Source organism: Amblyomma mixtum, chromosome 9 (genome assembly GCF_055824585.1).
Source record: "Amblyomma mixtum isolate Tamu chromosome 9, ASM5582458v1, whole genome shotgun sequence".
NCBI classification, from domain to species: domain Eukaryota; kingdom Metazoa; phylum Arthropoda; class Arachnida; order Ixodida; family Ixodidae; genus Amblyomma; species Amblyomma mixtum.
The window spans coordinates 93,120,590-93,191,063 of NC_143020.1; the positions used below are offsets into that span (position 1 = coordinate 93,120,590).

The 70,474-nt window shown below is 46.5% G+C and overlaps 4 protein-coding genes and 1 long non-coding RNA gene across 5 annotated transcripts in view; 2 read left to right on the forward strand and 3 right to left on the reverse strand.

The window, feature by feature from the left end:
- The first annotated feature begins 399 nt into the window (after positions 1–399).
- On the forward strand, positions 400–7,548 carry LOC149330142 (uncharacterized). The gene is made up of 5 exons (XM_089559746.1): positions 400–516; positions 3,235–3,383; positions 3,888–3,955; positions 5,929–6,007; positions 7,404–7,548. The coding sequence occupies exons 1-5, from the start codon at positions 400–402 to the stop codon at positions 7,546–7,548; spliced, it is 558 nt and encodes a 185-aa protein (XP_089415872.1).
- An 8,780-nt stretch (positions 7,549–16,328) lies between these two features.
- On the forward strand, positions 16,329–23,139 carry LOC149330143 (uncharacterized). The gene is made up of 4 exons (XM_089559378.1): positions 16,329–16,522; positions 18,603–18,670; positions 21,425–21,511; positions 23,003–23,139. The coding sequence occupies exons 1-4, from the start codon at positions 16,329–16,331 to the stop codon at positions 23,137–23,139; spliced, it is 486 nt and encodes a 161-aa protein (XP_089415504.1).
- An 8,662-nt stretch (positions 23,140–31,801) lies between these two features.
- LOC149330144 (uncharacterized) lies at positions 31,802–35,255 on the reverse strand. Its single transcript, XM_089559379.1, has 5 exons — positions 35,098–35,255; positions 33,741–34,383; positions 32,728–33,578; positions 32,507–32,618; positions 31,802–32,368 (listed from the first exon to the last, which is right to left on the reverse strand). The coding sequence occupies exons 1-5, from the start codon at positions 35,253–35,255 to the stop codon at positions 31,802–31,804; spliced, it is 2,331 nt and encodes a 776-aa protein (XP_089415505.1).
- Positions 35,256–55,044: 19,789 nt separating this feature from the next.
- LOC149330145 (uncharacterized) lies at positions 55,045–61,313 on the reverse strand. Its single transcript, XM_089559747.1, has 10 exons — positions 60,395–61,313; positions 60,220–60,341; positions 58,420–58,540; positions 58,197–58,315; positions 57,615–57,679; positions 57,493–57,556; positions 57,368–57,430; positions 57,212–57,307; positions 56,839–56,976; positions 55,045–56,414 (listed from the first exon to the last, which is right to left on the reverse strand). The coding sequence occupies exons 3-10, from the start codon at positions 58,449–58,451 to the stop codon at positions 56,071–56,073; spliced, it is 921 nt and encodes a 306-aa protein (XP_089415873.1). The 5' UTR covers positions 58,452–58,540; positions 60,220–60,341; positions 60,395–61,313; the 3' UTR covers positions 55,045–56,070.
- Positions 61,314–63,745: 2,432 nt separating this feature from the next.
- LOC149330146 (uncharacterized) overlaps positions 63,746–70,474 on the reverse strand; it is an 11,879-nt gene continuing 5,150 nt past the window's right edge. The window contains exons 2-3 of the long non-coding RNA XR_016285500.1: positions 64,112–64,174; positions 63,746–64,042 (exon numbers count right to left, since the gene is read on the reverse strand). This is a non-coding gene — a long non-coding RNA (uncharacterized LOC149330146). The remainder of the gene's footprint in view (positions 64,043–64,111; positions 64,175–70,474) is intronic.

Below are 70,474 nucleotides of genomic sequence, written 5' to 3' on the forward strand. Positions count from 1 at the left end.
CCCTTTAGTGAAGTTGGGTAACACACGCAGCAGGGGTTAGCGTACAAGCTTTTTAACTGGTGACAGCGGCGTTCGCGGTATCTGTGATTTAATGTATGTTGTCTGTAGTCTGTTTTGTCGCTCCCGCTCCTATCTTAAATGAAAATGTCGCAGGTTCACATCAAAACTGGAGGGCGACGCCATAAGTGAATCCTGAGCCACCCGTGGGACGTCGGCCAACGTAATTGTTTTTGCAGGAAGCAACAACATGGTGGAAGAAGTCAACTTAGACAGGAGCGAGCATTTTTAGCACTTGCGCAAGATAACGGCTGGCCCGCTACTGTGATAAACGTATCTATCCCGAAGGCTTTGTATTCTGAACGCTTGCTCACTTCACTCGCACCGAGGAACCCAAGCGAAATGGCTTTGCCCCTGACTCGGGCCACAGCAGTGGCCATTTTGTGCCTGGCGCTCGTTCAGACGGCGTCGGCATATGGAGAACATAGATTTCACCGAGCTCCTGTCAATGCTTTGAAGGTGAGGGTTACCAGGAATTGAGTACCGTGGTAAAGCTCACTTTGTTTTTAAGCCACACGGCGCATGATAAACTAACGGACGTATTTTGTCTGGGGAAACAAACGGACGACCGTTGCGATGGTTTGTTGAGAGAATTTTTTTTATTAACGGAATGCAACGCCATAGCACACTGCTATGACGCGATGCATACACCTATAAATTTTCGTCACTTTCATAGATGCCCATTGCTTAAACTTAGAATGGTTTTGGACCAAATGGTAGGAGACACGTAAAGGGATCGCTACATTCGGCGTGTGCGGAAGAAACTGAGAAGATATATAGAACTGAGAAAGTCCAGTAAGTTACCTGCACATTTACTTATTCCAAAAAAAGGGTGGTTCTTCCATTGAGGCACCCTAACATACAAGGCTAGGAAATTCTGGTAACTACGTTAATAGTTGTCGTAATGCACGGCCACCGTTCAGAAGAGGCAGTATTAGGGCCAAGTTCTTTATGTTTGTGAAACACTAGGAAGACTTTTTCGCGCCCTGAATTTTCAGATTACCTCGATACCAGGAAGTGACTTCGATATCTGACGCATTTCACATGTGCAACAAGGTACGAAGAGAGCACTAAGTATTTACATTAGAAAACTGAGCCGGCACTGTCACTTAAAAATCGAAAAGTAACATTTAAACACTATTGACCTGATTATGCACCGTACACTGTCTTCTGGGAAATCCTCAGTGGCCTAGCTGTCCTGCATTGGCAGATCGTAGACAGGCAGTCTAAATATGTGCTTGGAAATAGTGACAAGCCTACACTTGACAAAATTAAGGGAAGCCAAGCATAATCGAGGATTGGAAAAGCATTTCATCATGAAGTTTCCAAAGATAAAGTTGCTTACATTGAATACGACTTTTTTGAACTTGAGGCCAAGCTCTTTCTTGGCACCCAATCTTGGTGGTTCTAGCATACACTAAAAGGCGGAAGCCGATCTCTAGCGCTGATATCGGCGTGAGTAATGAAGCCTTCCGGTTAATTTTATTTCCTGGGCCAGTAAACTTGCTTTCGTGTGATAAATACGTTACTGACACATGGGAGAAACTCAAAGTGTGAAGGGAGACCGAATGAAGCGCAGAATGAAATTTTTTTTTTCGCCTCCAATGAAAAGAAAACTCAAGCACAGAATCACCAAAAGAATCAGGAGGAAAAGTATGAAGTATCCGTTCAGCGACGTTTCCCAGGTCATGCCGGCTGTAGCAACTTTTTTGTGACCTCTTGACAACTGGGTTCTGGTTTGGTTTGGTTTATTGAAGTTTAACGTCCCAAAGCAACTCAGGCTATGAGGGACGCCGTAGTGGAGGGCTCCGGAAATTTCGACCGCCTGGGGTTCTTTAGCGTGCACTGACATCACACAGTACACGGGCCTCTAGAATGTCGCCTCCATCGAAATTCGGCCGCCGCGGCCGGAATCGAACCCGCGTCTTTCAGGTCAGCAGCCGAGCGCCGTAACCACTGAGCCACCGCGGCGGGGCGACAACTGGGTTCTGTCGTTTCAAAGCTCACGCGCGTTTCACCTCCACTGAGAAAGGGACCAAAAACTTTCAGACAAAAACGAATGTTCACGATCTAATTTTAAGCGCTAGATGCTGATTTGAAGTGGAAATAATGCATCAGGACACTGGTTACACTTTAGAGTAACGCTAGAGCTAGTTTCAGAGCTGTCAAAAAATATGCTAAAGAAAAGTACGCCTGCTAAAAGTGTACGGACGCTAAAGTTTTGCGTGCATGTTTTCTTCTTTAAAATGATGCGTCAGACATTGGAATACATAGATTACACAGTGGTATTTGCTTTGGACAGTTAAAAAATTAATAAATGAAGTTCTTTAGAGAGGATTGAGTGACTAAGAAAACACATGCGTAGCAGGCAGAATAATTAAGATTATTATACACAGCATACTTGAAGGTGACAGGTGCAGAGATGAACAGGATGGAGGTGGGAAGGTGGTTTCAATCCGTGCTAGTCTTTGGAACAAATGAATCGGAACAACGATTAGTCCTACAGCTTGAAACGCCAGCTTTGAAACGGTGGTCCATGCCGGATGAGAAATACGTAGAGATAAGAAAAGGGATCGTTTTAGGTATTCATTGCAGGAATATATTTTCTAAAAAAAAAACATAAGCGGCGAATACGACGGCGTAAGGTCCGAGACGAGTTCTATCCAGAGCGATTTCGCGGAAAAACTGTACGAACACTGAAGATTACATGCATTCGTATTGTGAAAGTTATTTTCGCTGCGCTTTCCTCATGCACACCATATATAATTCAATATTTATATGCACACTACTCTGTCTGTCGCCCATCTTTGGTCGACCTATTTCCAGACTCGCGCCTAAAACTGCTTCCAAGGTACTCCATTACGCTCGTTGATTGGATGGTGGCCATGTTCTTTATCAGCACTCTCTCCGATGTTGATGAAATTCAGCTTGGTAGCCAATATCTTTCCTATCTCACTGGATGATGTTTGGCCAAGCACGTTGTTAACTGATACAAATCCAGACTGTGATCTGTCATTGCCTATTGACCACTGACGCTGGGGAGTGCACCGATAACGTTCACGCAAAAAAAAAAGTGTTCTCGCCTCGTATCCAATGTGTCTTCTGCTCTGCCGCTACAAGCATAGCAATACCCTAGCATAATAAAAAGCATATTCTCTACCTGTGTTATCTGCGGAGGTGGCCGAGATCTTCCCGAACGCCGTGGCTGTGTACACTTCAAGCCACGATCCAAGCCTGGAGTGCGTAACTGCCAATCGCATCCTATACGTCCCGAACGAGAGGGCAATCTTCACCTGGAGCCTGAAAGGTCACCGAGGATCCAAAAAGTATGGCCTGGAAGCAATCATTAAAGTTACATGGAGAACCAGATCCTTTGTGTCATCGGAAAATGAGAGCGATTGCAATTATCCACATCAATAAATTTAGCCACAAGAAATACAATCAGCCATGCCATCGAAATCACTTAATGAAGTTTAATAAAGTAAGGGAGCAAAATTATTCAATCCGCTGCTCTTTTTATCCCATGCCAAGAGCTGCACAGAATTTGCAATTATGTGAAATATGCTAAAGCCGAGTTGTAACATGCGTAGCGGTGAAACATCTAAAGCACCAGAGAACATTGTTTATTTATTCATTTAACCTCCAGGCTTTTCTGCATTACACATGACGTTGGAGTGCATCATTGGTTGAATGCAAGCCCCAACAAACAGTCGACCAATAAGAATACATAGTCACAAGCGCACAACCAGAGAAAATAATTAATGCTTGATTAGGAAGTGTATATAGTCGAAAGCAGGTTTCTCTGCTGAAGTTTCTTGCTTTGCTTGCAGGGGCAAGAACGTAATTGAATACACTCCTGGATCAAGTGAAGACACTCTAGTTACCTTCGTAAACGGTGGTAAGCGTCCCACTTCCGTTATGTTGACGCATCTAGCGCTGCAAGCGTTTATGATATAAAACAACGAATGCATCCAGCAAATTTTTATAAGGTTAACGTACACTTTTCCTACGTAGATATTACTTTCTAATGCAGCACTATATATTAGTTATTATATTGGCAGCTGTGATGAAAGGCATTTATTCGTATTAATAGTATCCAGAACTACTTGCACATCAATTATAAAAGCAGAATTTCCCACTGAACCACCGCTTAACTTGAGCTCACGATTTTGCAGATTGGTGCACGTTGGGAGTATACCGGGTGTTTTTTTCTAGAAGGTTCAAAATTTTTAAAGAAAGGTAAATTCCTTTAGATTTATTTTAACCCTGGGGCTATACTGAGGGTTACGGCGGACGCCAGGTAAGAGGCAAACTACTTTAATTAGTTCGCTGATTAACTGAATACGTTAATTAACTTTTAAAATTTTTATTTTAGGGGATATGTTGTATTAGCAGGATTGGAGATCGTATTCCAAATAGTCCAGCCAAGAAAAAAATTTTAATGAAAAAATTTTTTGCGCGCGTTACGAAGCGAGAAAAAGTCACCCTGCTAGGCAGCTTCACACTGCCACACAGCGTCTGTGAGCGCCTGTGACGTAGTTCGCTCCGCCCTGCGCTTTGTGCCAGTGCGTTTTTGTTCCAACGCGGCATTCCGTGAGGCCGCGGAGCGAAGCGAGATAAGCAGCGATAGCGCTGGCCGCCAGTCCGGGACGCGTGACGCAAAGCGCAGGGCGGAGTGAACTACGTCAGAGGCGCTCCCGCCGCTGAGTTACGGTGTGAAGATGCCTACCAGGGTGACTTTTTCGCGCCTCGTAACGTGCGTGAAAAATTTTTAATTAAAATTGTTTTTTCTCGGTTGGACTGTTAGAGGACGATCTCCAATTCTTCGAATACAACATACCCCCTAAAACAAAAATTAGAAAAGTTAATTAACATATTTAGTTAATCAGCGAACTAATTAAAGCAGTTTTCCTCTTGCCTGGCGCCCGCCAAAGCCTCCACTATAGCCCCAGTGCTAAAATAAATTAAAGCAATTTACCTTTTTTTAAAAATTTTGGACCTTCTAAAAAAAAAACACCCGGTATAGCTGAAACATTGTTATTGGTGGCAGCCAAGCACAAGGCGACATATCTATAACTTATACTTACCCCCATGAAAAAAACACTTTATTATAGTCATTCGAGATTCTTGACAGTTTAATTAAAAAGAAATATTCGAGTTGTTGCTATGAAAGCTGTTGTCTAAAATGCCTTGCTGTCTTTCAAACACCGCCACAAATTAGAAGCTTCTCGTTTTCGCGGCAAAAGAAAAGCATACACAGTAAACGCAAACCGCAAAATTACTCTAAACGAAGTTTACTTTAGGGCTCCAAACACTAACCAAATGAGTGGCCGCCGCGGTGGCTCAGTGGTTGTGGTGCTCGGCTGCTGACCCGAAGGACGCGGGTTCGATCCCGGCCGCGGCGGTTGAATTTCTTTGGAGGAGAAATTCTAGAGACCCGTGTACTGTGCGATGTCAGTGCACGTTAAAGAACCCCAGGTGGTCGAAATTTCCGGAGCCCTCCACTACGGCGTCTCTCATAGTCTTAGTCGCTTTGGGACGTTAAACCCCATAAACCAAACCAAACCAAATGAGTGTGTTGAGCCAAGAGGCTGGCTGGTGTGCAGCTTTAAACAAAACTGAATAAGACGCTGTTTATGAAGTTGGTATTTAAGCTTCCACCAGGTTTAGGCTAATAATATTGCCTGATTTCCACTGCCATAAAATACAAAAATGATATTTCAATCATTTATTCACGTCATCTAAAACACCATGTTTATGGAGATTTTATGAAACCCTGAGCCACTCCTCTTTACGAAGTTTCTATTTTATATAAAAACAGAAACAAACAAAATATGTGTGGTGTAAAAATGTTTGGCGCATTGCTTTCAGACAAGAAGCATCTCATTAATGTGAAGTTTGAGTACACTAACAAGAAGAGCTGTGTTGTCGGTTACTTCCCATTCTATACGCTGCACTTTATGAGTCTAAACCAAGGCCTTCTTCTTGCAGTATGACTACGAGATCTAAGTAGTGAACAACGGGACTGATTCATTAACTTTAGCTTATTTACAATGAAAATCATGTGGCTGCCTTTTTTATATACTCCTTGTTCGTACTTACGTACAGGAGTTTTGTTTTCTTTGGCTTGATGGAGTCACGCAGACCTGTTTTTGTCAGCTGCTACAGTACATCTCCCTTTTTCCTTTTCATTTCATCAAGTTAATAAAAATGTGTTCCTTTTAGAGCTTATCGGGCTAGAACTGGCTAATATGGCGTATGTTGAAGTGTAGGTTTCTGCATCATCCTAACGCCCGCTAGGCTCTATCCCCTTCTGCTACATTGAGATTCCTACTGCTGAAACTGTCCCTCTAGAATAGCTAACCTGAAGAATTGCCTTTCAAAGTCTGTGGTGCCATTCCTTCATAACCCTCCTCTGGAGAGCTTGGCTAGGGACAGAAAACATGGAGCACCTCATGGCCATGGTCCTTCAAGCAGCGAATGCTTTAAAACGATATTTTTAATAAAGTGATTTTTCTCCCTCTGAATTGGAGGATAGACAGTACTTCAGAGAACAAGTGCATGGGCAGGAACATTGGCTTGATGAAGGTTGAAGCGTCTTTTTTTTTCACGATTCCAGTCCTTTTTTTTACCCTTAATCTAATGTTCGCAGCAATTTTCGCAGCAGCAGCAACACAAAGTTGTTATTTAATAGACATGCATCGTATGCGGACTGTAGCATTCTCGGTAAGAATGTTTGCTGTTCTTTTCTGTCAGAAGTTTTCTTCGGGTTTAGGGCTAGCAATATGCGAAGAAATAATTACTTTACATTACTATTACACTGCATTAGTGCTATGTTTATTATTTTTTCATCGGCGGAAAAAATGGAGAAACTTTTTAAGTCTACGAAAGTAAAATCGCAATTTTCGCACATCTCGACCGACTGCAAGCAGGCTGGCGTACAATGCAGTTATGTTGCATAATTTTGTAAAGGGCCATAGATCAAGCAATAGACGTTCTTTTAATGTTTAATATACCAATATCTAAAGATAAGTGACCAGAATGGCTCTAAGGACAGACGTCATTATGGTTACTGCGATGAAAGATGAGCATTCTGTATTTTGGTCAAAGCATATTGCGTTCGTACCGTAATGCGTGTGGCACCGCAATGCATGTGGCATGTGGTCAGTGCTTATATATGCTGGAGTTACTGCAGTAACAAAATAATAAAAAGTTGTCCGGATGACCCCCACTTGTATGCTTCGCCAACTCATTCTGCTTTTAAAATTTCAAGGTTTTATCATTAACAACTTTCTGAATGCATTTTGACGTTATAACTGTTTAATTGCCTTTCTTGTCCCTTGCAGTGTGCAAGTGTGCATATTGTGGGTTCCGAGAGAATATATTTCAGAAGTGCCACAGGAATGCATCGATCATTATGAAGAAATATGCGACGATGAAGTCCCTGCCTACCGCGAAGACAACTGCAAGAACGAGTTGGACGATAATTAGATAATGAATAAAGAAAACAATGGCCAGTAGATATTTTGCATGATCGACCTTTATGAGAAGTTCCTTTGTAGACCTACGGAAATAACAGCAGCTTTATAAATTTTTCGCAGCCGTGCTTCTGCTCGGACACAGCCTTTTATCATGCTTCTTATTGTCTTAGTTGCCATGGCCTGCAGTTTGAAACTATAGAGATTCAGGAGGCATTAAAAGAAATGAAGCTGCAGTTTGGAACTCTGGAGATTCAGGAGGCATGAAAAGAAATGAAGCTGCTCTCATCATCATCATTAACAGCCGGACTACGCGCACTGTAGGGCCAAGGCCTCTCCCATGTCTCTCCAAATAACCCTGTCCTTTGCCAGTTGTGGCCTCCGTATCCCCGCAAACTTCTTAATCTTATCCGGCCACCTAACTTTCTGCCGTCCCCTGCTACGTTTGCCTTCTCTTGGAATCCACTCCGTTGCCCTTAAAGACAAGCGGTTATCTGGTCTGCGCATTATACATGCCCTGCTCAAGCCCATTTCTTCCTCTTCATTTTGACCACGATGCAAAACTAAGAACTCATGCATTGATCAGTGTAGTTGGTGTACTGCTGGCAGAGTGGTCACAATTCAACTGCGATTTACTCTCGCAGTTAATGTCTAAACGGCCGTAGATGGCTAATAACTCAGAGAAAACCCGACACAAACTGTAGCAATTTTTCGTCTCTTGTGCTCATCGACGAAAACAAATAAGAGCGAGTTCTATGCAGCTAATAAGAAGGGTCGTTGGTTCTATAAAGCAAAAATACTTAATGGGGAAACCTAATTCAACGCTTCATAACACATTTGGTCAACCCTACCGGGTTTGCGTCACCTTTAAACCTTAAAATAGCGCTTGTCAGCGGAAATACACAAAAGCACAAAAATATCAGGTTGCAAAGTGGATACATAAAACGATGCTTTGCTGCCTTTAAGTGTTTTAGAAACTCTAAACGATGCTTTGCCATATTTAAGGGATTTGAATGACGTAATAAAATACTCGACATCTTGCATATTAAACAGCACAAGTTTTAAGATTAGTAAACGCCTATTTAATAAGGTTGGAATTTCACCAGTGCCATTAAAGCATCCCATTAGCAAGAGCCATGCTTTTGTTCGTGCGTTAATAGCGTACGCCTACCCAGGAATTCTGAGTGTTTACTTCATAGTGCTCTCGTTAATTCAGCGTGCGAAAATATAATAATTATTATGCTCACTTCACTTCATTTAACTCAAGAGTGATCAATAGTCTGTACAAGCTTAACGCACCTACCTTGCTTCCCAAAGTGCAAGAATGCGGCAGGCTTTACACATGTAGTACATGTCAGCAGACTGTTTGGTGCTGCGGTCGCAACACAGCGCTAGTCGCACGCAGTGAAGTCTTTCGCTATGCAACTGTATACACGACTTTTGCGATGGCGCGACGTTAGCATGTGGCACCGTTTACTGCCTTGTCTATTTAACGTACTTGAAGGGCAACTGAAGTGGTTTTAGAATTCGATTAGTTTAAAGGGCCGAATGTGCGAAACATGCAGGTAATGTCTGCGAAATCATTCCGCGCTGCCATTTAAAGTAGTGGCGTCATCGTCGGATAAAGTGGCGTCAGCGCTAAGGATTGTATGCGGTGCACAGAGACGGGCAGAGGCCCTGATAATGACGCCACGTATGACGGTGCTGCTTTTCTAGCGAAGAAACAGTTGTTTCGTGGAAGAAAACCAATGTCATCGAAATGAAACTCATGGAACACTGGCGGTATCGGATGATGCACAGCAATATGCCAGCGAAACCAGCGGACATAAGAAATTTTGATGATAATGACGTCACTACGAGTTTCCTCGCATTCTCCAAAGAAATAAGGAGTAGCCTGAACATCGTTGCGATTTTCATCTACGATTATTGAACCATTTTAAGTACTAGTGCAAAAATATTTTGCATGCTTTACCTAGAAGCTTCATAGAATCGAATTCTTGAATAACCTCTAATTTTCAGAAACCATCCAAGCTTCCCATTAAGCGTGACTATTTAACTTAATCAGCGCATCAAAGTTGCGCCTAACTTACCTTTTGTAATTTTGACGATTTTACCCATCTGCACAACTATGAACTCGTGCATTGATCAATGTAGTTATGCCGCCAGTTGGGCTCACAGCTGGGTTGAGCAGAAACAGAGCTAAAAACCCCAAAGCCAGATGCGCCAGAGTCATGCCTGATTATAGATTAAAAGCGCAACTGGCTAGCACGCCCTAATTGCTCACAAGATTGGAAAGAGCTGTGAATGAAAGGGGGGCGGGTTTGATTGGACCTAAATGAATAAAAATCGCAGGTTCATTTTCATAAAAACTACCGCTAAAAACAACAGCAGAAAAAAAGTCGACGGGAACTTTTGAAAAAGAAACGGTAATAAGAAGATAAGGAAAAGAAAGCACTTTACAGACGAGCACCTTGATCGCTTGTCGCTACGTGGCGCCGCTGGTGGTGGGATTTTTCTCAGTTGTGAAGCACATTTAATATTTGCGTGGTTACCTAATTGGTTACCTTATGCACAGCTTAATTTTGCTTCTTAAACTGCAGCGGACGCTGGAGCACTTTTGGATCGCTTGCGAGCCCAAGAAGCATTCAGAATATAGGTCGCAGCGTTACGCAAATGGCAGCTAGAGACTTTATACCCTCGCGCACCGTGTTACGGCTCTGATGTATTCGATGTCTACTTGTCTCGCTTTATCCGTGCTATTTCTGTATGTGCGTATCCGTTTGCTGAGCGTAGAACATTAAAAATAAATATGCAACGAAAGTGCGACACCTAGATTTGTGTACTGACGGAAAAGACGGATTGACAAAACATTATTAAGCACAACATAGACGAACAGCAAGAGCGTTACTTTGGGGCTCCTAGGTAGCGCTTTGGCGCTGAGAAATACAACTCCTAGGCAAATCATATACCTATACACCAAGTGTTTGAGGAAAGACTATGTAATTCTTAAAGATAGGTCTTTTTTAGGTAAAATTATGGCTCTTTCAGCATGATATTACCAGTGTTAGCGGACACCAGAAAACCAGTAAATCGTCTTAAGTAGTGAGCTGGTTAACAAATTTTTATTAAATAACTTTTTTGACTATTAGACTTGGGCATCTAGCCGGAATTGAAGACTTGTAGCCGCTCGTTAGTAATGGCCATAACAGTTTTTATAATATAGAAAACGCGATTGCCCATGGCACTGTGCCTCGAGAAAATTTGTTTCATTTCTTTTTTACTAGTTACGTGCGCTGGAAAGATTGCTTTGTCTGCATACTTTTCGAAAGCGCATGTATTGTGGAACGATGTAGCCAAAATTTCTTAGTCTACAGAGTCGGGTATATTCGAGTTTTCGAAATTCTAAAAACTTATATGGCTATTACTAACGACCGGCTACAAATCTCTAATTGCAACCAGGTGCCTTGCATTGATAATTTAAAAGTTTATTATCAGAAATTAGTTAACCAGCTTACTACTGGAGACAATTCACCGGTTTTTTGTTGTACGCCAACAGTGGTAATACTATGCCGCAAAAGCCATATTTTTACTCGAAAAGGCCAATCTTTGAAAATTACTAAAATCCTTCCGTTAAACACCTGGTATATGTCTAACTATATTCATATGTAATACTCCAAGCAGGAACAATGGCAAGAGCGGTAAAAAAAAGACAAATGCTTTCTAATACTACTTCTGCAATACAGACACAGGCAGGGAGAGTCAGCGGGAGGGCTTGCAAAGAGCGGTTGGGAGTCTTGATGCGACGATATTAATTCCTTGCCTGGCCAGTGCGCAGCTCAGCGCAGGTGCACGTGCCATGGGGTGCATTTGAAAAGCATCTAAATAAAATACATGTTTGACGACCTGACCACATGGCCATGATTATTTCCTTTTAGTGTTCTGTTTAATAACAGCCAATTTCACTTGCTGCGGTGCAAGAGGAATATTTATACATAAAAAAAGCGTTCTTGAAGTACTATCAGCCGCTATCGTTGAAATTCGTGTTGTATACTGGAAAAGGCAAAGGCAGTAACTCCTACAGAAGTAAAAAGTTCCATATACAAGCGTAGCATGATTGTCAGCCAGATGAAAACCGAGAAAGGGCACTTCATTGTCCGAGAAGTATGACCGCACAAACAACTGTCCACTCTACTTATTTGCCCACTCAATTTACAGCGCGTGTTTTTGTTTTTTTCTTTGAAGTTAGCACTGCGCCTTGGTCGCTCTGTTATACATGTTTTGTTCCAGGTGTGGTTAAGTGCTCTGAAATACAAGCAGCTGTTAGTTAATGTACATTTGATCAGTCTGTTTTACCACTCCTGCTCCTACCCTAATTGAACTAGTCGCAAGTTCACTTCAAAACTGACGGTCCGTGCGGTAGGTGAATCCTGTTGTTTGCGTCTGGCGTTAGCCAGCCTAATTAGTTCAGCCAGAACCAGCGACGTCGGGCAATAAATCAACTTACTCAGGCAGTAAAGTTGCACTACACATGCGGGGAATAATAGCTAGCTCATGTGTGTCTGGCTCTTGTTCAGGCGGTTTCGGCATAGGGAGAGCAGTATTCACTAGGACACGGTAAGTGTTTTAGAGGTGAGTGTTACCAACCATTCGGGGAAGTTGAATAATTGATTTATTTTGGATACCATTTGGCGAATTATAATAAACTGACTGATGTGCTTTGGCAGGCGAAATAAACACATGGCGGTAGCGAATGCTTAAATTCAGAACCATTTGATTTAGCCGGTATAATGTTAGCCCAGTTTGCTAAGGCGCGAAGTATACGTGGTGTAGACGTATCGGCATATAATCCTTCAACTCGAAGACGGGCAACCGTAAGGTGAATATGTTATTTTTGGACAGTTTTCCGGCTGGTTTCGCCAAACTCGGCATTGAACCTTGAAGAGCGAAGTTCCTGTCGTATATTTATCCGGTGGAAAATGCGACTGAAAATGCAGATTGCCGGAAAACCTTTTGTCATCTCAAACGGCTCTAAGTTTTTCACGTTTACATACCTGTCTTTTGCTTTAATATTTAGTGGCTTTGAAAGAAATGTCGGGCGAGGCATCGAGACACCGCTGCCGTGGAGGTTTGCGGAATATCACTTAGCATATAAATCCCGTGAAGAAGACTATCGGTTATTTTCACCATTAGTAATTGCATTGAAATAGTGAGTTCTTCCACTGAGGCACCATAGCGGAGCTGGCTTGAATTCCTTGTAACGATGTAATTAGCTATTGCATGGCAGGAACTTCGTTCTGTCAAGGCAGCGTTATAGGACAAGTTCTTCATATCTGTAAGAACTGGAAAACTTTTTCGATCTCCACATTTTTTGGACTTTGTTGACACCATTAAACGACAGAAATATCTGATGTGCGCAAGATATTCCTCACGTTTTCATCCACTTTAACGGCGTTTCCATTTCCCGGCAATACTTTTGCTTACCATCGTCAGAACTCGCCCGGAAACCAGCAAATGCTACTGATTGCTTAATAGGGGTGCACATACTCTATGTATGACCAATAAGTAGGAAGGTATGTTATCGAAGGTTTCCACGTGCTGAGTATAGAAGATGCGGAAGTAGGAGAACAGGATGAAGTTACAGATGAAGGAAGGGAAGAATGGTTAGGTAGAATATTAACTTTCGTGAAATATAAAAATCCCATTCTATATTAGTGTTCTATATCCTCATGGTATGGCCTCCACAGATGCATAACTACACAGTTTCTTTACTGAAAGCTATGCTTTCTTCCCCTTTTCTGTGAAGGTGTTCGACTTTTTCCCGAACAGCGCCGCGGTGTATACTTCAAGCCACGATCCCAGCCTGGATTGCGTAACCGCCAATCGCGCACGCTGTATGCGCCGAACGAAAGAGTCAGTATCTTAGAGAACTGCACTCGACAATGCAAGGAACTCTGTTCTGAACCCGTACGGCTGTTTACTTTCTACAAACGCCAGCCATTTCGAGTGAATGGGTGCATTTCGTTTACAGCTTTCGTGTTCATTGTCCCTTATTGGGGTCTGTACGCAATCGCCGGCTGGCCTGAACTCACCCCCCGCAATTAGAAGTGGCAATTGAACGACATGCAGTTTGTTACTCTGAAAGTGAGTCTTTATACTCGCCCTATACTTTTTGACATAAACAGGATTTTCACGCAGCCAGCACATAGGATTACTTTTTGCTGCATCGCACTCTGTGCCTACTTTTTTTATATGGTGTACTGCGGATCCAGCAGGGATCATAATTATCTTCCCAGTGTTCCACGCTTGACGTGCCACAGGTTGATCGTTTCGTGAACCTTAGCAGAATGAGTGACCGAAGATTGTTTAGGACATGATAAGGGAAGCGATGCATTTGGGAATGGAATTACCTTACCTCTGTTGGCATCTGGCCGAGAGCAAGTGTTGCATCGGTACCTTTTCGTTTAAACAGCGTGTCTCTATCATTATATTATCGGCCAAAAAAGCCATTGGTTCCAATAGCTTGTCAATTTATCGAATGATGCAGCACCTTGAACAGTGCAGCATACAATCCAAGCTCATCAGAGTCATGACAGGGGTGCCTGATCACAGTGGTGCCACTTCCATTTAAGCAAAAAACCCAAATTAAGTCGGTAATAAAGATGGCGACTGAGAATCAAAGGTGTGGCATGGGCTTCACTTGGGGTCCCAGCCGATTCGAAATTCGGGAATGGAATCGAGACGTACACCTATTGGACCGGCGAGCACAGATACAGACATTTCAAAGGGAGTGACTGAGCACTGAAGCATATCACGAGGAACAGTATACAGAAAGATCCTTAGATCATATGAAGAGAAAACCAGTGAAGTGGAAATGTTGGACGGCATTGTACACTGATTATACGTAACAGGAGGCGGCAGAAAATCGTGCGGCGGATGAGACTAGGAAGCTTGCAGGGATAAGGGGGCAGCAGCTGCCGAAAGATACAGTCGATTAGAGGTCAATACGAAAGGCCTTTTCCCAGCAGTAGAGGAAGCACTATTCCACGCATATTGGTGACTGGCAGTAGGATAACTCGTGTAAACATCAAGAAACATAAACACGAAATTGTGAAGGAGACAACTGCACACATGTAGGTAGAAAACCTTCTGTAACAGCTGCTCTATTTGCCGCAATAAATTTTGAACACTGCAGAGCGCTTTGACTTCAAATCACAAAAAAACATGCAACCCGTCTATGTCGCACGAAGCCCAGAGGAAAGCGTGAAAGATCAGACATAAAAACGCGAGCAATCGAAACTCTCCCTCAGTCAATCAAGAAACAGCGGACAGCTGAAGTGCTCTCTCGTTCAGCATGCCTGGAGCTATCAGGTCACTGTGCCTGGGTTTGACATTTGTTTCAGCTGTGTCAGCTCTCGGAGAACACCGGCTCCATAGGGACCCGGTTAACGTGTTTGAGGTAAGGATTAAAAGGGGCGAAAACTGCAGCATAAAGAGGTGGATCGGTTGATCACCTTTTAACGAAGGTACAGCCTTTGCCAAAAGTAACCCGCCTGCATGGTTTGCTTCTCATTCGCATAGTAGAGCCCTCATGGCTTTCCTAAAAATCAATAAGTTCTTTGCAGGAGAGGACAGGGGTTTTCCTTACCGTACAGAAATTTAGAGCTTGGGGGCCGGCATGATACCTCTAATATACCACTGAGAAGTAAACCATGCCGCCTTGTTACTTTTGGCAAAGACTTTACATACGTAGATTACACCAAGAATGTGAAATATAATGCTAAAATATAGACTCTATACTGGCTATATAAGCGCCTGAAGATGCGTTTATAGTCGTTTGAGTGTTAAAGTAATACCAGTTATTGTCGGTAACGTCCTGGCCGCTTCGACTATGAAGTACGCCGTTGGCACAACCGCCTAAGCTAGTAATCTGGCAGCCTCTTTACAAAGCTGCGGAGCAGATGAAGGGCTGTTGGGCTTACATTTCTGAAAGAGGGCGCATTTTTGGCCTCTGAGGAACCTAAAATATACATATGGGTAGCATACAGGATGAAAACTGTGCAACTGAACGAAAAATAAAACGAGCGGCAAAAGATTAGTACTTACTGGCACAGACCTAAAACCTCGCAAGCTATGAATGTGTTATGCACCACATTGTATCATGTGCTAAACGAAGCAGTAAAAACAACCTCATTTTGCCTCAGAATACTATAGTTCACTAAAATTCTTTCCCAGCGTGTTCATTTCCAAAGATCTTCGCTTCCCAGCTCTGCCACTCTCAACCTCGCAGGCTCACTTCAATACCTCGTCGTTTTCACACATAAAGTAAACTTTAATGCTGGGACTGATATAGGGACTCGTTCTCAACCTTTTCACCACCTGCCTCCTTCTCGGAATGATTAAGACTAATGCGTCGCTTATATTATTCTTATAGCATTGGAGGTAGGCCATCGGAAGATGGCAGCCTTGAGATTAAGCTATTAGCAAAAATGTTTTCTCACTCATTTTTCACACTTTATTCTTTTTTGATATTTGCTTTTATTTCGAGCTTTGCGTGATATTTTTTTTTTGTAATGCGCTTTCCGATTGATCTGCCTTAGTCGTTCTTACATAGAGCTGACACCTAAAACTTCAGGATTGACAGTGAGTTTTTTGCCGGCTTCGGTGCCATGGGCGGAGGGGTTGACTGTGAGCAATAACGGAAAGTAATGGAGGGTGAATAGAATCCACACAAAAAGCGGCCCTTGGTTTTTTTTTTCAGAGACGGTAATCTGTTGCCTGCTTTTGTAAATAAAAATGACGCTGCTTGCACTTTTCGTCGCGCAGAACGCTCCTTTATTTCCGGACGGTGTCGCGGTCTTCACTTCGAGCAGCGACCCCAGCCTTGAGTGCCTCACTGCTGAGCGGGTAGCCTTCGAGCCAGGAAAGCGGGCCGTCTATGCCTGTCACCTAAAGGTCAGCGAGGCTGGAAAAAGTAAGCGGGACGTTTTGTACACTCGTTAAGTACTTAATGTTACACTAAATATTCGACGCATTTTGCACTCCACCTCAAATATACGCTGCCCGGTGTAATGAATACCGTGAGCACAGGCTTCGGATTAAATCCAACCACTTGTGTTTTCCATACGTGAGTCGCAATCTCCATGAACATGTGACTGCAGACTAAGTACGTAATCTCCCCAAAAATTCTGCGATTACAAAACCGAACTATAGTGCACATAGCTGCAAGTGCAGGGGACGTTTTTTGACGAGAAGCGGAGCTCTCTGTTTAATGAACATTTTTCTTGTATACGTTTCCTTCCATTTAGCTAACAACTTGTGTGGTGATGTTTTGAACACAGCCACACGTACATCCCTGCTCAGTGCAACTTCAAACACGAAAGGTGTGTTCGGGGCTTGTTCCTGATGGTTTGGGGCTAGAGCCTTCCATGTGTATATTCATATATATACGCTACTGAAAAGGCTGTAAAGTGCAATACCCTCATACAAGCTATGTCTTACAAATGTCATACAATTTATGTAATACTGTATGACATCTGTGTGGAATTTGTAGCAACAGTTGTATGGTAATTGAAGGACATTTGCATGACAATCCGGTGTGAGACTATTGCATCGTACAGTATTTTTTTCAATGGTATTATTTGAGTATTACAGCGATAGTGATTCATGCAGTGTGCATCACAGCGTCCTCCTGTGCTATAAAGGGCTAACTAGTATACTTTCGCTACAGGTTTGTTGCAGGCCGCATTGCGCACAACAGTGTGAGCGTTTGCTGGGGGGGGGGGTGCAATAATGCTTTTTTTTTTTAAACCATCATCTCATCTCTATGCAAACATGGACATCGACAATCGAAAGTTAGTTTATGCATAATAGCCCTAATATGGCTCATGTATTCTTGTGGCGTAACAAGAACGGAAGAAGATACTTGAACGAATTGGTGAGCGCTATAAAAACACGGAAAAGGGAACACACAGGACGAAGCGCTTAAAAGCGCTTAAGCGCTTCGTCCTGTGTGTTCGTCCCTTTTCCGTGTTTTTATAGCGCTTACCAATTCCTTCAAGTATGTATTTCCAACTAGCCCCAGTAGTAGCTCTTTTGAAGAAGATACCTCATTAGTGTTTCCACCTCTGCAGTGGGCCTTACCCATGAGGCCAAGACTATGGTCCGTGAATTGGTTAAACAAAGGTTACCAAAAAGTAAACCAAACCATGAGGCTCTCATGTGATAATCGGTACATGGGAAGAGAAGGGTAGGGGCATCGATGTGTGCTTGAGCTTGGTATTATCGCGTATTGCATTCTGTGTATCAAGTTCCCGCTAAATCAAATCCCACGGGTGGAATGCAGAGGATATACCTACGAGGCGATTAAAGGCGGCCAGAAACAATTCCTTAATTCAATGGAGGGAAATCTCGACAATCACGGTCTTTATTTCTTATTCCTCCTTTTATTTTACCATTACACCTATGACCTTCGTTTCTGCCCCTGTATCCACAGCGCGTAATCTTTTATGCTTTGTTTTTGTCCTTTGAGTTCGACCATGCAGCTAACTATTGGCTTTGATCCGCCGCCAGCGATACTTATGTCATAACCGAAAATTCTCTTCTTAAGAAAATTTTCTTTTTCAGGCGCTTTTTCTATGTGGGACCTTGGAAAACGCAAGAAGTTAAAAAAACGACTATCTGTTTCTTTAACAGTCTCAAAACCCGCAAACATTCTCTTGACGCTACATTTTACACAAAATAATCTGTAAAGGGAAAAATTATTGTAATCTAGACAACATCACTACCTGCTGTTGAATCAGCGAGTACTTCCTTTGGCTACTGAGCACGGATTCGTGTGATGGGACCCAGCCGCCGCGGAAAGATTTGACAGAGGAGAGATGGCAAAACTTCCACTATAAAAAAAAAACATTAAAGAGCATCTCTAAAAAAAGTGCATTGTAAGAACTCTCATTTTAGGCTTGGTACGCGATGCTGTTGAGAGGGGGGGATAGTACTGTGGTGTAGAACAGTGCTTGCCATGAGATGAAAAGTCGCCTTATGCAATTTTTCTTACCCTATCTAATGCAGCGCAACGTACGTGATTGAATACCTTCCCGGTACAACTCCCGACACAGCAGTCGGCATTACAAATAATGGTAGGTACAGCGCCTGCCATCATTCTTTTGTATGTCACGAACTCTCGCAAGACGACAATGCGCAGCAGACGATGAAGTTCTTATTCGGATATTTACTAAAGCATTTCACTCGATACTTAGCCACTAAGTTAAGACAAAGGACGTGGAGGGGGGGGGGGTTACGAAAGTTTTGACTGAATCGCGGAGCTCGAGGAATTTTTCTGAGGTTGTTCTGTGATCTGCACAGTCCACCTTGATGTATTTCGTCAAAGTTATAGTTGGTGTCCGTGGTTAGTTTGACACCCAGGATCTCCTCAGCAAACAACATAGAGTTTCTTACTATTACCTAGAGGGAAAGCTGGCAGCCCGTCTATGGGAGTTTGCATGGCGACTCCTCGAGACCACTTCAGCCATCATGGGCGCTCAAAGCATCATGGGGCGGTGAGCTACTTGTTGCGGAACTGCAACTTTTGGCCAAAAAATAATAGAAAAATAAAGCTGTTTGATATCTACAAACATCCTAACATTCAATATTTTGTCTAATGATTGCAACAAACGAGCAGAAAAGCATTTAAGTGCAAAGTTTGCCCAAAATAAGAGACGACTCGCTCTCCTATTGGCCAAGTAGTGAACACTATAAAAACTAATATTTCGTAATTAACAGGCGCACTTTTAAAAGTAAATATGTTTTCAAAAAAATTTTGTTGCTTAAATACTATAAGAGGTTTTTTAATGGCATTTCGGAAGAGTAAAACCTTTTATTGGCGTCGTGTGTCGTCGCGGTTTCACTACTATGGGTTTTGCCCACTGCGTTCGCGCGAAAGTCGTCTGCGCAAACACGAACAGCGTTTTCGGAATGAAACATCTCAGTAGTGCCACTCCATGTTCCCGAAAAACTACGACTGTCTCGCAACAAGTAGCTCACCGCCCCATGATGCTTTGAGCGTCCATGGTGGCTGAAGTGCAGCGCCGCCAGCTTTCCCTCTAGGTAATAGTAAGAAACTCTATGGCAAACAATGCGCTGTATGTTTTTGATATGCCTTTCGATATACAGGGTGTCCACGCTAACTTTAGCCAAGGGTTAAAAAATAAATATTTGAGGTAGGCCAGGGAAACCACTTACATACATCTACCAACCGGCTTGCGCATCATAGGCATTTTTTTTTGTTTTGCAATTAATTAATTAGCAATTAAGATATTTTTCTAAATTTTTCTAATATTGACTTTAGACAGAAAATGTGAACAGCAAAGTTGGAGAGCACCTTCAGAAACCCCCCTCCCATTTATTTGCGGTAAAGAAAACCTCACGTGTATCTTTTTCCCAAGCTCCAAAGAAAGCCCGCGAAATACAAAAAAAAAATCACGTGACTAGCGCATTCGCGCCACGACTGTGCTGCTCTCAACCGTGGCTTGAGTGAACGAAATCAGCTGCTGGCCAGGCGCGGCGATCTCAATGCGCTGGCAGGCCGATATGTCAACGGTGGTTGCGTCCCCCCGCGCGAGCAAGTCTGCAAGCGTGACGGTGCAAGTTGCAGCGAACGCGCCGGCTATTGTGAGCTATGACATGGCCAAAGGTGACAAACACAAATTCGACGAGTTTTATTCGCCACTGAGAGGCAAAAGAGGATAAAGCAAGTATTTTACTTATCTTCTTTTGCCCTTCTCAATACAATTCCAATAATGGGCCGATTACCAGTGCCGCTGGGGAATGCACTGGAGCCGACGTTGTAATGCCCTAACTGTTTCCATGTGTCTGTGGCTCAGAGAGATTTATTTCTTCTACCATCCGGATTTTCTATGCATAAGAATGAACATTAGCATAAGTAATAAACACTTTCCCAGATCTGCAATTCGTCGGAGGTAGCAGCGGCCTTACGTTATTAGTCTTCTGTAGGTCCAAAACCTAACTGTGGTGTTGCTGTGAATACACATCCAAAAGAAAAAGAAAGTGCTATTTTCTCAATTAAAGAATAACTTGCACATTCATGCGCACTACAGAAAATAACATGTGTATTAGAAGGCCGCTGGTTAGAGGAGAGTATTCGAAATTCATTATTATGTGTTAGCGTTGAGCAAGCATGCATTCAGTCGTGATAGACTACTTGAAAGACCGCAAAACAGGAACTCATACCAAAGTATCATAAAGAGCAACTTCCTGTTTGTGGGTTCACTTGGCTACTTATTTAAGGGTGACCAGATGGGGACAAAATAGCCGCTTCTGTGACCCGTTTTTATTCTTACACAAAGGTTCAGAAGGCGCCTCTATCGTCTCCTTCTTGTCACCCTTAAAGAATGAGCCCAGTTATCCCATCTTTGATCGCTGTTCCTCTTTTCCATTCTTTCTAGTTCGCCTCCTGATAATGCAGATTTCTCAAGAAATGTGCTGATAAACGTCTGGTGTGGTAGTCGTGCTGGCAACACTGAGTGGCCGCACTGATAAAGCCACGAAAGACGGCGACCAGCGTAGGAGAATTGCGGTGGTCTGTAAAGTGTTCCAGTTATAGGAGCAATGGTCGGTTGTCCAGAGCTGCTGGGCGCAACAGCCTGTATTGTTGAAAATTTATTTGTAGAAGATATGAAATACAAAACAACTTCTGGGATCCATCGCCAAAGCTGGTGGCAGGTCCAAAAAAAATAGGTTCAACATGTGGCTCACGCAACGGAATTAGTCACCAAAGTATTTGACGAAATACACAACAAAGTAAATACTTTAACAGTACAGTACAGAAGTAAGGTTAAGGATCTGGCAGCCTGATTTACTGCTTTCTTTTTCAGACACGGATCACCCTCATCTAGTGAAGTTTTTGTACTCGAACAACAAAAATTGCATCGTTTCCACGAATACTCCATACGGTGGTGACGGTAAGAATATGGCAGCTTTTTTTTTGTGTGCACCACGTTTTCAGCGCTGTAGATTCACGCGCCGCTATGCGACGCAATCAAATTCATTATGGCGAGCCAATCAATGCGTATAGTAAGTAGCCTTTGGTGCATCACTGAAGGAAGCAAGAAAAAATTTAATTCGGCGCACAATTATGCAGCAAGACATTGACAAGGAATAAACCATAATCAATGAAGGGACTCTAACAAGGACTTGGAAAAAGAAAATATCAGAAACAAAGTGTTATTTGGGAGTGCATTGAGCACAGGCTCTCAGCATGGGTATAGGAGCTTGCTGATATATCCCAGAAAGGATAGAATATAACTTGTGTATTTTAACAGCAGTCATTCATGTAGGTGACACTTCGAGATTAAGGGGAAAAGTTGGGTCGTCTGAGGGAACTGCGAACTATGGTAAGAAAATTGATAACAGCAGAGTTTCGGAGAAGAAAAGAAGCTGCAAGGATTTCATATCATGCTAGATTATAGAGTCTTAGCTGAAACCAGTAAGTTCAAATGCGATTGGCGGGACATGCGAAGAGAAAAACATATAACTGGAGCTCTTTAACGTGAAGTTTGAACACCCTTAGCCCTTTCAGAGTGCTTACTATAGTAACAATCAGAAATAAATGACTGCTTGCTACAGAGAACCCGAAGTTTGGCAATGAACTGCACACTGGCTGCTATCCTGGATGCATATAGCACATGAATGACGAGGGATGTAAAAATTCATTTATAATTTTTTACATTTTTATTATTTGTTCTGTACCGAATGTTGGTTGCTTTATAACTTTATTTGTATTTTATAGTATGTATTTTTATTCTTTCAATCGCAGAACACTGTTGCGCTGTGATAACATGTGTTGTATTGTTACACAAGTTGCTTATATCGCGTGCACATCTTTGTTGTGGCTAATGTTGTTCATTATCTAATGTGGCAAATAATTACATGATTGTCCATGCATTTACTGACAGGTACTGCCATGTAAGTGCAAGCTACCTCTAAGAGACCCTTCCTAGGCCCTAGCAGACCTTCCGTAATTCTCTGTAACATGTATTATGTATAACTATTGAAAATCTTATTATGAAACTGACAGTGCGCTAGTACACCGTACGAAATTATCGCTGGAAATCTCTATTTTAGGCAGCATGCGTCTCCAGAATTTGTAAATTCGAGTTTAGCAGTGCAAATAAAATAACGAACACCTAATACACATACACGACACAATCACTTGCTGTCTGTGCCTCGATTTAGGCTGCTAATATGAAGTCATGCAAAATTGACCAAATAGACATCTTAAAATCCCTCTTACAAGGGATGGCCGCTAGGACAAATGAAGCCTGAAATTCAGTCTTCTGTCCATTCGTTTTTTTATGCCATGTTTTTAAATATGGTCAAGTGCCCGGATATTTATTTCTTTTTACGTTTGTTTGACCTGTACGTTATTACAGCTTTCTTGTTTCTGTTTGCAGTATGCATGTTGTGGGTACCCAAGGCATACTCAACGTCGGTGCCCCAAGAATGCGTTGATCAGTACGAAGACGTATGCGACGTCGAAGTCCCCGCGTACACCGAAGACCGTTGCAAGGCAGAGCTGAAGGCTCAATAAAGAAGCTATAGAAAGGACGTTTGAAGGTGTTGCCCGTATACCGAATCTGCGCAGATACGCGCTGTGCCAGTCGAGAACATTTTACGAATTTATCATGCAATGAAAACTGTCATGTCAATTACTCGCCCATCGTTGTGAATATACATGAAATAAAAAGTTTTGGTCTCCGGGCACAAATCACTTTTATTTCAGCAGGAGGTTAAAGGCTGCTGACATGAGAGCTGAAGAGAAGTTAATCGCGGGTAACGTAAATGTGCACGTCCGTTTGAATACATTGCGTAAATAAAACGCACTTGTGCGAAAACACTTTATTATATAAGAAAGCGTAAACACCTGAACGGCGTACCGACTGATCCAGCGCGAAGGATGAAAAGCGGAAATACGTTAGTGCGTACGAAAAGGTGCAAACCTCACGCTAGGCACGAGGGACATTGGCACAATAGTACAACCAAATTCCACGTTTGATACGTCACCACCCATAAAAAGAAATCATAACAATCACTGTTATCCTCGGAAGTAGCAACTGACCACGACTGAAAACTGCTTAGGCACAGTTGTGCCTTGCTTTTAAGAAACAAAGGGTCGCGAATTACCGATTTGCTTGTAAGCACGAATACCGACGAGCAGCCGTTGACGCTTTCTTTGAAGAGGGAAGCTTCATGTACTGTTTTAAAGCGAAAGCTTTACTACTTGCACTTTCAGCCTTTGCCGTGGCGCGGCGGTGCCACCATTGACCTCTGTGTGACGTCATGTGTGACATCACGCCGAAGAGAAGGGTGACCGACTCGCGCCGTCGCAAGCCGCGGCGGTGCCACCACCGGCGCCTAACTCCTGCGCTCTCCGCTAGGAGCGTAACAGGTGTTGTGACGTCACGCCGAAGAGAAGGGCGACCGACTAGCGCCGTCCCAAGCCGCGGTGGTGCCACCGCCAGTGCCTAACTCCTGCGCTCCCAGCTAGGAGCGCAACAGGTGTTGTGATGTCACGCCGAAGAGAAGGTCGACCGACTCGCACCGTCGCAAGCCGCGGCGGTGCCCCCACCGGCGCCTAACTCCTGCGCTCTCCGCTAGGAGCGCGATGGTGGCGTTACGTTGAAGAGATTAGGCTCGACTCACGTCGCTAGAAAGCAGTAGCTGTGCCAACCACCTGCGGCTTAGCATTGCTTCGCGATCTCGCGCCGTCCGTGTGCGACGGCGGTGCACATGAACGGCGACCTGACTGGACTGGATTGTACTGAATTGGATTGGATTAGAATAGATTAGATTAGATTACATTAGATTACATTGGATTGGATTGGATTGTATAACAGATGCATCGCCACAAGTCTAACCACAAGCACCACCACCAGCTACACTACCAGCTGAACCATGGCGTAGGTACTGATATTGCTTTCGCAATTACTGGGCTTAACTAAGCTAAGCCACAGCGAATTTTTTGCCCCCGATCGGGGACCCTTTGCACAACAATTTCTGTCGTCTAATTGAATGCTAACTGAATGTATTGTCAGGCTTTGCAATTGTTTTGCGAATAAAGGCGCGAAGTTTGCATAAGGCACTCCGAAGTTTTTTTCGAAGTCTCTACAGGAACAGGACCTACACTGACACTGCACAGCACACTGCCCTGATCGGTCCACACAGGAAAGTGGGTTCGGCGCTGCGACGCGCTAGGATGGCTTGGAGGTGCTCATAAGGCTTATACAGATCACCTCCAAGATTGGCCGACCCGCCCTGTTTCAAGGAAGTTCATCAAGCCTTGCTGTAAGGTCCGATATGAGAGACCATGACTCACTGCTTGCGCCCTTGTTGTCAACGGTGAGGCGGTGCAAGTTCATTATGGGATAATAGAGGAGTCTTGTTGGAACAAAACATTTGGTGTGGTTTGACTACTGTTGAATCTGGTTAGAGGGCGAAAGTTGTGGTGTGTCTGGCAACTAGATACGGCCTCACGACTGTAACGTTGAGTGCGTTATGAACAATTTCGCTACTCGCTTATTTGGAATGTATGTAATTTAAAAGCTCCTAATTAAATTATGCATGGACACCTCTAAGATACGTTTCTAAGACGTGTGCATTCTAGAGTAACTGAAAAATTTTCACAGTATCGCATTCCATTTCCGCGTGCCGCCGGCGCGCCGATTGTCTGGTGCGGGTCATGTGACTTCGCGCTGCAATATCCCTTCCAAGCGCGCGGGCAGAATGCATGCCTTCTGCGGGAGTTCCTTTTTTTCAGTGTGTTCGAGAACGCGTAAATGCGAGAAATTCCAAGGTATCATGCCTGGCTGCTATGCCTTTGGGTTCAGCAAGAGGTCTGAGTTCGGAAAAACGTTTTTCTGCATTCCTGAAGGAAAAAATGATCGGAAACGGCGGTAAATAGGGCGGGAAAACTTCGTGCCATCAAAGAACACCCGCTTGTGCGAGGTAAGCTGGTTGGATTATATGTTACACATCCTGTTTGTTTAGCCGCCAAATAAGGGCGGGAAATGCGCAACGTGCACATAATTGAAGCTGATGTTCACATTTTAACGCAGTACGCCGCACGCGCGTGAGAACAGGCCGCGTCCTTTTTGCTTGTGGTATTTTGCGAAACCCACGAATTTAGAGAACTACGTAGCCAGCCGGTAACAGATCCGTCTGTATTCAGTTATGCAAAAATACAGTGTGTAAGCGCGTGCTTGCATGGGCGCACGAGTGTGCGGCCGCTCTTCCTCATTGTTGACTTTTTATTGTTAATGTGGATATACCTGAAATTTACCTGCACATTTTATGGGTTTATAGGTTCATCAGGGTTCAACGACCCGAAGCGACACATTTTAAATAATATTTTAACTGTTCCTGCAGTTCCTAGCACACTTGTTAAGGAGTGACTGATGCCGTTTTTGACTAGAATGACTGGCTAACTAGATTTGTTTGTGTTCTCGACTATGCATCATTTGCAAACACTCCACTTCCTTTAAAAATTATGGACACCAAGTATTAGCGACACCTTTTGCAGTAATGCCTTCTACTTACTTTTGTTCATGAAAGCAGAAAAAATTCAATGCGAGTGATTTTGAGAAGGCCAGGGTCGATGCTAATAAGAAACTGAAATCGAGTGCTGTTGCAAGCATCTTTGCACTTCGAAAACCCGACTCCACGGAAGGCACCTTATCCTCGCCCCTACTGTTTACCGGCAGGCCACACGGCCTAGGTGGTGCTGATAAGAAAGAACCTGAATTAAACTAATTTCCTGACTTTCTGCGATCAATGCCCTTTTCTCTTCCAGCATTCCGCCGAGGTAACCGAGGCATGCTGCCTTCCATGAAAACCGAACTCCTACCAGGAGCCGCGGCACAACGACAAGCCTTAAAGGCGTAGTTTTTCGTCGCATCGTGCTTATTTCGACCTTTATTTTGGCTACAGTATGCGGTTTGTTTGTTCTGCGGTTGCTTGGCTGTGCTAAATGTGATCTATCACCTATGCCCTCGACAAGACCTTCTTCTGCACCCGAAGCTGTCGTGAAAGAGCTCCGGCGTCGTACTGCACCTGACTCCTTGTTGCCTCGGATGAAAGAAGCGGCATGTTATAACTTTCAAGTAAGTAACTGTTCTTGAAGATTACTTCGATGATGTTGCCGTGGGATGAGCGAAGTGCTGTAACGTATTATATTCACTTGGACAACTTTATTTGCACTGGAGTGGAAGTTACAAGTACGATGCGAGAGCTGCCGCAAACGTGTTTGCCCGCGTTCGCGAGCCTGTTGTGAAGCTCCGTAAGCCAGTGCATCGCGCCTCTCGTTCTACACTACGAAAAAAATTGAGATGAGGTGTACACATGCATGGTGTGAATCTTAAGGCAGTTGTACGTAAGTTATAAATTGCGATAAAACAGAAAGCACTAAAAGGATAATGTCAGGACTGTGTGTGTTTTGCAGTGATTCGCGACTTATTTTTTATTTCCTTACTGCCTTTGCGGTGTGTATGTGGGCCTGCAGAGTAAATTATGCCATGCCATGGAAAGTGCAGGTAGGTTGAAAATAATGTAAAATTCGTCTGCCTTCACATCTTAGACTTGTTTAAACGGATGTTTCTAGTCATCTACTGCACAGTAATTTGCGCTGTGCTGTGGCATTGTTTAGAAAACTGAAGTGTTCTGTTAAATTTCCGAACTTCAGTCACACGATATTCACCTATTTTCTTATCGCTGCGTACTAACTGCAATGAGACCATGCAGTGCATTGGTGTAGCTTTGTCAAACATGTTCATGCCCATAAGGCTCAGTGCTGAGCAAGAATTTCACTAGCCTCTTCGACGCTTTGGGCACCTTGTGTAGAAAGTTGGGTGCACTTTCCATTAATGGTTGCTAATTTCACTCCATCGAATCTTCATCAGTGTGAAAGCACTTTACCAATTCGGCTATTCTACGAAACCACAACCTGTTTTGTCAGCCACGTCGGGCTCAAACTGGCGAATGCCAGTGGGCACAGAAGCGGCGACAGGAAAACTCGAAGCCTGGGAGATTGGAAGTGCTCATTTATTCCCACAATTTAAGTTGTGAAGCACTCTTAGAAAATGGCGACTGCAGTAGAAAGGCAGAATAATATTTTTCGGAGTCCAGTTCACGATGCTTGAAGATCGATGTGGTAGATTGAGGGCGCTGGTGCTGAGAGTGCAGATGACCAAATATGCTTCTTTTGGCGGTGGCACCGGTTTCGTTTCCTGCCAGTGCAAGCTGGCCTCGTACACACTATTCAGGCATGGTGCATTTGAAACGCGGAGTCAGAAATATAAGCAAATGCCTACCTCAACTACAAAATAACTAAAGGCGAAGATATAGAAAGGTTTTTGCCAACACCGAAGTTTGAGAACGACAGCAATGCTGCCGAACAATGGAACACTGTCCAAAAATCGCTCCACCTCAGCATGGAGGCCATGCATGCTGCTGTTCATCGTTGGGATTGCAAGTTGCTCCTCTAATGGTCGGGAAGCTAAACCTTCAAGATATCTATAGCACGTTCAACTTCAGAAATCAACCGATTGCAAATCCATATTACGAATTTAACTACGGGCACATGTTGAAGCTGTCTGAAGCACACAATGCCGAAGCAATAGTAGATATCTCTCGCTACATTTGTCACACAAAAAACAACACCAAGACAACAGGTCCATTGCACTCTTCACTGATCTCAAGATGAAAATTAGACTGCAGCATTGGACCGAAAACCAAAAGATTATCCGTGACTAGGTCGTAACAAAGCCAAACGAGCGAGTGCAAACAATTTCAAGCTCGAAGAACCGACGCTAAGACATGTTCTGAGTATGCGTTTAATACTTGCATCTGCAAAGCAGCAAATGAAAAAATTTAAAGGATATTCAACAGCACCGAAACATGTTCACACAATGAAAGGCGTTCGCAACTAGCACCTGTTCACTGACGCAGAGAAGACAAAGCAAAAGACAATGATGCAAGCAGTACAGAGCTCTATGTAATATTGAGGCAGTCATGAGCATTCCAGAAAAGCCTGAATAGCCCAGACATGTAAAAAGTGCAAGAAGTGGAATTATTTTTATTCTGATTCTGTGGCACGCGTTGGGGCTGCGACCACTCCTCAGATAGATGGCAGGTCGTGAACACAACGAAAATCGAACATTTATCCAGGCATTTACAACTTGTAAAAACGCGGTGCTGCCACAGTCGTGCAGCATGGTAGAAGGAACAAGAGAGACATGCGGGAGATGTAAAGAGGGGGAAAGCACGCGGGTGGGAGTGAAGGCGTATGGGGAGAAGGAAGAGAAAGGAAGCGGATGTGACGAGTCCAGTGTTTGCAGATGAAGCCGGCGCCCGGACGGGAAATTCAAACTGGTCTCGGGACAGCACACTCCCCGTCTGGTTATACATATAACCACTAAGTGATGTGTTCAGTCCTTGCACAGAATAAGCAGGACTGCCTCAGTCACAGGACGAAGAAACGTCTTGATCCCCGTGTTGCCGTCTTGATCTCCACCTTTCGCACCTTGCCATCCACATTTTTTTTTCCTTTTTTTTTATTTATTCTAAGAAACAGTACACAAACTGTTGTTTGGACCCATAGCCTTTACGGCTAGTGAGGGGTCCAAATACAAAACAAGTACAATATTACTGCAGAACGTGTCAAATAAAAAAAAATTCAAGATTAACACACACAATTGAATTCATTCCTACATTTCCATGGAAATTAAATAGTGTTTTAAAGATGCCGAAAAGTTATTTTTTTCTTTAACTTCATTAGGGATTTCATTCCACACATAGGCTCCGTTGTATTCTAGGAGTCTCCGGCCGTACATATTGTAACAAGGTGGTAAATTAAATAGATTGTTGGTTGCAGCTCTTGTTTGTTTCATTGGTAATCTAAATAAACTAAGGGGCAGGGGGTTGTTAGATTTTATTACATTGTTTACTATTTCAGCTATCTTCAGTTTATATGCCATTGATAGGGGTAAGATACGAAGCTGCTGAAAGAGTGGCCTGCTGGGGTATGTATTATTTGAATAAGTTATCATACGAATAGCTCGTTTTTGAAGGCGAGAAACAGGATCTAGGTATGTTTTATATGTACCACCCCATGCTTCCAGGCAATAAGATAATTGACTGTGCACAAAGGCGAAATACAGAATGCGTAGAATTGGAAGATCAAAGCAGTCCCTGGCCTTTAGTAAAATATGACAACCATAGGCTAATTTGGAGCAAATATTATTATTTTTTTCTTTCCAGTGCATATCAGACGCGAACAGGACACCAAGATACTTGTATTGAGGCACCCTCAGCAGAGTCGTGTTGTCGATTGTTAGAGATATATGTTCGTAGTTCATGTTCTTCCTGCGCGAGTGAAACACGGTGTACTTTATTTTCTCAGTGTTAAGGGTTAGCCGATTACTTTTAAACCACTGCGAAACTTCACTAAGCTCTTCATTAATTATACATTTAAGTGCCTCTAAATTTTCCCCTGTAAAAAGTAATGCAGTGTCATCGGCATATATTACAGCTTTCGAATATGTCAGCATTGATGGAAGGTCATTAATATACAGGGAAAAGAATAGCGGCCCAAGCACGGAGCCCTGAGGCACACCTAGATTAATGCTTTGTGGTAGTGAGGCTAAATTGTTCACGACAACATATTGTTTCCGTCCTGTAAAATAGCTTCTAATTAGATCACAAATTTTCCCTCTTAAACCGTAGGTTTCCAATTTCTGTTGTAGTATTGTGTGATCAACCGTATCGAAAGCTTTTGATATGTCTAAATATACTACTATGGCCAGCTTATTATTATGCAGTGCAGAATTTATAAGTTGTGAAAGAACAAGAACTGCGGTTGACGTTGACCTTTGGGGCCTGAAGCCATGCTGATTATGACATATAATGTTATATTTATTTAGAAAATTTTGTATACGTTTACAAAGAACCTTTTCAAAAACTGTATTAATTGCATTTAATACCGATATTGGTCTGTAGTTTCGCGGATCAGATCGCTCACCGCCTTTATAAATAGGTACAACCCTTGCAACCTTCAGCTCGTCAGGATATATTCCATTTGCCAATGAATGGTTAAAGATGTGTAGTAGATGGATCGCTAGTATATCAATGTTGTTTTTTATCAGTCTAACGGGTATTGCATCAGGTCCTGCCGCCTTGCCGGCTGAAAGGCTGCCGACTGCAGTGATTATTTCTTCTATGTCTATGTCACGATGGCGTTCGCAATGAGTCCCATAGGCCACTCGTTGCGATGAACCTGGCTGTTTCTCAGGAGCACGAGGTCACCTGCCTTGAGATTTCAAGTTGGGCCCTCCCATTTACGACTCTGCAGGGTGGTAAGAAACTCGCGTCGCCAGCGGCACCAAAAGGCGTCGGCCAGCAACTGCACCTGCCGCCACCGTCGGCGATACATATCCTTTTCACTGAAGTCTGGAGGCACTGTGTTGCTGCCGACTTTCTGAGTTAGAAATGTCGCAAGAGTCAGTACTTTCCAGCACTCGGGGTCCGTTGAGACAGGAACGAGGGGTCGCGAATTTCCAACGATCCAGAACCCAGCTGCCCTAACTGCTCCCATCAGTTAAGTGGCATCCTTGATGTTTTACCTGCTCATGGTGATACCGCACAATCAGGGTGGTGACGTGGTGTCGCCCTAGCATGATGATGGGCTTCTACTCTTCCTGGTCGAAATAGTCGGCTCTCTAGTCGGCCACCAATCCTCAAAAGACCGTCGGAATCAACCCATGGGTCCAGTCTCCACAAAGGGCTTGACTTCGGAAGTCGCTTTCCTTGTTGCAAGCTTTTCAACTCTTCTGAAAGGCTTCTTTCTGGACAGACAGAATAATGACTGCCTTCGCTCGGGCTAGGTGTTCTGTAGAAGGTTGTAGTGGGTGAGATGAACTGTTATGCGGCCAGTTTGACTCATTTTGAGAGGTGCCCTGAAATTCGCTCCCCAGTCGCACGAGCATTGCAACTGCGCGAGTCAGCCCAATCCAACTTGAGAAGCACTCGAACCGCCTGCTGCCAAGTTCTTTCACGTCTACACTGGTTGCGAGAACATTTGCCTGGGGCCGCACCTCCATGTCGGAATCGGAATCAGCATCGACCAAGTCAAACTTGCCATTGAGTACCCGCGAGCAGTTTTCTTGATGATACAAAAACTCTGGGCCTGTCAGCCAGGCTGATCATGCCATTTGGGCTGCTGGCACTGACCTTGTTCCGAGGTCCGTAGGGTTCATGTCAGAAGGAACGTAGTGCCATTGCTCTGGCAGTGTAGAGCTCCTGATGCGATGTACCCTGTTACTGACATACACATAAAGCCTCCTAGTCTCATTATGTATGTAACCTAGGACCACCTTGCTGTCAGTGTAGAAATTTACAGCATCAAGTTCCATATCTATTTCACGACTGATGAGCTCTGCTAGCTCCATTACCAACACCGCGCCGCACAGTTCAAGCCTTGGGATCATGTGTTCCGGATGTGGTGCTAGCTTAGCCTTTCCTATGACGAACCCGACATGACACGCACCATCTGGATATGTCACTCTGAGGTAAGCCACTGTAGCCACAGCCTTGGTTGATGCGTCGGAGAATATGTGCAGTTCCTTGCACTGTGCAGTAGTGAGTGAGACAGAGGAATAGGTGCGAGGTATGTCCAGCTGCTCGAGCACTTGCAAGGAGTCTTTCCACGTCTCCCATGCAGCCCTCTTGTCAGGAAGTGGGCAGTCCCAGTCGCATGTCTCAACGACTAGCTCTCAGAGGAGGGACTTTCCTTGAACAATGACTGGAGCAACAAAACAAAGTGGGTCGTACAGGCTATTCACCACTGACAAGACACCGCGCCAAGTGAATGGCTTCTCTTGGATTGAGTCGTAAACGTGAAGACATACTTCTTCAGGTTCCAAGAAACTCCCAGACTGCGTTGGATTGGTGGTGTGCCACTGCACAAGTCCAGATCCTTCAAATCCTTGGCACGGTCTTTTTCTGGAAATGCTTCCAACACTGTAGGGCAATTAGAGGCTATTTTGTGGAGCTGGAGGTTTGATGCGGCCAACATCTGTTGTGTGCGACGTATTAGGCTGATAGCTTCCTTATCTGTAGAGACGTCAACCCATCGTCCACATAGAAATCTCTCTCGATGAACTTCCTGACGTCGCTACCAAATTCTTCCTCTCCTTCTCGTGCTGTTCTCCGCAGCACATAGGTTGCAACTGCTGGCGAAGGGCTGTTTCCAAAAACATGTACCTTCATTCGGTACTCCACCACATCACTGTAGATGTCGCGGAACCACGAAAATCTTAGATAATTTCGGTGGTCGTCTCGCACCAGGAAGCAGTAGAACATGTGCCTAATGTCCACAGTTATGGCCACGGGTTCCTTCCGGATTCGGATGAGCACTCCGAGCAGGCTGTTGATCAAGTCTGGACCGGTAAGCAGCACACTGTTTAAAGACACGCCTTTGAACTGTGCACTGGAGTCGAACACAACTCGTGTTTCGCGGGGTTTTCGTGGGTGGTAAAGACCAAAGATGGGGAGGTACCAACACTCTTCTTGAACTGGTGGAGCTTCCTCGGCATGGCTGTTCTTGAATATCTTGTCCATGAAGCTCGTGAATTGTTCCCTTAGTTCTGGCTTTCTCTTCAAGGTCTGTACGACAGCTGTGAGCCGCGACTCGGCCAAGCACTTGTTATTCGGAAGCCATGGCCTTGGAGAACGAAAGGGGAGAGGCGCTATCCAACTGTTGGATTCATCCTTTGAGAACTCGTCGCCCATCAGCTTCAGGAACTTCCTACCCTTGACAGAAAGGGAAGGTCTGTTGTCCTCCGTTGTCTGGAACAGTGTTTCGGCAATCCCACTGTCATAGCTGTATTTCCTAGCAGCGTGATGAGCTGGTTGGAAGCAATGTGTCGACCCTTGCATGCCAGTGAGCTTCTCCTTGACCAGGAAATGATTCTCGCATGGCTGGAAAAGGGAGGGACGTCCATTTTAGACGTTTGTTTTGAGGTTGCTGACATGGTCCGGTGTGCGACTTCGACTTACGCAGAGATTTCCTACGATGACTCATCCAAGATCCAATTTCGGAGCAAATGGCGCATCAGCCGGTCCATTGTGCTGTTGTCGAACCTTGTGTATTCTGAGGATGTCTCTCCCGAGGAGAAGTAGAATCTTGGCCTCCGGGTCCAAACAAGGAGTGAATTTAGCAACAGCTCCGAGATGAGGGTGATGCAATGCCACTTCCGGTGTTGGAATCTCTGTCCTGTTAGGCATCTCACTACATTCGATAAGCGTTGAGAAGGGTAGCTTCACGGAGCCATGAATGTCTTCGATGAGAAATCCAGATGCTCTTCTTCCTGTTGCCTCTGTAGTTCCAAAACATGTCCTTAGTGTGTAGGGGAAACTGTGACCATTGAGTCCGAAAATGTCGAAGAACTCTGTTTTTGCAAGGGACCTGTTGCTCTGGTCGTCTAAGATGTTGTACATTTTTGCAGTCTTGTGAGGCTGAATCGGATGACTCACTTTCACCAAGCAGATCTTAGAGCAGAATTTGCCACCGTTGCTTTGACCGCAGACCTCTGTACACTTAGATGACACTTCAAGTGCAGAATCCTTGTCTAGACTTGCATCTTCAGCATCGTTTTGAGCTACAGGAGGCCTGTGGCTGACAGTTCCAATATGAAGCGCCGTTGCATGCCTGTCTCTACCACAATCGTCACATCTGAGAACTGTTTTGCAGTCTCTTGCAAAGTGATCTGTCGAATTGCAGCACCTGAAACATATCCCATAATTTTTCAGCAGAGATTTCGTTCATCCAGCAGCTTTTCCCTGAATGCACGGCACTTCCGCAGGGGGTGAGGCTTCCTGTGCAGAGGACAATACTTGGTTGTATCATGCCGCTTCTTTGATGCGTTGGAGGGCAGATGGTCGGTGCTTGCTTCCACGTCCTTCAGTTGCACTGAGATGGGCGTTTTCTTGTGGTCTCATTCGTTGCCCATCTGTCTACTCTTGTGAGCCTTGAAGGGGCGCTGCTTGTGGAGTCTAGTTTGAAGCTAAGTTCGTTTCTCATCCTCGCTTGGTCCCTGATAAAACTGGAAAAGAAGGAGAAAGGGGCAAAGGCGACCTGATGATTTTGTTTGTACTTCGAGCCTTTCGCGATCCACATGTCTTGCAAGTGCTGGGGCAGCTTTTCTAGTATGGGATTTACCCCTCTTGCAGTGTTTAGATAGGAGAGCCCGTTCAGGTGAGGGTCACATTTTGCAGCCTCAACGTCAAGGAGCAGGTCCCCCAGCTCTCTCAATTTCTAGGTGTCTTTGTTGGACAGTCTGGAGAAGCTCGACATGCTTCTGAAGATGGCCTCTTCAATAATTTCTGGGCGACCATACCATTCCTCGAGTCTTTCACAAACTACCTTTAACCCGGCCTCTGGGCTGTCGACGTGCACGGAACGTAGCCTCTTTGCTTAGCTTGACGACTCGGTCATGACGATTTCATGAGAAGGTCGAGTTCCTCGCTTGCTGTGACTTCGAGAGTCCGAGTCATTGCCTTGAACGTAGATTTCCACGACAGGTAGTCTTCAGGGCAGTCGTCGAACTTCGTAAGCGAGGGACTCACAAGGTCACGCCGAATCAGATACTTTGCCATGGCGGTCAGTTCAGGGGCGTTAGCTTCATTTCCCTGCTGACGAGCAATGTTCTGTGTGATGATTTGTTTGCGAGTGCTTGGTGTGTATGGAGCGCAGTCTTCAGGTGCTTCATTGTCGTTCGTTCTGACAGACGTAATGCTCCCCGCCGTCATGCTGCTGCGATTGCTGGCGCGGTCCGATGCACACATGAGCCTGGTCAAGCACGCAGCCAAAAGTACATTGAGCGCGGTCTTTGGATGCCTCTGAGACAGTCCGACAGATGTGATGCTCCCCGCCGTGCTGATCTACGGCAGCCTCCAGGTCGTCCGCTTGCACTTCCGCGGCGGCCGCTTCTCTTTTGAACTGCATGACTTGTAATTCTGTGTCCAACTCTGTTTTCCTGCTCTCGATTGCCGCAGCCGCACTTTTCTCTTGTTCTTCCAGCCTGAGCTTTTCCAGTTTCACTGCGGCTTCTTTCTTCTTGAGAGAAGCTTGTACTCGCGCCGCGGCGGCCTCCGCTCTTACTCTGGCGGCGAGCATGCTTGGTGTTGTCGAGACGGCAGAACACTCCAAACGAGCTGAGCTTGACGAATGCCGCGACTGCACAGAGCTTGCTGTCTTCTTAGAGCATGGAAGATGAGATTGGTCCGGACTCACTTGAGCAGCGGGCGGCTTGCGGTCTTGTGACGCCATGTCGTCAGTGGCTGTGATGAAAACGGAACTTCTGAAGCTCGGAGCCAGCCAGCGGAGGCGCCTAAGACTAGGTGCTTTCGAAGAGCGCGCTAGACACCGACTCGACGTTCACCGCGTTTTTACTATTCTGATACCGTGGCACGCGTTGGGGCTGCGGCCACTCCTCAGATAGATGACAGGTCGCGAACACAAGGAAAATCGAACATTTATCCGTGCATTTAACCCTTGTAAAAATGCGGTGCTGCCACAGTCGTGCAGCGCGGTAGAAGGAACAAGAGAGACAGGCGGGAGATGAGGAAGGGGATAGCACGCGGGTGATAGTGAAGGCGTATGGGGAAAGGAAGAGAAAGGAAGCGGATGTGAGGAGTCCAGTGTTTGCAGATGAAGCCGGCGCCCGGGTGGGAAATTTAAACTGGACTCTGGACAGTACAATTTTGGATCACTGTGCAAAAGCAGTGAACCATCACAAGCATCGAGCTTGAAGACAACATTCAAGAAGTACTCGAGGTGCAAAACTGCAGAGCAAACTCGCTCACAACCTTGCATATCAACACAAGAAAAATACTGTGAGGGCGTTGCTGGGGCAAGATGACTGAAATGAAGGCTTGAGGAGTATAATCAAGCTCGAAGTCCACTTTTTAGATCAAAGTCCCATTTGATCACTATAGCAAAAGGGAAAGAAGTGCTAGACATGGACAATAGGCAAGGTGGCAAATGACAATGGTAGTAGCAAAATGCTTGGCATATTCATAAAAGCACTACATCAATTAAAGTCAAAGTCACGCAGTAACAAACTCTAGACAAAGTGAAAAAGGCACAAGCACAGCACATTCACAGGTCCACTTCGTAGTCCTGGAGATCGGCGGGCCATCGGCACTGCCTGACGTGGCGCTGACCGTTGAGCAGTCAAGTAGTTTCAGCTTCTCAGTCAAGTGTCAAACTGCTGGTTGACTGCTGCAGGTTGAGCAATTTGCACTGCTGATTGCACGCAAGCGTATCTTGTTCAGTGGACGGAGGCAATGCCGGCAATGTGTCTTCTAGGCACCTTTCGGGCAGAGGTGGTACATAACGTTTCAGTTGTGAAACATGCACTGTTCTTGGCTGAGCGAAGTGCTTGGTGGATGGGCTTGAAACATGAATGGCTCTATATGTGGCAGAAAAAGACGTTCTACTAGGCGGTAGATGATTTTGAAGTGAGGAGACAGTTTCTCAGGTCTCTGAAGCACAGGTTTTTGACGGCGGATCCACACGAAATCACGAACACTGAGTGCATATGGGCGGTGCGTTCTATCATAGATGCTTTTTCGGAGATCTTGAGCTTCTTCAGAGTTAGCCATGACTTCAGCACGAAGTGCTTGGACATCCAGAAGACGATCCGTGGGGGAAGAGTTGCTCACTTGGTGATGGTGTTCGGCTGGTAGCCTTGGGACGTACCCAAAGAGTAATTAAAATGGGCTGAAGCCAGTGCTGGCATTGAATGTAGCGCTTACAGCGAATGCTGCTTCCTCTAATATAGTCGCCCATGATGGCTTACTTTCTGTGGAGGCCTTGCGGAGGACTGATAATAATGAGCCATTACTGCTCTCGACCAGTCCATTGCCTTCTGCTCTGTATGCTGCAATGTAGTGTATTTCAACCCCCATGGAGGTGCATGAAGCAGACGAACTGAGCAGATTCAAAGGCAACACCATGATCCGAAAGGTAGTGGTCAGGTGAGCCAAAGCGATCAAAGAGAGAACGTAGATGTTCAACTCTTTTGCATTTGTGGAACCGGACAGCAGCAGGCACCAGGTACAGGAACAGAAGTAGGATGATGCCTTTATGCAAGAGCTTAGTTGTTTGTTTATCTAAGAACTTGCGGTTGTCTGCACAGTATAAGTATGGGTTTCTGCTGTATGGCACATCATTGGGCACTAGGTCGACGCAATGTTCTACACCTTGGAAATGGCCAACGCCATCCTCATCACGAGCAAATGCGTGATGATCATCCGGTGCAGCAGTGGCTTGTTCTTGCAGGTGTTCGCACAAAGGTTTCCAAAGGGGTCCATTCCTGGGAGAGGCACGTCCGGAGGGTAGCCAGTGAAAATGCCAGTTCAATGCAATGAGCCAGGAAGGACTGTCGAAGAATTACTGCACCTGAGGCATGTGGACAGAGCTTCTGCTGCGCCTGTATGACAGTACCAGAGGCAGGATGGTGAAGTTCGGCTGGATTGGGAGGCTCGAACACCAGTCTTGTGTTGCTGGTACGAAACCAATCTTCACCCAGTATCACAAGTAACGTTATTGCTGATGACGGCCGCTTCCACTAGAGCTCTGATGGCCCCCACTGTAATCTTCAGGCAGACTGCCTTCGGGATTCACACTTGATTCACCAAGAACTGCTAAGGGCTCGTGTGTCCAAGGCATCAGTGGAAGACCTTTGTTTGCAGACTTGGTAACTATAGTTATATGGAACCCTGTATCGGGAAATGCATCGTAGGAGCCCAAGAGTGCGATGCTAGCTGTGAAGAATGAATACTCCAGATGGGAGCCATTGGTGCCTTTGGAAGGGCTAGCGTGCTACGCAGGAGCTGCTGCAAGAAATGATAGGGCATCTGTGGTTGGCTGTTGTGTGACAGTCTTCTGTTTTGTTGGGCACTTTGATGCTAGGTGGCCCTTTTTGCAACACTTGAAGCACACAGCTTCACTCCATGACTATCCTGGATGAAAGGCAGGAACACCATAACGCTGTGACAGCGCTGAGTACTGAGCTTAATTTTCAGAAAGTGGCAGAACCGCTGGATGGAGGTGCATGGTTGGGCTTGGACACAGCTGGAGGTGCCACTTCAGATATACATGGAGCCAAGGAGACTTGTCTGGAATGCGGACTGTCATTACTGTGACCGTGCTGTACTGTGACCTTGCAATCCCCATATGTTGTACTGCCCGGTCAAGCTGGGTGCATATGTCAATGAAGTTCGATACTGATGACGGTCATTACGCTGCTATGCTTGTCGCTGTGCCTGGGCACAAAATGCCTTGCAAGAGATCTTCAATTTTTGGGACTCAGTCAGCGGCAGTGGACATTTCTCGATGACACGAAGCTTTGCGTAGGCATAGGCGCGGAGAGACTGAAGGCTTGTCTGCACCAAGGACATAACTTGCTGCTGCCATTCTAGTAGTGTCAGCTCATCGGCAAATGCATTGAGAAAAGCTTTAGGCCACGTATCCCAAGTCGAGGAAATGCGCGCCAAAAGTCCGGTGCCAGTCTTTTGCAGTCCTTCTCAGCTTGCAGCGATGAGGCTGGTTGTTTCTGGCGACCATGAAGCTAGCTGCTGGGATCGTTGAATGTCTTCAATTCACGTACGTGCATTTTGCTTGCGACAGTTCTTGAACAATGGCAAGGTAGATGATACGTCGGGCATGGTTGTCACGTGGTGTATCTGCGGCACATAAGGCACTTGGAACTGCGGTGACGACGTTGGAGACAATGACACTCCAAATGACGTGTGGGAGTACTGTGACTCTGTTACGAGGCCAGGTGTTGTTACAAAAGGCTGTGGTTGCCGTGGTGGTGAAAAAGTTCATGTGCTGGCGTGGCTGAGTTCTCGCCAACGAGCGGCTGTGCAGGAAAGAGCAATGGAGGAGGTAGGTTGCACGAGGCTCCATCTAAGGCTGCTTGGACCTTTGCAGTAGTAGGCGAGGCACAGAACTGCACTCCAGTCGAAGCGTACATCAAATTTTCAGAAGTCAAACTTTTAGAAGAAACTGGCGCCGAGGCAGGTCTGGGTGCTTGTATGGGCAAGGAAGCGCAGGTGTCTTCCAAGCACACTGTGAAGCACTGAATTAATTCGTCTCTAGACCCGGTAGCGTCGATTCTGCGGCGAATGAGCTCTGCCTGAATGAACTCGGTGCTGAAGCACGCGACGGTGACGGCGTCGACATCACCCCAATTGATTATCTGCATGGCACTTACTTATGGGGAGCAATGAAGTAGACGAAGGCGGCAGCTAGACAGGCATAGCGGGAGCGGCAGCACGGCGAGTTCAAACGGGAAGGCTAGGTTCCTTGGTCGACTGCACCAAATGTGAGGGTATTGCTGAGGCGAGATGACTGAAGTGGAGTCTTGAGGAGTATAATGACAGCTTTCATTGCTGTCGACACATAAAAACAAGAGGCTAGAGCACGAAAGCGCTGCTCAAAAGAGGTTTCACAAGTTCACGGCATGGAGGACAGGTAGCAACTGTCCCGTCGGCACACTGGCTCAAAGCGAGAATGGCGGGAATTAAGAGGGAGGCGATGCTGGGGATGTGTCGCCATCTGTCGTGCAGCTGGCGAAATAGAACTGAGCACTTGGGAGATGCTGACATCGCACAGTACATGTGGTCCCAAAGAAGTTTGTAACATCACGTCTGATCAAGATGACAAGCCTAAGCATGTGGAATGGTGGAATGGTTGTATTCTTGTCCCACATAGCAAGGCATGAATAAATGCAACAGCGGCCAATCGAGACAAGCTCGTTGCTGATCCTTGAAAAGTTCGTCAGCGTGCCTGGTGCATGATTCCACAAAGCGGCAAATGAGAGCAAATCGCCGCCGTCATGAGTTCAAAGGCTCCAAGAAGGAAAAGAGCAAAAAAATCAACTGATCAATGCAGAGACGCAGGCACTGAGAAGGCAGTTATGAGCGTGCGAGAAACGCCTGTGTTGCCTAGAATACAGCATGGTATCAGTGGAACCATTTTGCACCAGTGTGCAAACGTCGAGCAAAGCAAACTCCGTCCTAACCAAAATGAAATTCGAAGCAGACAGTGGTGCTGCCATGAATGTGATTCCAAAGTTTGCACGTCTGATTGAGCCAACGAATAGTCAATGCATAAGGAATGGCTGCATTGATGTCCCACATGATAAGGTACGAATGAATGCAACAGTGGCCATTCGAGACAAGCACATTGCCGATTCTTGAATAGTTCGTCAGAGTGCCTAGTGCATGCTTCCACAAAGCAGCAAATGAAACGCAATCACCCCTGTCACCAGTTCAAAGGCGCAGAGAAGGGAAAGCACAAAGAACATGAAATGATAATTACAGAGATGCAAGCACTGTGAAGGCAGTCATGAGCGTCCGAGAAACGTTGTGTATTGCCTGGAATACAACGTGGTATCAGTGGAAGCATTTTCAACAGTGTGCAAAGCCGTACGAAGCATCGAGCTTAGCAAACTCGTTCACAACCTTGCATTTCCATGGACGAAAAGTGAAATTCTAAGTTCACAGTGGTGCAGCCGTGAATGTGATTCCAAAGAAACTAGCGACATCAGGCCTGATAGAGACAACTATGAGCCTGTGCATATCCAATGACCGCATTGATATTCCATGTGGCAAGGCATAAATCAATGCAGTAGTGGTCACTCGAGACAAGCACTCTGCTGATTCACAAAAAGTTTGTCAGAGTGCCTGGTGCATGATTCCACAAAGTGGCAAATGAAAGACAATCTCCAACATCACCAGTTCAAGGCACAGATAAGGAAAAGCACAAGAAAATGAAATGGTCATTGCAGAGACACAACCACTGCGAGGGCAGTCTTGAGCATCTGAGAAACGCATGTATTGCCTCGAATACAGTGTGGTATCAGTGGAAGCATTCTGCAGCAGTGTGGGAAGCCGTCCGAAGCGTCGAGCAAAGAAACTTCACAACGTTGCATGTCAAGAGAAGAAAAGTAGAATTCAAAGTTAGCTGTGGTGCATACGTGACTGCGATTACAAAGACGTTTGCGATGTCAGGACTTATCGAGGCAACGAAAAGCAGGTGCATATGGAACGGCAGCATTGATGTCTCGCATGGCAAGACATGAATGAGTGCAACAGTTGTTCTTACAAGCACGTTGCTGCTTCTTGAAAAGTGTCAGAATGCCTGGTGCATGCTTCCACAAAGTGGTAAATTAAAGGTAATCACAACTGCTACCAGTTCAAAAGCACAAAGAAGGAAAAGTGCAAGAACTTGTGATCATTGCAGAGATGCATGCACTGCGATGGCAGTCATGAGCGTCCAAGAAAGGCCTGTATTGCCTGGAATACAACGTGGTATCAGTGAAACAATTTCGCAGCAGTGGGAAAAGCTGTCTGAAGTGTCTAGCAAAGCAAACTCGTTCACAACCAAAATGAATTTCCAAGCTGACAGTGGTGCTGCCATGAATGTGATTCCAAAGAAGTTCGCCACGACAGGTTTGATCGAGGCAATGATGAGCCGGTGAATATGCGATGACTGTATTGGTGTCCACATTGGCAAGGCATGAATGAATGCTGTTACAATATGTGCCACGAGATGGCAACACCATACCGTGGCGGCATCGTTCCCCCTACGTTTTCCACCAGTGCAAGCGCATGAAGCACTCAGTCCCCGGCTCGCGGCTCGTCAAGCATGGCGCCCGTGCGGGTGGCACGGCAGTCGATCGAGCAATTCCGTTGAACAAACAAGTTATTTGTTTTTGCAAGACTCATTTGAAACATGGTGTCAGAAGTCGAAGCCAACGTGCACTTCAACTAGAAGGCGACCAACGCACCAGACATGGAAAGGATAACGCCGCCACCAAGGTTTGAAAACGACAGCAACGCTGCCGCACAATGGCGCACCTTCAAACAAGCCTTCAGCCTCTACATGACTGCCACGGACGTTGCTGGCGCGTCATCGGAAAGGCAAGTTGCGTTACTTCTCACGGTCGGAGGACCAAGCCTTCTCGACATCTATAACACGTTTAATTTTGGGGAGCCAACGCCAGCAAACCCGCATCCGGAATCTGACTACAACCATGTGTTGGCGCTGTTCGACGCACATTTTCTGCCTAAGCAAAACAAAGTCTACTCCCGCTACATTTTTCGCACTTGAATGCAACTCCCAGACGAAAGGTTCGATGCATTCTTGAGCGACCTCAAACTGAAGACTCGAGACTGCAACTTCGGTGCCGAAAAGGAAAATATGATCCGAGACTAGATCGTGTGCGGAATGAACGAGGAACGAGCGCGTGCAGATATTTTGAAGCTCGAAGAGCCGACGCTCGAAAAGTTCGTGAGGGTATGTCTGGCGCATGAATCTACAAAGCTGCAGATGAAAGCGTTCAAAAAGGGCTCAACAGTGTCTGAAGATGTTCACGCGTTGAGAGGCAACCGCAACCTTCACGCATTCAATGACTCTGCAAAGGCAAAGCACAAAACCTCGAAGAAAACAGTACAGAGCTGCAAGTACGGCGGAGGCAATCATGATCGTGCAAGAAACGCCTTTCCAGCATTGTATCAAATATGCAACAAGTACAAGAAGCGAAACCATTTTGCTGCAGTGTGTAAAAGCAGCAAGACTGTCGCCAGCATCGAGCATGAGGACAGCATTGACGAAGTACTCATGGTGCGAGACGGCAAGACAAATTCACTGTTCACAACCCTGCTTGTCAACGGAAGAAGGGTGAAATTTCAAGTTGACAGCGGTGCTGCTGTGAATGTGATCCCAAAGAGGTTTGTGACGACAGAACAGGTTGAGCCGACGACCACAACCCTGCGTATGTGGAATGGTTCCACAGTTGTCCCATTTGGCAAGGATAAAGTGAATGCAACAGCAGCTCATGGACACAAGCACACCTTTGACTTCATTGTAACTCGTGATGATCTCACACCGCTCATAGGGCGCTGTACAGCTGAACTGATGGGACTCATTACGGTGGACTATAACCTTGTTGCCAGCGTCAGGGAGTCAAGTGCCGAAGGCATGATGGGCCACATTTTGAAGAAGTACCCAGATGTGTTTGGGCTCCCTACCCGGATGTGTTCACCTTGTGACTATACTTGCCTCGAAACCAAAAACAGTAGTAACGAATTGTCGTGTGCCTGTCAGCATGAAGCCACAGCTTAAAGCAACAAGATGGTTTGGTTTGGTTTAGTTTATGGGGTTTAACGTCCCAAAGCGACTAAGGCTATGAGAGACGCCGTAGTGGAGGGCTCCGGAAATTTCGACCACCTGGGGTTCTTTAACGTGCACGGACATCGCACAGTACACGGGCCTCGAATTTCTCCTCCAAAGAAATTCAGCCGCCGCGGCCGGGATCGAAACCGCGTCTTTCGGGCCAGCAGCCGAGCACCATAGCCACTGAGCCACCGCGGCGGCTAAAGCAACAAGAAGCCTGGAACAATGAGGTGTGGTGAAGGGTGTCATAAGCCAACGCCGTGGGTCAGCCGCACGGTTGTCGCTACGAAGAAGAATGGGGAAATGAGAATTGCATTGACCAGCAAGCACTCAACCAGGCATTGGAGCGTGAAAGACACCCCCTGCCAAATCTCGACGACATCCTACCGGAAGTCGCAAAGGCAAAGATCTTCTCAAAGCAAGACCTGCGTGATGGCTACTGGCAGTGCATTCTTGACGAAGAGTCCAGTCTCCTTACCACGCTTCAGACACCAATGGGACGTTACCGCTGGCTCCGCCTTCCTTTTGGCCTTGCTGTCAGCAGTGAAATTTTCCAAAGAAAATTACAGTCAGCACTTGATGGGCTAGACGGTGTACTGTGCGTTGCAGATGACATTTTGGTGTTTGAAGTAGGAGGGACTGACCAGGAATCTCGCCGTGACCATGACAAGAAACTTGAGAACCTGCTACAGGGATGTCAGCAGATGGGCGTGTGCCTCAACCAAGAGAAGACTGAACTTCATTGCTCAAGCATAACGTTTCTGGGACACGTTTTGACAAGAGAAGGGCTACGCATCGACCCTGAAAAGGTCAGAGCCATTCAAGAGATGCCACCACCGACTGACTTTCATGGTGTTCAACGCTTCTGTTGAATGGTCAACTACCTGGCACGTTTTCTCCCAAAGATCTCCGATGTCACACAACCACTCAGAAAGTTGGTGGTCAGGGAAGCTCCATGGACATGGACTAGTAGAGAGGCCAAAGCGTTTCAACAGACAAAAGACTTGGTACTGAAAGCACCAGTACTGGCCTACTATGACTCACAAAAACCGTTAGTGTTGCACTGCGATGGCAGTGAGGATGGACTTGGAGCTGCACTTCTTCAAGATGGTAGGCCAATTTCATTCGCAAGCAGAGCTCTCACACCCACTGAAGTGCGGTATGTGCAAATAGAAAAGGAAATGCTTGCCATAGTCTTTGCACTCAACAAGTTTCACCAATAGAAATTTGGCAGACTGACTACTGTTGTCACAGATCACAAGCCACTGCAAGTAATCATCAAGAAGTGATTAGACCATGTGCCAAGAAGACTTCAAGGAATGATTCTGCAGACTCAACGAAACAACATTGACATACAGTATCGCCCTGGGAAGGAGCTGCTTCTGGCTGACACGATGTCGCGTGCATTTCTCCCATATGACCGCCGTAGTGAACAACAGCTCGAAGACATCAACGTGATCAACCACCTTCCTGTCCGGAAAGAGACCGCAGAAAAGATACGACAAGCCACCATAGAAGGCGACAACCTCCAGAAGCTAAAAACGTTGATCCTGTCTGGATGGCCACAAGAGAAACACAGTGTGCCAGAAGAAATCCGAATGTACTTTCAGTTCCGAGACGAGCTCGTTGTGGAAGACTGCATAATATTCAAGGGACAAAGACTGGTCATTCCAAGAACACTACGTCGTGAGATGAAAGAGAAGCTGCATGCTTCACACATGGGCATCGAGAACACTCTGCGGCGTGCACGTGACAGCATCTTTTGGCCAAGCATGAACGCTGAGATAAGGGACCACATTTCAGCATGCGATGTGTGCCAGAAGTATGCACCAGCGCAACAGAGCCCTGAAGCCCCACCCAGAGCCAAGTTTTCCTTGGGAGAGTGTTTGATGTGACATTCTGGAGTACAGAGGAAAACACCTGTTGGTGACAGTGGACTATTAAAGTAACTTCAGGGAAGTCGACCAACTCGACTCCCTAACTTCTGCTCATGTCGTCAGGAAACTGAGAGCCCATTTTGCAAGACATGGCATCCCAAGAGTTCTGGTCACAGATAATGGCCCACAGTTCTCCAGCAAAGCATTCAGCAGGTTTGCAGCAGAATGGAATTTCGAGCCCGTCACATCAAGCCCAGGCTATCCAAGATCAAATGGCATCGCAGAATACGCAGTTAAGACTGTGAAGATGCTTCTGAAGAAAGCACATGAAAGCAATAGTGATCCACAGATGGCGTTTCTCGACTATAAGAACACGCCACTACAGCACTTGAAAGAGAGTCCTGTCCAGCTTTTAATGGGCAGGCGAACGCGAACCACAGTCCCAATGACAACAAAGCTACTGCAGCCGAAATCGCAGCCGAAACTTCGATAAACAGCAAAAAGAGAAAATACGGACAATGGTGTTCTACAACGACAGACAAGCAAAGGATATGCCACCTTTGATAGAAGGACATCATGTCACAGTGCGGCCAAGCCCACAGGCCACTTGGGAAAAGGGAGTAGTGACCGAGCAGTGCGGCGACAGGTCCTACAAGGTATAGACAGGTGACAGCGTTCTGCGCCGAAACAGAACACACATAAGGGGCACAGCAGGCCACATGGAAGCACAGTCTGACGTTCATGACGGCTCACAGACAACCTGTGACCAACCCGGGTCATCTCGAATTGAAGGTTTCCAGCCTCGAGTGGCCACCCCGTCGTCCTCTTCACCTCAGCCAGTCAACTGGCCCTCACAAGCCTCAACACCTGCCCGGCCCAAGAGCTGTACTGCAATACCAAGGAGGCTCCACGACTACGTTGTAGGGTAGTCGACTCACAAAAGGGAGGGCGTTACAATATGCGCCACGAGATTGCGACACCATACCGTGGCGGCATCGTTCCCCCTACGTTTCACGCCAGTGCAAGCGCATGAAGCACTCTCTCCCCAGCTTGCGGCTCGTCAAGCATGGCGCAAGTGCGGGTGGCACGGCAGTCGATCAAGTAATTCCGTTCAATAAACAAGTTATTCGTTCTTGCAAGACTCATTTGAAACAAATGCAACAGCAGCCAATAGAGACAAGCACTTTGCTGGTTCTAGAAAACTTCGTCAGAATGGCTGGTGCATGCTTCCCCAAAGTGGGAAATTAAAGGCAATCACTGCTGTTACCAGTTGAAAAGCACAAAGAAGGAAAAGTGCAAAAACATGTGATCATTGCAGAGACGCATGCCCTGCAATGGCAGTCATGAATGTCCAAGAAAGGCCTGTATTGCCTGGAATACAACGTGGTATCAGTGAAACAATTTCGCAGCAGTGGGAAAAGCTGTCTGAAGTGTCTAGCAAAGCAAACTCGTTCACAACCAAAATGAATTTCCAAGCTGACAGTGGTGCTGCCATGAATGTGATTCCAAAGAAGTTCGCCACGACAGGTTTGATCAAGGCAATGATGAGCCGGTGAATATGCGATGACTGTATTGGTGTCCACATTGGCAAGGCATGAATGAATGCTGTTACAATATGTGCCACGAGATGGCAACACCATACCGTGGCGGCATCGTTCCCCCTACGTTTTCCACCAGTGCAAGCGCATGAAGCACTCAGTCCCCGGCTCGCGGCTCGTCAAGCATGGCGCCCGTGCGGGTGGCACGGCAGTCGATCGAGCAATTCCGTTGAACAAACAAGTTATTTGTTTTTGCAAGACTCATTTGAAACATGGTGTCAGAAGTCGAAGCCAACGTGCACTTCAACTAGAAGGCGACCAACGCACCAGACATGGAAAGGATAACGCCGCCACCAAGGTTTGAAAACGACAGCAACGCTGCCGCACAATGGCGCACCTTCAAACAAGCCTTCAGCCTCTACATGACTGCCACGGACGTTGCTGGCGCGTCATCGGAAAGGCAAGTTGCGTTACTTCTCACGGTCGGAGGACCAAGCCTTCTCGACATCTATAACACGTTTAATTTTGGGGAGCCAACGCCAGCAAACCCGCATCCGGAATCTGACTACAACCATGTGTTGGCGCTGTTCGACGCACATTTTCTGCCTAAGCAAAACAAAGTCTACTCCCGCTACATTTTTCGCACTTGAATGCAACTCCCAGACGAAAGGTTCGATGCATTCTTGAGCGACCTCAAACTGAAGACTCGAGACTGCAACTTCGGTGCCGAAAAGGAAAATATGATCCGAGACTAGATCGTGTGCGGAATGAACGAGGAACGAGCGCGTGCAGATATTTTGAAGCTCGAAGAGCCGACGCTCGAAAAGTTCGTGAGGGTATGTCTGGCGCATGAATCTACAAAGCTGCAGATGAAAGCGTTCAAAAAGGGCTCAACAGTGTCTGAAGATGTTCACGCGTTGAGAGGCAACCGCAACCTTCACGCATTCAATGACTCTGCAAAGGCAAAGCACAAAACCTCGAAGAAAACAGTACAGAGCTGCAAGTACGGCGGAGGCAATCATGATCGTGCAAGAAACGCCTTTCCAGCATTGTATCAAATATGCAACAAGTACAAGAAGCGAAACCATTTTGCTGCAGTGTGTAAAAGCAGCAAGACTGTCGCCAGCATCGAGCATGAGGACAGCATTGACGAAGTACTCATGGTGCGAGACGGCAAGACAAATTCACTGTTCACAACCCTGCTTGTCAACGGAAGAAGGGTGAAATTTCAAGTTGACAGCGGTGCTGCTGTGAATGTGATCCCAAAGAGGTTTGTGACGACAGAACAGGTTGAGCCGACGACCACAACCCTGCGTATGTGGAATGGTTCCACAGTTGTCCCATTTGGCAAGGATAAAGTGAATGCAACAGCAGCTCATGGACACAAGCACACCTTTGACTTCATTGTAACTCGTGATGATCTCACACCGCTCATAGGGCGCTGTACAGCTGAACTGATGGGACTCATTACGGTGGACTATAACCTTGTTGCCAGCGTCAGGGAGTCAAGTGCCGAAGGCATGATGGGCCACATTTTGAAGAAGTACCCAGATGTGTTTGGGCTCCCTACCCGGATGTGTTCACCTTGTGACTATACTTGCCTCGAAACCAAAAACAGTAGTAACGAATTGTCGTGTGCCTGTCAGCATGAAGCCACAGCTTAAAGCAACAAGATGGTTTGGTTTGGTTTAGTTTATGGGGTTTAACGTCCCAAAGCGACTAAGGCTATGAGAGACGCCGTAGTGGAGGGCTCCGGAAATTTCGACCACCTGGGGTTCTTTAACGTGCACGGACATCGCACAGTACACGGGCCTCGAATTTCTCCTCCAAAGAAATTCAGCCGCCGCGGCCGGGATCGAAACCGCGTCTTTCGGGCCAGCAGCCGAGCACCATAGCCACTGAGCCACCGCGGCGGCTAAAGCAACAAGAAGCCTGGAACAATGAGGTGTGGTGAAGGGTGTCATAAGCCAACGCCGTGGGTCAGCCGCACGGTTGTCGCTACGAAGAAGAATGGGGAAATGAGAATTGCATTGACCAGCAAGCACTCAACCAGGCATTGGAGCGTGAAAGACACCCCCTGCCAAATCTCGACGACATCCTACCGGAAGTCGCAAAGGCAAACATCTTCTCAAAGCAAGACCTGCGTGATGGCTACTGGCAGTGCATTCTTGACGAAGAGTCCAGTCTCCTTACCACGCTTCAGACACCAATGGGACGTTACCGCTGGCTCCGCCTTCCTTTTGGCCTTGCTGTCAGCAGTGAAATTTTCCAAAGAAAATTACAGTCAGCACTTGATGGGCTAGACGGTGTACTGTGCGTTGCAGATGACATTTTGGTGTTTGAAGTAGGAGGGACTGACCAGGAATCTCGCCGTGACCATGACAAGAAACTTGAGAACCTGCTACAGGGATGTCAGCAGATGGGCGTGTGCCTCAACCAAGAGAAGACTGAACTTCATTGCTCAAGCATGACGTTTCTGGGACACGTTTTGACAAGAGAAGGGCTACGCATCGACCCTGAAAAGGTCAGAGCCATTCAAGAGATGCCACCACCGACTGACTTTCATGGTGTTCAACGCTTCTGTTGAATGGTCAACTACCTGGCACGTTTTCTCCCAAAGATCTCCGATGTCACACAACCACTCAGAAAGTTGGTGGTCAGGGAAGCTCCATGGACATGGACTAGTAGAGAGGCCAAAGCGTTTCAACAGACAAAAGACTTGGTACTGAAAGCACCAGTACTGGCCTACTATGACTCACAAAAACCGTTAGTGTTGCACTGCGATGGCAGTGAGGATGGACTTGGAGCTGCACTTCTTCAAGATGGTAGGCCAATTTCATTCGCAAGCAGAGCTCTCACACCCACTGAAGTGCGGTATGTGCAAATAGAAAAGGAAATGCTTGCCATAGTCTTTGCACTCAACAAGTTTCACCAATAGAAATTTGGCAGACTGACTACTGTTGTCACAGATCACAAGCCACTGCAAGTAATCATCAAGAAGTGATTAGACCATGTGCCAAGAAGACTTCAAGGAATGATTCTGCAGACTCAACGAAACAACATTGACATACAGTATCGCCCTGGGAAGGAGCTGCTTCTGGCTGACACGATGTCGCGTGCATTTCTCCCATATGACCGCCGTAGTGAACAACAGCTCGAAGACATCAACGTGATCAACCACCTTCCTGTCCGGAAAGAGACCGCAGAAAAGATACGACAAGCCACCATAGAAGGCGACAACCTCCAGAAGCTAAAAACGTTGATCCTGTCTGGATGGCCACAAGAGAAACACAGTGTGCCAGAAGAAATCCGAATGTACTTTCAGTTCCGAGACGAGCTCGTTGTGGAAGACTGCATAATATTCAAGGGACAAAGACTGGTCATTCCAAGAACACTACGTCGTGAGATGAAAGAGAAGCTGCATGCTTCACACATGGGCATCGAGAACACTCTGCGGCGTGCACGTGACAGCATCTTTTGGCCAAGCATGAACGCTGAGATAAGGGACCACATTTCAGCATGCGATGTGTGCCAGAAGTATGCACCAGCGCAACAGAGCCCTGAAGCCCCACCCAGAGCCAAGTTTTCCTTGGGAGAGTGTTTGATGTGACATTCTGGAGTACAGAGGAAAACACCTGTTGGTGACAGTGGACTATTAAAGTAACTTCAGGGAAGTCGACCAACTCGACTCCCTAACTTCTGCTCATGTCGTCAGGAAACTGAGAGCCCATTTTGCAAGACATGGCATCCCAAGAGTTCTGGTCACAGATAATGGCCCACAGTTCTCCAGCAAAGCATTCAGCAGGTTTGCAGCAGAATGGAATTTCGAGCCCGTCACATCAAGCCCAGGCTATCCAAGATCAAATGGCATCGCAGAATACGCAGTTAAGACTGTGAAGATGCTTCTGAAGAAAGCACATGAAAGCAATAGTGATCGACAGATGGCGTTTCTCGACTATAAGAACACGCCACTACAGCACTTGAAAGAGAGTCCTGTCCAGCTTTTAATGGGCAGGCGAACGCGAACCACAGTCCCAATGACAACAAAGCTACTGCAGCCGAAATCGCAGCCGAAACTTCGATAAACAGCAAAAAGAGAAAATACGGACAATGGTGTTCTACCACGACAGACAAGCAAAGGATCTGCCACCTTTGATAGAAGGACATCATGTCACAGTGCGGCCAAGCCCACAGGCCACTTGGGAAAAGGGAGTAGTGACCGAGCAGTGCGGCGACAGGTCCTACAAGGTATAGACAGGTGACAGCGTTCTGCGCCGAAACAGAACACACATAAGGGGCACAGCAGGCCACATGGAAGCACAGTCTGACGTTCATGACGGCTCACAGACAACCTGTGACCAACCCGGGTCATCTCGAACTGAAGGTTTCCAGCCTCGAGTGGCCACCCCGTCGTCCTCTTCACCTCAGCCAGTCAACTGGCCCTCACAAGCCTCAACACCTGCCCGGCACAAGAGGTGTACTGCAATACCAAGGAGGCTCCACGACTACGTTGTAGGGTAGTCGACTCACAAAAGGGAGGGCGTTACAATATGCGCCACGAGATTGCGACACCATACCGTGGCGGCATCGTTCCCCCTACGTTTCACGCCAGTGCAAGCGCATGAAGCACTCTCTCCCCAGCTTGCGGCTCGTCAAGCATGGCGCAAGTGCGGGTGGCACGGCAGTCGATCAAGTAATTCCGTTCAATAAACAAGTTATTCGTTCTTGCAAGACTCATTTGAAACAAATGCAACAGCAGCCAATAGAGACAAGCACTTTGCTGGTTCTAGAAAACTTCGTCAGAATGGCTGGTGCATGCTTCCCCAAAGTGGGAAATTAAAGGCAATCACTGCTGTTACCAGTTGAAAAGCACAAAGAAGGAAAAGTGCAAAAACATGTGATCATTGCAGAGACGCATGCCCTGCAATGGCAGTCATGAATGTCCAAGAAAGGCCTGTATTGCCTGGAATACAACGTGGTATCAGTGAAACAATTTCGCAGCAGTGGGAAAAGCTGTCTGAAGTGTCTAGCAAAGCAAACTCGTTCACAACCAAAATGAATTTCCAAGCTGACAGTGGTGCTGCCATGAATGTGATCTCAAAGAAGTTCGCAACGTCAGGTCTGATCGAGGCAATGATGAGCCGGTAAATATGCAATGGCTGTATTGATGTCCACATTGGAAAGGCATGGATGAATGCAACAGCAGCCAATAGAGACAAGCACTTTGCTGGTTCTAGAAAACTTCGTCAGAATGGCTGGTGCATGCTTCCACAAAGTGGCAAATTAAAGGCAATCGACGCTGCTACCAGTTCGAAAGCACAAAGGAAAAGTGCAAGAACATGTGATCATTACAGAGACGCATGCACTGCGATGGCAGTCATGAGCGTCCAAGAAAGGCCTGTATTGCCTGGAATACAATGTGGTATCAGTGGAACAATTTCGCAGCAGTGGGAAAAGCTGTCTGAAGTGTCGAGTAAAGCGAACTCGTTCACAACCAAAATGAATTCTGAAGCTGACAGTGGTGCTGCCATGAATGTGATTCCAAAGAAGTTCGCCACGTCAGGTCTGATCGAGGCGATGATGAGCCGGTGAATATGCAATGGCTGTATTGATGTCCACGTTGGCAAGGCATGAATGAATGCAACTGTAGCCAATAGCGACAAGCACTTTGCTGGTTCTAGAAAACGTCGTCAGAATCGCTGGTACATGCTTCCACAAAATGGCAAATTAAAGGCAATCACCGCTGCTACCAGTTCGAAAGCACAAAGGAAAAGTGCAAGAACATGTGATCATTACAGAGACGAATGCACTGCGATGGCAGTCACGAGCGTCCAAGAAAGGACTGTATTGCCTGGAATACTATGTGGTATCAGTGGAACAATTTCGCAGCAGTGGGAAAAGCTGTCTGAAGTGTCGAGCAAAGCAAACTTGTTCCCAACCAAAATGAATTCTGAAGCTGACAGTGGTGCTGCCATGAGTGATTCCAAAGAAGTTCGCCGAGTCAGGTCTGTTCGAGGCGATGATGAGCCGGTGAATATGCAATGGCTGTATTGATTTCCACATTGGCAAGGCATGAATGAATGCAACAGCAGCCAATAGTGACAAGCACTTTGCTGGTTCTAGAACACTTCGTCAGAATGGCTGGTACATGCTTCCACAAAGTTGCAAATGAAAGGCAAATGAAAGGCAATGAAAGGCAGTTGACAGTGGCGCTGTCATGAATGGGATTCCAAAGAAGGTCGCGACGTCAGGTCTGATCGAGGCACCGATGATCTTGTGCATATTTACCAGCTGCATTGATGTCTCACTTCGCAAGGAATGAATGGATGAATGAATGCAACAGTGGCAGACCAATGGAATATGGAATGCTGCATTGATGTCCCACTTGGCAAGGCATGAATGAATGAATAAATGAATGCAAGAGGGGCCAGTGAAGGAAAGCTTGTTGCCGATTCTTGAAAAGTTCGTCAGACTGCGTGGTGCACAATTCCAAAAAACGGAAAAGGAAAGACCATCGACGTCGCCACCAGTTCTGAGGTGAAGAGAATGAAAGGCGCAAGAACATGAAGTGATGATGGTAGTGATGCAAGCTTTGCAAATTCAGCCATGAGCGCCCGAGAAACGCCTTTATTGCCTTGAATACCATGTGGTATAAGTGGAACCAGTTTTCAACAGTGTGCAAAGCCGTCCGAAGCATCGAGCAAAGCAAACTCCTTCACAGCTTTGCATGTCAACGAAAGAAAAGTGGAATGCAAAGTTGACGGTGGTACAGCCGTGAATGTGATTCCAAAAAAGTTAGCGGCGTTTGGTCTGATCGAGGCAACAATGAGCCAGTTGTACATGGAATGGCTGCATTGATGTCCCACGATACAAGGCATGAATGAATGCAACAGTAGCCAATCAACACAAACACGTTGGTGATTCTTCAAAAGTTCGTCAGAGTGCCTGAAGTATGGATCTACAAAGCAGCATGAAAGCGTTGAAAGAATGCTCAGCAGCACTGAAGATGTTCGCTCTATGAAAGGCAGTCGCCGCCGTCACCCGCCCAGTGATGCTGAGAAGGCAAGGCACAAGGCATTGAAGCCAGCAACAGAGTTTAGGTACTGTGGAGGCAACCATGACCTTGCAAAAAAACGCATATAGCCTGAAGTCGGGGATGTAATAAGTGAACGAAGTTGCAATAGTGTTCAAACGCAGTGGCTCCGTCACAAGCGTCGAGCATGAAAACATTCTTCAGGTAATCTTCGTGAGAGAGCACAAAGCAAACTCGTTCGCATTGTTGCATGTCAACGAAAAAAAACTGAAATTGCAGCTTCACAGGGGTGCTGCTGTGAATGGGATTCCGAATAACTGTTACGTCAAGACAGATTGAGTTGATGACGACCCAGCGCATAAGGAATGGCTTCTTTTTTGTCCCACTTCGTAAGGGAACAGTGAACGCAACAGTCACCAATGGGCACAACTATATTGATGTTCGAAAAGGTAGTGAGAGTATGCCTGGTGCCTGAATCCAGAAGGAAAGGCAAGGAAATGCCAGGAAAGGCAACTGTCGCCGTCACGTGTTGTGTGTTGCAGCTATGTCAAAGTACAAGAACATGATGCAAGCTGTTCAGAACTGTAGGTACTACGCAGGCAATCGTGATCGTGGAATAAATGGCCATCCTGCCTGGAATCAAACATGCAAAAATCGCAAGAAGTGGAACTGTTTTCCAGCAATGTGCGAAAGCAGCAAAACCATCTCAAACGTCCAGCATGAAGACAACATTCTTGAGGTACTCGTGGTGCCGTGAATGTGATTCCGAAGAAGCTTGTGACGTGAGGTCATATCAAGCTGATGACGACCATCTTCCGCATGTGGAAGGGCTGCATTGTTGTCACACTTGGCAAGGCAAGAGTGAACTCTGCAGTGGCCGACAGATGCAAGCATGTTCTTTGGGATGATCTTGCACCTCTGATGGGGCGATACACAGCTGAATTGTTGGCTGTTGTGGCGAACTACAACCTCGTTGCCTACATTAATGAATCGAATGCTGGAGAGTCATTGGACCGCATTTTGAAGCACCCAGATGTGTGCCCAGAGAGCGAAATTTTCGAGTGAAATCTATAGTGAGCACTTTATGACCTGGACGGTGTGCTATATGCTGGTTTTCGGTGTTGGAAAGGCCGATAATGAAACTTGCTGTGACCATGTTGAGAAGGTGGAGAACGTGCTACAGAGATGTCTGCAGATTAGTATGCGTCTCAAGAGAGAAAACTGAACTCCACTGCTAAAGCATGACATTTCTAGGGCACATTGCGGCAAGAGAAAGGGTACATGCAACCAAAGAAGGCACTTGTAAGCAACAGTGGTCCACAGATGGCATTGCTTGACTTAAGGAACACATTGGTACATCATTCAAAAGCAAGTCTTGTTCAACTCATCATGGGCAGGTGCACAGACTAGATTCACAACATAACTGTTGCAGCCAAGGTCAATCAACGTCGACAAGCAGTAGGAAGAAAATATGTCAACGATGGTGTTCTATCATGACTAACCAGCAAAGAATCTGCCACTTTTAGTAGAAGGGCCATAAATGACAGTCCATCAAAGCCCACGAGTCATGTGGGAAAGAAATAGTGGCTGAGCAGTGCATTGACAGGCTGTAAGGGGAAAACCCCCAAGGACCGGTTCGGGAATTCCTCCTAAGTGTGACCCCAGAGGATCAAGTAAAGCATACCAGATCGAGCCACATAGCGAAAGAAAAATACGGTTACAATGATAATGATGGCCGTAGCAACACTGGGAAGAGGGAAAATGGAACAGACTAGAAATTAGTTAGCATGAGGAGAGCTGACCGGTTTGTGGCAGTCAGTCCAGCAGTGGAAGCAAGGTGCAGTTGAGGGATCAGAGTGGATAGCGCAGTAGACGGCCAATGTGTAGCCCACTCGCTACTAGCTGCTGTTCGATGATGTAGGCGCGGTGAGGCCAAGCACCGCCGAAGGCCTGACCTCGCCACCGAAGTCAAGGATGTGGAGTGCGGAGTCACCAGAGCCGCGTTTAAGGCACTTCCCAAGCCTAGTTGCACCATGAAGGAGCTGGCTGCCCAGGTCCGGTCACCCAGTGTCACAGAGGAGGCACTGGCCGGGTGTGGTGGAGTTCCCACAGGTCCTACAAAGCCAATATAGGCGACAGTGTTATGTGCCGAAAGAAAACGCACATAAGTGGCACAGCAGGCCCCCGAAAAGCACGGTCTAACTTTCATGATAGCCTACAGGAAGCCTCCAGCAAGGATCGCCTCAATCCTCGGATGGCCACCCCGCCGCTCTTGTCAACTCAGCCTGTCAGCCGGCCTTCACTAGCATCAACCCATGTGCTGAGAGCTTTAGCAAAGCGACTCCATGGCGACTAAACAATCTGGCATCACACTGGACGTCAAGGCGGTCTGATGCGTGGTCCCATACGAGTGCACTGTGTATGCCCGACCATGCGCGATGAAGTGGCCTGTGGAGTATACGGCAGAACTGGAGTCCGCACCAGCGAGACAAATTGGAACTGCAACAGACTGAAGCATATAAAAAATGCGGGCACTTACGGCACAGACATTCAGCGTTTGTGAGAGCAGCAGCAGAACGGGGGTTTCCTGCACGACAATGGTATGGCACCTCGGAGTCCCCACTGCTGACAGCATGGGAGCTGATTGAGCTCGTTGTTGTGGGAACTAAAGGGGAACCTGTGAGGAAAGCATGGAGGGCATGCACGCATTGTAAAAGCATTCGATGAGCACTAAAGCATCCCTGCGTGAGAACTGTAAGTGGAAGAGGCAGGGAGCATGGAAGGAATAGGAAAATGCGCTGCTCAAGAAATGCTTTATAGCTTTCTCGTTATGCTCGGGGGTCCTGGACTGCAAAATGCATATAAATCTAAAAAGACAGGCTGCTGGTAGCAAAGAAACCTGGCATACTCACCATCGAAGCATATACAGGCGCAAACAGAACTCGAGTGGGAGCATCCTAACAGGTCCAAGTGCCGTGTGGAGTATGGTAAAGCGATAGTCCGTGCATCTGCGATAATAAAAGCAGAGGTGTAGCAAAGGAAAAAGCATATAGAAGTCGGGAGCTTACTCTTGGAGTACTCGGACAGGTACAAGGGCCGTGTGGTGCATAGTAGAGCGAAAGTCCATGCATCTGCGAAAATAAAAAAAAACAGCTGTAACAAGGTTGCAAGCATATAGAATTAGGGATCTTACTCTTGGAGCGTCTCAACTGATACCAATTGCCGTGTGGTGAAAGGCAGAGCCAAATTCTGGGCATCTGTGAAAATAAAAACAGCTGTAACAAGGGTGCAAGCATACAGAATTCGGGAGCTTACTCTTTTAGCGTCTGAACTGAAACCCAAGTGCCATGTGGAGAAAGGCAAAGGCGAAGTCCATACATCTGTGGAAATAGATATCATTGTGGCACGCGCACTGGAGAAATGCGTAAGCATGAGTTCAACTTCGCGCCACGCTTCGTTTTCAAATTTGGCGCGATGCGCTACGCTCGCACTTCCGATCATGTGGTGCCACACTTCCAGTGTTTTCAAACTTGGCATCACATTTTTTAATTTATTTATTTACATTTGCTCCAGGCCCGCCCACTTTTTGGACATTTCTGGCTCTAATTATCTAATTAACCCACATAAACCCCAAATTTCCTGTAGGAGATTTTTTTCGCCCTATCTCCTGGTACCATTTTTTTCGCATAAACCCATTCGTTCGAATGTAATCGTGTAGACAAGCTCGTGATGACAAGAAATTGCTCACTTTTTGGACATTTTCACCTCAACCCCTCCCGATCTCCTCTACGAAATTTTCTGATGCTCTATCTGATAGTACCATTATTTTTCGCATAAACCCATTTGTTCGGATGTAATCATGTGGACAAGCTCTGCAAACAGCCACAGAATGCTTACGTATAAATAAAAGAGCTGTACCAAGGGCGCAAGCATGCAGGATTCGGGAGCTTACTCTTGGAGCGTCTGAACTGATACCAAGTGCCGTGTGGAGAAAGGCAGAGCCAAAGTCCGCGTATCTGTGAAAACAAAAAGACAGCTGCAACACGGGTGCACGCATATAGAATTCTGGCGCTCACTGTGAGCACGAACATACGTCTGACCAACACGCTGCGGCACTTACAATATCGTGCACGACGTGCTGCTGTTAAGCATTGTCCTCGGAAGATAGCTTGCAGAGTCGTTGACTGCACGGAACACGGGGGAGCAGGAGTCGACGGATGATGTTGGGGCAGAAGGGAGTTCTGCGGTGAACGATAAAATGAAGCATGGAAGTTGTACACAGTCAGAAGCGTCCAACAGATTAGAGTGACGACTTGATCTAGTTGTTTGATTAGGAATGGTCAGAGCACGAACAACAAAAAAATAACAGGCGCTGTGCTGCAACGGACACGAACAAAAATCAGGGGGCACTTTGACGATCTAAAGTGCGGGAGGCAAAAGCCATGCCACCAACGAGAAAACAGCCGTAGGCACACACGAGGTGGCTATGGGGAGACTTGGATTGGTTAGTCATGACTAATTATTCATCAAGTGCCGCAGGAATGGCAAAGACAGCAACCCGACTAACTAATCATTAGATAATACAAAGCGCGAAAGGGACAGGACGAACGAAGAAACCATATAGTCATGTACCAACTCCCCCACCAATCGATTCTTCTAACTAATCATGACCCATGACTAACTAGATGTGATTGGTTAATGGCTAGTTGGTCATGACTCGTTAATGACCAACTGCGCACGACTCGTTAATGACCAACTGCGCACGACTCGTTAATGACCAACTGCGCACGACTCGTTAATGACCAACTGCGCACGACTCGTTAATGACCAACTGCGCACGACTCGTTAATGACCAACTGCGCACGACTCGTTAATGACCAACTGCGCACGACTCGTTAATGACCAACTGCGCACGACTCGTTAATGACCAACTGCGCACGACTAGTTAATGACCAACTGCGCACGACTAGTTAATGACCAACTGCGCACGACTAGTTAATGACCAACTGCGCACGACTAGTTAATGACCAACTGCGCACGACTAGTTAATGACCAACTGCGCACGACTAGTTAATGACCAACTGCGCACGACTAGTTAATGACCAACTGCGCACGACTAGTTAATGACCAACTGCGCACGACTAGTTAATGACCAACTGCGCACGACTAGTTAATGACCAACTGCGCACGACTAGTTAATGACCAACTGCGCACGACTAGTTAATGACCAACTGCGCACGACTAGTTAATGACCAACTGCGCACGACTAGTTAATGACCAACTGCGCACGACTAGTTAATGACCAACTGCGCACGACTAGTTAATGACCAACTGCGCACGACTAGTTAATGACCAACTGCGCACGACTAGTTAATGACCAACTGCGCACGACTAGTTAATGACCAACTGCGCACGACTAGTTAATGACCAACTGCGCACGACTAGTTAATGACCAACTGCGCACGACTAGTTAATGACCAACTGCGCACGACTAGTTAATGACCAACTGCGCACGACTAGTTAATGACCAACTGCGCACGACTAGTTAATGACCAACTGCGCACGACTAGTTAATGACCAACTGCGCACGACTCGTTAATGACCAACTGCGCACGACTCGTTAATGACCAACTGCGCACGACTCGTTAATGACCAACTGCGCACGACTCGTTAATGACCAACTGCGCACGACTCGTTAATGACCAACTGCGCATGACTCGTTAATGACCAACTGCGCATGACTCGTTAATGACCAACTGCTCATGACTCGTTAATGACTAGTTATAGTCATGACTTGTGACTAGTAATGACTACGACTTTCACTTCAGCTGTAACGGACAAACGAACAGACAGAGCCATGGCCGGGAGTTTGAGTGCTTAAAGGCAGCTTTGTGTTACGGGAGCCAAAAGCAGCACTCACAATCAGGGAGCTTGGGAGGAATGGCACGATGCGAAGAAGCCAACGGACCAGAAGCGACCGGCAGAAAGGTTCTGTGTATGTTGGTACACACGGGGGCCGTTTGCTGGAGCACGCACGCAAATCTGAAAAAAATACTGTCAGGGAAAAAATTCGGGCACAAACCTGGTATACTGACCATGGCAGGCGTGTAGTGAAGGGTGCGGCCGCTTGTCGGAGAACTCGTGCCGCAGTGGCAGATGCCCAGACCAGAGCCAATGCTGGCCACTCACCTTGGCTGCAGCCAAGATGAGGTGTGCCGCAGACCGTAGGCAGCGTCCGTTCTTCAGAGTTGCTGGTCGAAGCTGGCGAGGAATTCCGAGCGCCGTGTTCGGCCACAAACCACATGTCGCTCAAGAGCACTTGCGCGCACACGAGCGCGATGGCCATAAGGCCGTACCATTTTGAACGGGTGATCGAAACGGGTGATCACACAAGGGGATTAGACCAATTTCTTTCTCGAGACGACATGGTGGCCGGGCTACAAAGGCGTTCGGAACGGATGCCCGTTCCCTGACACAAACGACAGCGGGCGCGATGAGCTGAGCTCCTTGAGGCAGCGAGCAATGCGAGGCATACAATTCCTCGCTGACTCAATGCCTGCAGCTACCTGCCCTGCCTAGTGTCAGCTAAGCCTACACATATGTGCGCCGCGAATACCAGCCCGCTGCGCTTCCGTCATGGAAAAGAGATCCGACAACGGCGGTTCGTGAAACGGCTTTATAAGCCTCGTGTTAATTCTACTCCGAATGGTTCAAATTTCCGGAGCCCTTCACTACGGCGTCTCTCATAGCCTCAGTCGCTTTAGTTCATTAAACCCCAGTAAACCGAACCAATTGTATTACACTGTTATCCATCAGGCAAGTTATCCAGTTCTCCATGACTTATCCAATTCTGCTGGTAGCAAAAATGCGAGTATTCGTAAGCCAAGCCGAAAGTTGGGCAAGTTGGATAACGTTCATGATGTAAAAATAGCGCACAAGGAACACAAGGGACGGAAAGGAAACGACGCAGACAAGCGCTAACTCGCAACTGAGGTTTATTGCTGACACGCGCAATATAAGGTAGTGAATTTAAAAACAAAAACAGCCACATGCAGTCCCACCTCGAAAGACGAAGCCAGAGGGGAAAAAATGGAATTGAAGCATCAGGCGCCACTCATCGCTGTGGAAAGATCAGTTAAAAAACCGTTATCAAAAAAGGAAGTCAGTGCAACGCTGAGGCTAAGAAATCGATTTCACAGTCTGCCAAGTTAACAGAGGGCTCACTGATACAAAGATTCCGACATTTCCTAATATGGTATGCCTCCATTATCTCGCGTACGCGCTGATCACGATGTCTGAAAAGTATGGCGGTACTAGAAAAAATCGGTTTGCAAATTTTCCCCTTCTGCTCTTTTTTTGCTACATTCCCTGCAATGCTCAGGAAGGTTCCCGTAATGACCTTTTAGGAAATTACGGTGTTCACCCAGCCTAACGTTGAGGCATCGCCCCATTTGCCCTACATAGACAGCTCCGCAAGACAACGGTAGTTTGTACACTACACCCAAGCTGCAGGGAACAAGCGGGGCGCGGTGCCTAACGGTGCATCCACACCTCTTTCGCTTATCGCCAACACCTTCTTGCCTGTTCCGTATCTCAGAGCATAAACTGCTCAACTTACCTGGCCCGGAAAAAACCACCTCGACGCCATAGCGGCTCCCTACCTTCTTTAACCCATGTGCCATTCTATGCACGTAGGGCACCACGCAGACTTTCTGCCGCTCCCTTCCAACATCTTGGGATTTGTGTCCCCCTTTAATCCAACGCACCAGTTTGCCGCACGTCATAGATGACATGCATGGGATACCCTGATTCCTTGAGCCTGTTCACCTGTGCATGATTTTGTGATGGCTGCCTTAATGCAGGGCGTCGCGATACCATTCTTGACAATTTTTGAGTGTCCCGAGGCAAAATTAAGATTCGTTGAAGATTTGTACTATTCGATGCCTCATGAAGGTTTAATGGAAAGTGTTAAAGTGTGTATCACGGATGACAATGATGAAGTCGCATTTATGGGCAGGTGCGGTGTTTCAGTAGAGCCCTTTATGGAAATTCTGTCTTTCTATCTTTCCTCAACTGTCACCGGATGGGAAGGAGGCTTGTTCATTCAGCGTGCACGGGTTTTTATCTGTTCGTGCGTAGCCCCCATACTTAGTAACATTTTTCTCGCACAGGTGGACCGAAACATTGAATGTAATTAATCAGGTTTGGTCAAAAAAATTTGCAGATATGTTGATGACTACCTTGCGTTATCATTTCAGTCTGATCTAACTCTTAGCATACCTGACATTTTGAAGGTTTTTAAAGAATGCAGCTCACTGTTGAATTTCACCGTTGAATCACCCAAAGAAGGGGTTCTACAGACTTGTCGTCGTCCATGTGTCATGACCACATCTGCTGGACTTACAGCCCCCATTCTGCACAGGCCCTTCTCAATTTTGCCTCGGGACACTCAGAAATTGTCAAGAATGCTTTCGCGACGTCCTGCATTGGCAGCCATCACAAAATCTTGCATTCACTCTTTACAAAAGAGTATCTCTGCCCAGGTGAACAGGCTCGAGAAATCAGGGTATCCCATGCATGTCATCTATGACGTGCGGCAAACTGGTGCGTTGGATTAAAGGGGGTCACAAATCCCAAGATGTTGGAAGGGAACGGCACAAAGTCTGCGTGGTGCCCTACGTGCATAGAATGGCACATGGGTTAAGGAAGGTAGGGAGCCGCTATGGCGTCCAGGTAGTTTTTTTCGGGCCAAGTAAGTTGAGCAGTTTATGCTCTGAGATACGGAACAGGCAAGAAGGTGTTGGCGATAAGCGAAAGAGGCTTGGGTGTGCCGTTAGGCACCGCGCCCCGCTTGTTCCCTGCAGCTTGGGTGTAGTGTACAAACTACCGTTGTCTTGCAGAGCTGTCTATGTAGTGCAAACGGGGCGATGCCTCAACGTTAGGCTGTGTGAACACCGTAATTCCCTAAAAGATCATTATGGGAACCTTCCTGAGCATTGCCGGGAATGTAGCAAAAAAGATGAGCAGAAGGGGAAAATTTGCAGACCGATTTTTTCTAGTACCGTCATACTTTTCAGACACCGTGATCAGCGCGTACGCGAGATAATGGAGGCATACCATATTAGAAAATTTCATAATCTTTGTATCAGTGAGCGCTCTGTTAACTTGGCAGACTGTGAAATCGATTTCTTAGCCTCAGCGTTGCATTGACTTCCTTTTTTGATAAAGGTTTTTTAACTGATCCTTCCCCAGCGATGAGTGGCGCCTGATGCTTCAATTCCATTTTTTTCCCTCTGACTTCGAGGAGGGACTGCGTGTGGTTGTTTTTGTTTTTAAAGTGACTACCTTATGTTGCGCGTGTCAGCAATGAACCTCAGTTGCGAGTTAGCGCTTGCCTGCGTCGTTTCCTTTCCGTCCTTTGTGTTCCTTGTGCGCTATTTTTACATCAAGAATCGTAAGCCAATAACCAAGAGCTCGTTTCACGAACACAGCCGCCCTCGCCGCGAGACTTAGCCCCGCTCTCACCTTCGATGCCGGAGGCCTGGCTCGAAGAAAATTCCGCCAGGACTCCTCGGTAGGTCACGAGAGTAAGGGCTCCAGGGAATGGCGAAGGCGACAGCAACCGGCTGGCAACGGGCACAAAGTCACAGCAAGAAGCACCACGCTGAGAAGTGCCCTCATCGCTTCTCCTTCAGCACTGATAGCTATAGGAAGGCAGAAAGGCAGTGCCAAAGTCCTTAAATCTGCGAAAATAAAAACAAGGGTAACAAGGGTAACAAGGGTGCAAGCATATATAGAATTCGGGAGCTTACTATTGGAGCATTCGGACAGATTCAAGTGCCGCGTGGAGAAGCGCCGTGCCAAAGTCCGTGCATCTGCGAAAATAAAAACAGCTTTAACAAGGGTGCAAGCATACAGAGTTCGGGAGTTTACTCTGAGCGTCTGAACAGGTACAGAGGGCAAAATGCATGTTTAGAACGGCCGAACTTTGTGCTCCGGGCCGCTCGGAGCTACGTGCGCGACGTCTAGCGATACAACGCCTGGTTCGAGACGACGTAGTGTGGGCATGCGTGTCCAGACTGATAGCGCTGCCTGTCTTTTCGGGGCTATCAGGCGGCCGCGGCCTTACCTCCTGCTTTTGTCGTTTGTAGCGCTGATTTGCGCTACCGGCTGCGAAAGAAGATACGCGGCAGAGCCCACACCACTGGCTCCTTTTTTTTTTACTTTCTTTTTGTGGACTTGCAAATATCTGGCGAGGAGCAATTCACCGCATCACATGTACTATCGGGGACAAATGTCTCCGGACCGCCACGCACGGTCGCCGGACCAGCGGGGAGTAAAGTCACTGGAACTCTTTAGCGGGGAGCGCATCGCCGCGCGCTCTCGCGGTGACGCACCTGGTGACGAGCCCGACGCTGCGCGCATGCGCGTCCTTCCTTATCTGCGAGCATGCCGATTTACTCGCTCGGAGCCGCCGCTCGTCAGTCGTCGGGGCGCGCCGCTAGGCGCCGCTGCCGCAGTGGCACGCTGCTGACTCATCGGCGTTGTCGGGCGCCTAGCTGTCGCTCGCTTGCCCATGCTCTGGCACACGCCTATGATAACGCTCGTCTTCTCCACTTTTCAGCGCAGCGCATGAGAAGGCCGTGCTAAATAAAACAACAATTACAACGCCGCAAAAATTATGAATGATCCATAGTGCCTTTCGCACTATGCGGCCTCTTCACATTTGAACGATCAGACAAAACGCTGTAAACTTGATAGCGCACGGACGAGTATTAAGCAGTCGAATGTTGTAGGGCGAAAAAAAATATAGAAAACAAGCTTTGCGGGCCTAACTTAGGTCTACGCGGGCTGTGAAATAATCGTGTATGAGTGAATGCTAGCGCCAACATTTGATACCGTATCGGCTGAGGTGATGCGCGTTTTGTATTAGCCCTTTATCAGGCGGGCCAGAAGTACTAACTAGGTTTCTTTGTTCGTAGAGGATGTATTATGTAGCGCCGCGGGGAATTTTCATTGAAAAGAACGTTTCCAAATTGTTACACAGCGCAAAAAAGACACAGACCAAGGAAACACAACTCGGTTGTCCCTATTATAGTTCGTGGGGACTTCAGCGGCGAACACTTCTTGGGGATACCAATCGGATTCCTTCAGGACTTCACAGATCCAAGGAAGCTTTAAAGATCATTCCTTTCCACCCCGATCCGATCCTTTTTACAAATAAATGTTTATTCTCTCTCTCTCTCAACTTTTAAACCAAATGCAGGCCTCTACCCCCCAATGAGGTGCCAATGAGGTGGCCCGTATTCACCTCACTTAGCTTGGTAGTTAGGCCCCGGTAACTCTCGTAGGGCTGTTAAATCACATACTTGGAGTGGTGATCATACCCTATTTTTACCTCCCCCGCTTCTTCGTGTCTACGGAAGATACGCCGCAGCGTACTCATAAGGTCATGAGACTCTGTACGCGCAGGCAATCGTTTATCTACACTCAACCCATCTTCAGCACTGTTTACTCTCTCTGCTGTTCCCGCGACTCAAACTGTTACCAGTACTGTAAATGAAGACGACCCAAACCCGGAGATAGACCTGAATCTGTGAGCTGTTCGTCGCCAGGCAGATCATCATGCTTCTCGTCACCGCGAGGAAGCCTCGTCTCTTCCCTCTCTTCACAGAGGTACCGCACGTGCGCGGCGCTATGCAAAGCGACTAGGCAGGCGACTCTGGGCTGCATGGTGCACCCGCCTGCTCTCTTCGCAGGGTAATCGGCATCTTTGGAGAGTGTTCCACGCCATGGAGCGTCCTTCTCAGGTTGCAGATTAGACAGATAGCATTCGCCTCGCGCTCAATATGGACGAGGGTACAGTTGCACAATAATTTTCAAGCTACATTCGCAATAGCTGGCTGCATAATTAACTATAGCCTCGTTACGCCGGGGTGAAGAGACGCTGAACGCTTAATTTGCCGCCATATAGCGCGTTTTCACCTCTTCTTAGTGTCCCAGACTATTTCAGATTCTACTGACTGCTGTCAACGGAGAATACTTCCTGTTCACCGTGCGAACTCAATTGGTGCTTTGTAGACATTCAGATTGATTAATAATAATAATAATAATAATAATAATAATAATAATAATAATAATAATTGGCTTTGAGAAAAGGAAATGGCGCGGTAACTGTCTCACGTATCTCGGTGAACACTGAACCGCGCCGTAAGGAAGGGATAAAGAAGGGAGCGAAAGAAGAAAGGAAGAGAAAGAGGTGCCATAGTGGAGGTCTCTGGAATAATTTCGACCACCTGAGGATCTTTAATGTTTACTGATATCGCACAGCACACGGGCGCCTTTCTGCGTTTCGCCTCCATCGAAACGTGGCCGCCGCGGCCGGGTTCGAACCCGGGTACTCGGGCTCCGCAGCTGAGCGCCCTAACCCCTGGGCCTCCCCGTCGGGTTTTAGATTGATTGTCATAAGGGCAGTTTAGGTGCTTAGGAAACTAGATGCCAAATGCATTTAAATCTCACTGGTAGCCCAGAACTCTCCTGTAGCCAAGGGGATGGATGCCAGTTACACTGGATGTGTTTGTGTTTTGTTTGGAAGTCTAGGTCCCCTCGCTTTTCGCTCCTCACGCAGTCTTCCAGAGAAGGCGTATAGCGTGTTGCGGCCCCGCTCGTGTGTCCTAGCCACCCATTCAAATTATACACCGTGTACATATGGCCGATAGTAGCACTTGTTTTTCTCTTCTCTTCTTGGAACGCTTAACACTCCTATCCGTTACGGTGCTGATCCAGAATGACACAACGAAAGCGCTTTTTTCCTGAATATTTTAACGTCGGTAATCTTTTCGGAAATGCAAGTCATCGGCCATCTAACTTTCGCTTCGCCTCGCTTGCCGTTTGGCGAACTTAATGCTACTGCCGCTGCCTGGCAGTGCATGAAGCCCTTGGCCTGCTTTTGCGGCCATGTTATATGTTCTTACCACGGTGACTGGCTGGTTGTAGGCATTGAAACAACCCGTTCTCCAACTCGGACATCAGTCAGAATCATGGCGCCGAAAGTGCCGCTAGAAGAAAGACGGCGCATTGTTCGTTTTTTTATAGAAGGTGTCCCCCAAAGGGAAATTTGCCGGCGCACTAATAGGTCAAGAGACACCGTGAACAGGATAATACAAGCCTATAAAAAGGATGAAGGGAGGTTAGGTGACGCCCAAAGCAGCGGCAGACCAAGGGCAAGGACAGAAGATGTGGACAGACAGATTGTCGCTGCGGTAGTTGCCGACCCGTTCCTCAGTACAAAAGAACTAAAGGACGCTCTTGCTCACAATGTTTCATGCAAGACAATACGGAGGAGACTGCAGGAAGCAGATCTTCAGAGCTGTGAGGCACCCCAAAATCCTCACCTCACAGATAAGCAGCGTAGAGAAAGATTGGCCTTTGCACAAGCCGCTGAGCAATGGTCAGTGGAAGACTGGGGCGAAGTTGTGTTCTCAGACGAATCAACTTTCAGCACACGCTGGGACTACCAACGGCGTGTGTGGCGACCACTCAGCTGCAGGTGAGCACGCTTATGTCTACTGCACAAAACAAACGCTCATTTCGAAGGTTAAATCTCCTACCCTGTTCGGGGCTAAAATTTTAGATGCGGTCACACCCCTCCGCTAATTTTCGTCTAGCAGTGACACCCTGAAAACTCTGCGTGTAATTCGTCTATTTCATACCGCTTTTTGTAAGTATACCGCCTGTTCCGTATTTATCTGTCCGTGTTAGAAAAAATTCTCTTGCGCAAACTACTGGACTATATGGGCTCAAACGCCGACTACAAGGTAGTTTATGATAGTCTTCGTCTTTCGATATGTAATTTAACATCTAAACTTGCCTGCATTTTCAGGAATCGGCGAAAAACTGCATTCGGCTGCGGCAGAACTTTTTGTCCAGGCGATCAAAGAAGCCACTTTGACAGGCTGCGCCATCTGGCGAGCGCTGAGGCAACCGGTTTCTTCGGATGTGCGTGTCGTCTGCTTCTTGAGGTTAACACCGCTCGCCAGATGGCGCAGTCTGTCACACTGGCTTCTTTGCTCGCCTGGACGAAAAAGTTCTGCCGCAGCTGAATGCAGTTTTTCGCCGATTCCTGAAAATGCAGGCAGTTTTAGATGTTAAATTACTTATCGAAAGACGAAGACCATCATAAGGTACCTTGTAGTCTGCGTTTTGAGCCCATATAGTACAGTAGATTGCGCAGTGGAATTTTTCGTAACACGGACAGATAAATACGGAACACGCGGTATGTAATTAGTTTTCCACTGCGTACCTCCTTGAGCTGAATTTTTGCCTTCTTCATTATGCCATGTCCAAATTATATGCATCTTTAATTAGAGAGACCTCGAACTCGGGCCAAGCTGCGTCTTCATCCCTAAAGTACTAGCGCTCGCCTCCATACGATGTCGAAGCAAACTTATTTTTGATTTATATTTTAATATTTATAACTTTAATATTTATAATTTTACTCTAATAGACAAAGATTTGGTAGCATGCCCATGCCGGTTGCACCGTGCACTTTATTTGGGGTATGGTAGGCGCCAGGGTAGGTTCGGCCACCTAGGTTTCTATAACGCGTGCTGGTATTGTATACAGCAAGAAACAGAAGTTAATAAGTTTCGTAGTACACCCGTGGTGAATTTTTGCAAAGCAGAGGTAATTTTTTGCTCAATCTAACTAGCGCTTTGGTTTTTTTTTTTGTGTGTGTAATCATGTGAGCATGCTTGTTTGGTACTGGCAAAAATACGTTCCCTTCGCTACGCCTTAGTAATAGTGTCGTGTCTACGCCTTTCCTCCTTGTCCTGTCGAACGTTTTTTTTAATGATTGCGTATGTTATTTCCTCTTTGAGTGCAACATACATTGCTTACTGAGATAAAACATCGTTCTTCTTACTTTTCTACTTTTAGTTATCTCCCGGAATTCACACAAAGCATTTTTTTGCAGCGGGAGGTGCTCTGTAAACGTGTGGGGGGCGATCAACAAGGATGGGCTCGGCCCGCTTGTACGCATCGAAGGGCCATTTACGTCAGAAGAGTACTGCAACATTATCACTGACCACCAGTTGCCATTCGTTCTTGACGGCCCTTTCCCTGATGGCGTCTTTCAGTTTCAACAGGACAGAAGTCCAGTTCACACAGCCCGTAAAGTGACAGCACTGCTCGACAGCTACGTAGTGCGCCAGCTAAACTGGCCCCCCAAAGGAGCTGACCTCCAATATTCCAGGATAAATAACGTTGAGGTTAAGGGAGTTCCTTCGACTCAGGGTGAGAGCTGCGTCGCAATTCTGGAAGAAATTGGCTCGAAAATAGGTTGTTCAGTTTCTAGCACTGACATTGAAGTTGCGCATCGAGTTCCTGCGAAAACCGACACCAACATCATAGCACGATTTTTTTCCCGCGTCAAGAAGGCAGAATTTATTTCCAAAGCAAGAAAAGTACGCATCTCCATGAGCTCCATCGGATTTAAGGTCCATGCTGACAATGACAAGCCCATCTACGTGAACGATCACCTAACCCCAGAGAACAAACGTCTTCTTGGCAAAGCACTGGCTCTGAAAAAAGAAAAAAACTGGGAGTTTGTGTGGGTAGACAATGGCCGTATCAAGGCAAGGGAGACCAAGGATAGCGACGTCTACCGTATCTCTGGAGTTGATGATCTTTCAGTCTTCACGTAAAAGGAGCACCACATATCAGTAATCATCATGCACTTCTCACTAGACCACTTTAAAAGCCTCCTCCTTAATTCAGCTGATACCCATAAGTCTATTATTCATTTTAATTCTCGCAGTTTACCAAGGCATTACGATGACTTAGTAAACTTTTTAACGCTCGTTGATCACGCCTTTTCAATCATTTGTCTTTCTGAGACATGGCTGTCATCCGATGATGATAGGCTGTTTGCTCTTCCTGGCTATCACAATGGATACTATCACAGGTCAGCTGATCGAAACGGAGGATCTGCTATCTTTATTTCTAACGCTATATCATACAAACGCCGTCACGACATCGCGTTTCAAACAGAAAAGTGCGAATCAGTATGGTTAGAATTTGACAAAGCAATTTTTGCTTCACACAGAAACACTGTCATTGGTAGTATCTATCGCTCACCATCCGCGTCTTACGAGCACTTTTGCCGCGAACTAGAA

What these genes read in the sequence shown, in the direction of transcription:
- LOC149330142 (XM_089559746.1), top strand. Translation starts at nt 400, where the DNA reads ATGGCTTTGCCCCTGACTCGGGCCACAGCAGTGGCCATTTTGTGCCTG. An exon ending in GGTCACCGAGGATCCAAAAA is followed by an intron (nt 3,384 to 3,887) that starts GTATGGCCTGGA and finishes CTTTGCTTGCAG; the next exon opens with GGGCAAGAACGTAATTGAAT. An exon ending in GGTTACTTCCCATTCTATAC is followed by an intron (nt 6,008 to 7,403) that starts GCTGCACTTTAT and finishes TGTCCCTTGCAG; the next exon opens with TGTGCAAGTGTGCATATTGT.
- LOC149330143 (XM_089559378.1), top strand. Translation starts at nt 16,329, where the DNA reads ATGACGCTGCTTGCACTTTTCGTCGCGCAGAACGCTCCTTTATTTCCG. An exon ending in AGTCGGCATTACAAATAATG is followed by an intron (nt 18,671 to 21,424) that starts GTAGGTACAGCG and finishes TTTCTTTTTCAG; the next exon opens with ACACGGATCACCCTCATCTA. An exon ending in TACTCCATACGGTGGTGACG is followed by an intron (nt 21,512 to 23,002) that starts GTAAGAATATGG and finishes TTCTGTTTGCAG; the next exon opens with TATGCATGTTGTGGGTACCC.
- LOC149330144 (XM_089559379.1), bottom strand. Translation starts at nt 35,255, where the DNA reads ATGGCAAAGTATCTGATTCGGCGTGACCTTGTGAGTCCCTCGCTTACG. An exon ending in ACATCCTCAGAATACACAAG is followed by an intron (nt 33,579 to 33,740) that starts GTTCGACAACAG and finishes TCCCTTTTCCAG; the next exon opens with CCATGCGAGAATCATTTCCT. An exon ending in GTTTCTTGGAACCTGAAGAA is followed by an intron (nt 32,369 to 32,506) that starts GTATGTCTTCAC and finishes CTCCTCTGAGAG; the next exon opens with CTAGTCGTTGAGACATGCGA.
- LOC149330145 (XM_089559747.1), bottom strand. Translation starts at nt 58,451, where the DNA reads ATGCTTAACAGCAGCACGTCGTGCACGATATT. An exon ending in TCAGTTCAGACGCTAAAAGA is followed by an intron (nt 57,557 to 57,614) that starts GTAAGCTCCCGA and finishes TTATTTTCACAG; the next exon opens with ATGCCCAGAATTTGGCTCTG. An exon ending in TCAGTTGAGACGCTCCAAGA is followed by an intron (nt 57,431 to 57,492) that starts GTAAGATCCCTA and finishes TTATTTTCGCAG; the next exon opens with ATGCATGGACTTTCGCTCTA.